At 36.6% G+C, this 72,089-nt stretch overlaps 1 pseudogene; it reads right to left on the reverse strand.

Annotated features, from left to right (window-relative positions):
• Positions 1-9,144: 9,144 nt before the first annotated feature.
• LOC119620578 (26S proteasome non-ATPase regulatory subunit 14-like) lies at positions 9,145-44,948 on the reverse strand (annotated as a pseudogene).
• Between the last annotated feature and the right edge of the window lie 27,141 nt (positions 44,949-72,089).

The raw sequence follows: 72,089 nt of genomic DNA on the forward strand, positions 1-72,089 counted from the left end.
GAAGGAACTACTGTAGTTGTGGTGAAGAATCATTAGTGTGGCATGCAGACAGAAAAGAGGAAGTCTCTTCTCTCTCCTTTTTCCTAACAACTTATCTTTAGTGTCACTATTGGCAGGGAATAATAAGGGCTCAGTTGGCAAAACAGAAATTTGGTTTCTGTAATTCCAGAGTCAGTATCACAGACAGGAAATAGAAGGGCAGGAGTCGACTGAGAAACAATTTCTTACTAGTTGGCATAAGGAGGGGGCACTATATTGTCCAATAAATGCATATTTCCTAGGGGCCACCACAGAGATGGCTGTGGGAGAAACAAGGAAACATATCCATGAAGGCAGGGCAGTGGCCATATGGAGGGCCCTGAACAAGATAGTTGTTCCTAGGAGGCAGAGCCAGCATCTAAACAAGGATTCCCCATCGCTCAGCATTGCCAGCTCAGCATTGCCAGGACAGAGGCTCTTCATGTCACCTGTCCAGCAGGTGTTATGCTGGATACTTGATGCTTATGTTTCCTACGCCTCCCTTTTCTGAATGGGAGCTTTCATTGCACTTACTTTGTTTGCCTTCTACCACTATCGTGGGGGAGTGACTTGTCAAGACCACAAACAACCACACCCAGAACTAAAGTGGGAGACTGCACATCACCCAGATAGCCTACATCCTGAGCTGGATGTTGTGACTAGATGGGGGTTTTAGTTGTCTTCCTTAGAGAGGGTTAAATAGGTATTATATGTGAGAAGGATCTTCACTGATAATTCTGTCAGATGGACAGAATATGACAAAATGGTAGCTGTCCATCAACATATGCTCTCTCTCCCTCCTATTACGTAGAGAAATGCATATAAAGAAATTGCCCAGGCAGACATCACACTTACCAGCTCCCCCACCCCACCCTCATTTCTAGGTGTCATTATGGGACGAATTTTGTCAATAAAGTGTTAAGGAATTTAATGAGTGTCACTCTAGGACAGGGCATTTTTGGCAGCAGCTGAATCTCTACTTCCTCTTTTTATTCCTCTGCATACTGGATGAATAAACTATACAGCCTTCAGGAACAGGATGGCTACAAGATGGAAGGGGTCTAGATCCCTTAATGACCTCAGACCAGGAATGCCCACACTGGATTGTTACGTTAGCAAGAAACAAACTTCTTTTGTGTTGATCTGTTGAAACGTTGGGCTTTATTTGTTGTACCTGACAGCATTGCCATATATAATTTAGAAATGCATGGCCTTGTACTACAGTTGTGTTTCCAAAGGAATTATTGACATGATGCAATGGTAAACAAAAGAACCAAGAAGAATCTTTTCAGAGGAAAAAAAAAGGAGACTTGAATAGAAATGTTTCTACTCAAAGATAAACAAATAATGTAAACCAATAAACCACAGGACCTGTGAAAATCCTTTTTAAAAAGAAAAGGAAAAAAATATTAAGTGAATTTTTAGAGACAAATATAATTAGAAAAAAAATCAGCTCTAGAAAATAACATAATTTTAAGCATAAACTATTTTACTCTCTAAAGAAAAATAATTAAAATATTAATGCAATTAATCAATAGATAAAATTTAAAAATGTAGACTAAAAAAAGTATATGGCATTGAAAGTAGTGAAGTGTTCCAAGGAAGACAAACAATTTATAAATTTGGAGCTTCTCAAATAGAGAACATAATTACAAAAAGGGTAATTTTATAAAATGAAATTAGAGGAACAAGTTTCTAGGCTAAAGGGATTTGTAGATAAACATACTCTAGTATGTCCCCAAGATAGATGGAGGCAACAGGCATGGGGCTATGTTGTTGAATATTTAATTGTAAGCACAGTTTAAAAAAATCCTACAAACGTAATAATTAACCAAAATATTAAAGTAAAAACAGTTAGGATACTCTCAGACTTCTACTCAACAACATCATATTCATATTCCAGAATGAGCTAGAATATAGTTTTTGACTTTGAAAAGAAATCTGTGTTGAATTTAGATATCAATATATAGGTAAGCTGTTGTAGACATGTGAATTCAAGGCAAAGACACCTCAGCTATGAAAAAAAAACTAATTCCTTTATTAAAACTGACTTGTCATGAAGAAAACAAAACTAAACTAACAAATATGCACTTCAAGCTGTGATTAAAAAATAAATTCTGTTCAAAGAAAACTTAGGAATTTGCATATGAAAGAATTTACAGACAACATTTTTTCATTTAAAAATGAAATCAAGTTTATACAACTGTCATATAATACACAGTGTAAATGTTACAGTTCTTAAAATAATAGTCATATGACATAAAAATAGTTTAACAATTAATGCTTTGGGCAAAAAAATCTCATGTGACGCCCATAAAGCCAGGAGGTGTGGGGGTAGAACAAGTGGGAAGAATTGTAAATGTGCTAATTTCCCCATCTTTTATGAAGGGTAGTCAACAACTGCCATTCCATTTATGAAACTGATAAATGCAGAAACATAAATTTAAAGCTTTTCATTAAGGTCAGGTGTGGTGGCTCACGCCTGTAATCCGAGCACTTTGGGAGGCCAAGGCAGGCAGATCACCTGAGGTCAGGAGTTCGAGACCAGCCTGGACAACATGATGAAACACCATCTCTACTAAAACTACAAAAATTAGCTGGACATGGTGGCGGGAGCCTGTAATCCAGCTACTCGGGAGGCTGAGGCAGGAAAATTGCTTGAATCGGGAGGCAGAGGTTGCAGGAGCCAAGATTGCATCACTGCACTCTAGCCTGGATGACAGAACAAAACTCCGTTTCAAAACAAACAAACAAAAACCTTTTTATTACAAAGCTTATCTAATTTAGTTTTGAAACAAAAATGAACAAGTTGGTAACATAGTTGACAGACTTTGGAGAAATACTGAATTATTTTTCTTTAAAAATCAGTTTGGATAAATGTAATTTCAAAAATTATAGTTTGGGTTTATTTATTTCTTTTGGATGACGTCAGTTGATAACAACAAAATGCATTATGACTAAACTGCTTCCTTTTCGCAGCTGCTCATGGAACTCCCTTAGTCCTCTTTCCCTCTTCTTGAACAATGATGTGTAAGTAAAGATAATATTGTTGACAATGTAAGGTAATTACACTTTTTTAATGGTTCTTTTCCATGTTTAGTGAATTGTAAGACTTTTACCAGTTTTTGCACCTGGCTCACAGAAGTCTAATCTCATGTCACAGATACTGGGGAGATGTTAAACAAATATAGAAACATTATATGCATGATTTGCCTACATTATAAAACTTGACTATTGGATTTTTAATTCAATTCAACGAACTCAAGCATTACATCCTTGTCATTTCATTAAAGTGTCAGAAAGTGACTGTGCTTTAAACTTTCAGTTTTATTTGCTGACTTTGATCAACGATTCACCCTCATCTTTCTCTATGTGCATCCCAGTTGCAGTTCTACTTTCTTTCCTGGTAATCCCTAGATTTTGCTTCATGAATTTAAATTCTGTGTGATGTTTTAGTCCTGGAGATTACACTTTCATAAGGCCTGACTTACGAAAGAGCAGTTTTTCTAAAAAAAAAAAAAAAAAAAAAAAAAAAAAAAAAAAAAAAAAAAAAACCTCAATTCCCACCAAAAACAAAGAAAATATTAAGGAAAGAAAGAAGGAAAGAGGTGGAGAGAAGGCAGGAAGGAAGGAAAGAAGGAAGGAAAAAAGGAAAAGGAAGGAAGAAAGGAAAGAAGGAAGGAAAAAAGGAAAAGGGAGGGAGGGAGGGAGGAAAGAAGGAAGGAAGGAAGGAAGGAAGGGAGGAAGGAAGGGAGGAAGGAAGGGAGGAAGGAAGGGAGGGAGGGAAAGAAAGAGAAAAGAGGAGAAGGAAGGAGGAAAGAAGAGAAGGAAGAAAGGAGGGAAGAAAGACAGGAAAGAAGAAAGGGAGGGAAGAAAGAAAAAAAGAAGATAAATGGAAGGAAAGAAGGCAGGGAGGAATGAAGACAAGAGAAAAAGAAGGAAGAAAAATACACTAATGATATTTGTCATCTTTTTATGTACATTTGGGCTATTTGCATTTGGAAACATGTATATTCAAGTCCTTGTCAATTATTATTTGTCCTTTTATGTCGGGTTGTAAGAGTTCGTTATGTATTCTGGATACTAGAACTACCTTAGCCAGTTGGGCTGCTATAACAAAATACCATACACTGGTCAGCTTAAACAAGAAATATTTTTCTCACTTCCAGGATTGGAAGGTCCAAGATCAAAGTGCTGGCATATTTGGTATCCGGTGAGGGTCCCCTTCGATTACAGACAGTCACTTTCTTGCTCTATCCTTACATGATAAAGAGAGAGAGGGCTCTGATTTATTTCTTTTCTTATAAAGGTGCTGATCCCACCCACAGAGTTTCACCCTCCTGACTTCATCTAAACCTAATTACCTCCCAAAAGTCCTACTTCCAAGTAGTATTGGGATCGGAGATTTGGATTTTAACACATGGAATTTGAGGGGACAAAAACATGCAGCAAGACCTTTATTAAACATATGATTAACAGATATTTTCTCTCACTTTTAGATTTTGTTACAAACAAGTCTTGCAGAACTCACAGGCCCTCCGTCCACTTTGGGAGCTGCCTGAAGTTGACATGGATGCATTGCTCCAGAGTAAAGCCCGCATTATGTACCGCACTACCCTTTGTGGAACAAAGCAGCTACATCATGGTGTCATCTTGAAACCAGAGTCACTGCGAGATTGCTCCCTGCTCTGGGGGCCAGTTGCCATTGTGTCTCTTCATCCCTGAGTGCTCACCATTATTTCATCATGCTCACACAAGTGGTTGCAGTGCCATGACACTGACTTCTTGGAGCCTAAGCTCAGATAAATGTCTGTGACTGGTGCCTGAGCCCAGACAATTCTATCCCCACAGGAACAAGTGGTTCTTCACAGTGTTGAGGCCAACCCGGGGTTGACTGAACCACCATGAGCAAGCATCCCCCTCCTGAAAATCAGCCCAGCAACTCTATCTCTGGCAAGTCTGCCCCTCAGCCAGATGAACTGCCATGCATGTACATCCCCAGCTGGAGAACTAGCCCAATCGCCTGCACCAAGCCCACTCTAGAGACATCTGAACTGCTCTGCATGTATACCTCCAGCTTGAGAACCAAACTGGCACCTTACACCCAGTAAGACTATGCCGCTGACACAAGTAACTCCTGTATTCTAGGCCAATGAGGCAATCACAGACACTGCTGTTGTGTATGATAGCTGAAGAAACTGCATGGAGACTACACTGCTACATTCATCAAAGCCAAAGTCAATGTGCCATACCCAACAGACACCCTAGGATTCATCTACAGAAAAAACGAACAAACAAACAAACAAAAACCTCTTTGCCTACCCAAAATCTGCTTTAGGCAGCTACCCAAAGTGGACTGAGGGTCTGTTTGGTCTGCAGGATTTTTTTGTAACAAAATCTAAAAAATGGGAGAAAATATTTGTTGATTATATATTTGATAAAGGTCTTGCTGAAGAGACAATTGTTGGGTGAGATATGAGCATCCAGATCAAGGATGCTCAAAGATCCATGAATACACACAACTCACAAAGGTCCTGATGTAGGCACATGATAATCAAACAGTTCCAAAGTCAAAGACAAGGAGAGAATTCTTAAAGCAGCAAAAGTGTCAAGTCACATATAAGAAAAGACTATAAGAACATTAGACTATCAGAATATTTTTAGGTTATAAGAATACTTATCAGCAGCTAATTCTCAGGATGATAATTCCTGTAATGAAAACATGTGAAAGTAAAAAACCCACTAGTAGAGCTAAACTTATAATCAAACAGGATACTTCAGTACCATAATCATGCTGTGTAAATTTTTCAAACCTCTACCATAGAGGTTATGAGTCAGAATGGTCAAAAATAATTCAAGCTACAATCAATTGCTAAGGAACACACTATATATAAAGATGTAAATTTAGAATAGCAAATATAAATTATGAGGGCAGGATAAAAGTCTAAAATATTTTCATTTAACCAAAATTAAGTTATTATTAGATTACATAAGTCTATTATAACTACAAGTCTCTTTATGTTAGCTTGTAAATAACTACAAAGAAAGAAACTGCAGCATATACAATGATGAAAAAGAGAAAGGAATAAAAGTTTAGCAACACAAAAAAATACCAGACCACAAAGCTAAACAATGATAAACAATTAGAGAGGAAGAAAAGACCAAAAGATCTATTTTTAAAAATCCCAGAAAACAATTAGCAAAATGGCAGAAGTAAGTCCTTACCTATCAACAATAACCTTAAATGTAAGTGGATTAAATTATCCAATCAAAAGATGTAAAGTGGCTGGATGGGTAAAAAAAAAAACAAGCGCCCCCTGAAAAATATGAAACCCGATTATATGCTGCCTACATATACAAGAAGTACATGTAGTACATTATTTGTACAAGAGAATCACTTCACTGGTAAGCACTGCACAGACTGAAAGTGAAGAGATGGAAAAGGCATTCCATGCAAACAAAGACCAAAAGTGAGCAGCAGTAGCTAGATTTATATGAAATAAAATAGACTTTGGGTCAAAAACTGTAAAAAGAGACAAAATCACTGCATAAAGATAAGTGAATTTATTCAGCAAGATAACATAACATTTGTAAATAGATATCCATACAACACCAGAACAGCCAAATATGTGAAGTAAATGTTATTAGATTTAAAGGGAGTGATAAACCTCAATATAATGATAATAGGGGACTTCCACACCCCATTTTCAACAATGGACAGATCACCTAGACAGGAAATCAACAAAGAAACATCAAACTTAAACTGCCCTCTACACCAAATGGGCCTAATTGACATTTACAGAATACTCTATCCAACAGCTGTAGAATACACATTCTTCTCCACTAACATAGTACATTGCCCAGGATAGATTACATACTAAGCCAAAAAAAAGTCTTACAGAGTCAAGGAGATAGAGATTACATCAAGTATTTTCTGACCTCAATGGTATAAAATTAGAAATCGGTAACAGAAGAAACTTCATAAGTTTTACAATACATAGAAATGAAACAACATTCTGCTGAAAACTCATGGTTCAATAAAGAAATTAAAAGAGAAATTCAAAAGTTTCTTGAGACAGAGATGAAAATACAATATACCAACCAAACCTAGAGTACAGAAAAAAATTGTAAGAGGAAAGGTATAGCAATAAACACCTATATCAAAAAAGTAGAAAGATTGCAAATAAAAAAGTTAGCATCATTACTCAAGGAACTACAAAAACAAAAGCAGATTAAATACAAAATTAATAAAAGAAAAGAAATTGTAAAGATCAGAGAACAAATAAATGAAAGAGACTAAAAAGCAGTACAAAATATTAACAAGAGTTAGTTTAAAAAATATGCAAAATAGAAAAACCTTTAGTTAGATTATGAAAAAAAGAGCAATAACTCAAATGAAATCAAGGAAGAAAAAGGCAATATTAAAACTCTTATCAGAAATACAAAAAATCATAATAGAATATTATGAACAATTACCATCTGAAAAATTAGAAAACCTAGAAGAAATGGATAAATTTCTGGACACATACAACCTAGTATGATGGACTTATGAAAAAACAGAAAATGCAAATCTGAAGAAACCACCAAGTACAACATTACCCTGCTATCAAAGTTAGACAAGGATACAAGAAGAAAAGAAAACATAAATGCAAAAATTCTCAAAATAAATATGAGTAAAATGAATTCAACAACACATTAAAAAGATCATTCGCTTATTATCAAGTGAGATTTATTCCAGAAATGTAAGGTTGGCTTAACATATGCAAATTAATAAATGTGATACATCACATTAACACAATGAAGGATAAAAACTTATGGTCATGTCAATATAAGCAGAGAAAGCACTTTTCAAAGTTCAACATTCCTTCATTACAAAAACTCTCAACAAATTAGGTATAGAAACTATGTACCTCAACACAATAAAGATCATATATGAGAAACCCTCAAGTAACGTTATATGAAATGGTAAAAAGTTGTAAACCTTTCCTCTAAGGTCTGAAACAAGACAAGGATACCTACTTTCATCAACTCTATTCAACACAATACCAGAAGTCATAGACAGAAAAACTAGGCCAGAGGAAGAAATAAAGGGCATTCAAACTGGAAAGGAAAAAGTCAAATTATTCTGGGTTTTTGTTTTTGTTTTTTTTTTTTGCACGTGATATAACCTTGTATTTAGAAACACCTAAAGACTACAAAAATTTCTTAGCTAATAAACTTATTCAGTAAAACTGCAGGATACAAATCAATATGCAAAATCAGTAGAATTTTTATAAACTAACAGTGATCAATCTATAAAAAAATGAAAAAAAAATCCAATAATTAAAAAAGAAAAAAGACACCTAGAAATAAATTTAATGAAGGAAGTGAAAGACCTCGACATGAAAACTATAGAACATTGATGAAAGAAACTGAAGAGGAAACACATAGTAAAAAAAATTCCTTGTTGATGAATTAGAAGTATTAATATTATTAAAATGTCCATACCAGCCAAAGTGATTTATATGTTCAATGCAATGTCTATCAACTACTAATGACATTCCTCACAGAAATATATTTTTAAAATCTTAAAATACGTATGGAACTAAAAAAGACCCTGAATAATCAAAATAATCTTGTGTTTCTTTTTTGAAAGACAAATATACAAAAATAAAGCTAGGAGCACTGCACTACCTGATTTCTAAATATACTACAAAGCTATGGTAACCAAACAGCATGGTATCGACATAGAAACAGACTCACAGATCAACAGAACAAAATAGAGAGCCCAGAAATAAATCCACACATCTACCACCAACTGACTTTTATTTTTCAAATTGTAAATATATTTTATTTAGTAAGCAACAATCAAAATAGACTTGTAGTACTGCTTTTTTCAAATATTAAATGGAATATTAACAAAATGTGTCCACTTTTATGAATTATTATATAACTTTAGAATCTGCAAAGACCCTGACTAAAGAAACAAAAATAATTGCATAGCTGAGACTGAAGATTACAGTGCTACAAATGATGCCAAATGTCTTACATTTAACCAAATACGTCTTCAGAGGTCCCTTAATTTTGAGCATTAGGAACAACAGAGAAATGTATACTGAAAGCATCACTAATAAATTTTTTGTTGCTTCACTTAAACACAACAGTATTCAACACAGCTGCTAAACAGTATTTGAAGTCATGACTAAATCCACTTGTTCCTCCAAGTGACATTAGCGTTCTGCTAGCCAACACTCTTTATCGCCGGCTGTTTAGGTGTCATCTCATCTTCTTCATCTACAGCCTTTTTGTAATTCTTGGCTAATTCTAGCATCTATTTTAATACTAAATCATTGTATTTACAATGTTCACGTAATCCTGAAGTGTCAAATCTTCCATTCAACTCCTTATGCAAATTTAGCAACATCTTCTATTCCAGTTTATTTTTCAGATAGTTAATAGTAATAGAGTAATAATGTCTGTTTCATCCATTAATTAATGCCTGGATAGATGGCTTGTTTAAGTGACTCATATTTGAAGTTGTTAGTCTTGGTTCATGTACCATCATATTAGCATTGATCAACCTGAAGGCATCACTAACAACCTTCCCTTTTACACTCTGAATGAAATCCACAACCACCTGTTAAAGCTCCCCCGATAAGGCTTCAAAACTCTGCTGAGTACTGATATCCACCCTAGAAATCCCAGCAACCAAGCCAGGTGACTGTGATGCCAACCAGTAACCATCAAGCTTTCCTGTCTGATTTAATACATGCACCATTTTAGCTTGGAACATTAGATCAAATGCCTCCACACTGACATCTGTGGCATAGCAAACATGTCAATCACTCTGATGGTATAATAATCAACAAATTTTCCAAGCTTCAGACACATAACTTCCATTGGAAGTCCAGCATTGCCTTGCTTTAACCTTTTTAACAGTGCCAGGGAAGAAATATAGACTTGTTTTGCTGTTTCCACTACAGGAGCATCTGTAGGTGGCCACGACCCAGTCTAGGCATATCTTCTCTAAGAAGTCTGTCTATATTTCTGGTCAGTAACTACAATTCTTAAGGCATTCAATTTCTTGTTTGACAAATTTCTTCTTAACGAAAGTTCTTGCTATTTCTGGCAGGTGTAATTTTCCTGTGTGATGTGACTCTCCAGAAGGCCAACAGGGGTGCAAGGCCACAGTCCAGACCTTTGTCTTGCCTCTGCGGTAAAGCAAAGACAGAGGCAGCAGCTGCAGTGGCTCAGACTTAACCTGGCTGTTACTCCACAAACCAGAGATGAATCAGCCCAATTCCATTCAAAAGAGTTGCCTGGGTCTCCTTGATTTCTTATATATCATATCAATAAATATCATATAAGCAAGTCAACATGTCTACTCAGAATACTGTCTACATTCTAGCTTTTCATTGGACTCTGGGCAGATTATTTAGATTATCTTTAATGGTTTAATATTTTAAGTAAAATATTTTAAACTATATTTTTATTCAGAATTTTTATTGTTTTTCGCTAAAAGGTTTTGTACAAATAACCTGACATGACTTACAACTAGAAACTGCCTTAAAAGTAATACTATGACAGAATTTATTATATTTGCATCTTAATATCAAAAGGTAATTTCAAATTGAAACTTTCAGATCTTACTTATTCTTTCTTATACAGGCATAATAATATATTATTTGGATTATTAGTGTATATTTAATTGGTGGAGTATTAATGGGTAAACTCCAAACTATTTGGAAAGCTTTAGCAATCCAAGTAATTTAAGTAAACAGAAAATAAAAAAACAAACTTGTAGAATATATAGAACCTTAATTAGAAAATTACATATTAGCATTATGATTAAGGTGTACCACAACAGCCAGCCCCCCACAAAAAAAATCACAGGTAATTTTAAATTTAACAGAAATGTTTAAAGGGGAACTTTTATATGACCAGTAAATATTTTCATTACATAGTCAGAAATTTCAAACAACATTTTACCATTTCTTTAGAGAGAACTTTTCTATAATCGTTAAATATCCTTTTTACATACTCAAAATAATTTCCCTGAACATATGGAAATTTTGTTTGTGATGGCCACAAAGCTAGCAGGAATCACAAGTCAAACACTTTTAGCCAGTAGAACATCCTTCTCACATTAGGCTGAAGGCACAAAGGAACTATAATGTACGGGTAAAGATAAACCAGACCTAAAATTTCCATCCACCACATCACAAGAAACAGGAAGAATAAACACTGTGGCTCAGAATTGCACAGCCGTCCTGAGGTGCTACAGCTAAAGCCTGATCATATGTCTAAAACTAAAGGACTTAAATAAGCAACAACAAAAATTACGAAAAATCCACAGGATGTGAATTTAGTTTAAGAAATTAGCTTGAATATTTCTCCAAGGACCAGGAAACTATGTTACCAAATAGATTTGAAAAAAGAATCAAATATGTGCTCTAAAAACTACAATAGCCAATATTAAAAACATAATGTATGGGTTTACTAGTAGATAAAGAACACTTAAGAAAGAATCTGTGACGATAAATCAAAACAATCTCCCAGAATTCAGAAAAGACAATAGAAAGATGGGAGAAAAATCATGGAGAAAGTGATTAAATGATTGGAGGAGACAGAGACTGGGTCAGAAACAATACTGAAAATACATGATGAAAATGAGGTGCATCTAACAGGGGAGACAGCAGAACAATAATGACAAAGAAAATCTTAATAGGAGCCGGAGATAAAAAGACACATTCACTTTAATGTAATGATAGAATAGCAATATTAATAGAAGCTGGAAAATAATAGAAAAATATTTTTATTATCTTACGAGTACTTCCAGTGTAGAATTTTATACCCAGGGAAAAGAGTCTTTTGAGAAACAAGTTAAAGACAATTTCTAGCCAACAAAACTGAAGAATTGGATAACAGAATAACTTTATTAAAAGAAAATTTCAAGAAAGCGCTTTCAGAAGAAGGAATGCAATCCCAAATAGAAGATATACTAAACATACAGAAAGAATGATTCAAGAAAAGGCTAAATCTATGATTGAAACTTAACATTCATCAGGGGTATTGCCCGAAGTTTTCTTTTTTGTTATGCCCTTTCTTGGTTTTGGTGTCAGGATGATACTGACTCCATAGAATGAGTTAGGGAGAATTCTCTCCTTCTCAATCCTTTAGAATAGTTTCAGTAGGGTTGATACCAATTATTCTTTCAATTTCTGGTAGAATTTGGTAGGAAATCCACCTGGACCTTGGCTTTTTGTGTTGGCAGTTTTTTTAAAAAAAAATTACTGATTCAATCTTCTTGCTTGTTATGCTGCGTTTAGGATTTTTGTTTCTTCCTGATTCAAGCAAGGAGGGTTGTATGAAATTTGTCCATTTCCTGGCCAGGTGTGGTGGCTCACGCCTGTAATCCCAGCACTTTGGGAGGCCGAGGCAGGTGGATCACAAGGTCAGGAGATTGAGACCATCCTGGCTAACACGGTGAAACGCTGTCTCTACTAAAAGTACAAAACAAATTAGCTGGGCGTGGTGGCGGGCACCTGTGATTGCAGCTACCTGGGAGGCTGAGGCAGGAGAATCTCTTGAACCCAGGAGGTAGAGCTTGCAGTGAGCCGAGATTGTGCCACTACACTCCAGCCTGGGCTACAGAGTGAGACTCCATCTCCAAAAAACAAAAAAACAAACAAACAAAAACAAAACACGATTTACGAATTCATAGATTACAGGACTCAATATGGTGATTGTTAGCTCTCCTAAAATTTATTTATAGATTCAGTGTAATTACAATAACTTGTCAAGTTAGGTTTATGTCAAAGTGCAAAGGGACACAACCCAGACACATCTGAAGATGTAAACAGGCTATGTGCTATCCTAGATTACAAGAATTGTGTTAAAACTATAGTATTTGAGATGATTTGCCATTGGTTCAGATATTTAAAAAAATAACAATGGCACAAGAAAGGAGCTTACATGGAACCACATACTTAATGAGAACTTTGCCAATGAGATATATGGCACTGGCAGTTACTAAGAAAAGGACAGAGAAGCTTTTCTATTAATATTGATGAGGTCTATGCTTATTTGTCTGTTAAATAGGATCTGAAGTTCATATCAATACATAAAACTCAAGTCCAGGTAGACTGTACAGGTAAGGTGAAAGAAAAGCTATAAAATAAAAAGAGAATATAGGAGAATATCTTCATCACTATTACACAGGAAACAACTTCTTTAAAAAAAAATAAAAGCAGTAAGTTATCATGAGTTATAATAAATTCAGCCACATCAAAACTAAAAAGTTCTATTAATCAAAGAACATCCCAAACAGAGTAAAAAGTAGTCAATTCACAATATTCTACATAAGTATATAAATATATATGTATGGGTATATATTGATATAATGACAGACTAGAATTCATTATATAAAGAATACAAAGAAATCAGTAAGAATAAGACAGATATTTTAATAGAGAAAGTGGGGAAGGGACACGTACAGCATTTCAAAAGCAAGAGGTAAATATGGCCAAAGGCTGTATCAAAAGGAGGCCAAACACAGTAAATGAGGAATTATGTAGAAAGGAAAATGGTTAGAACTCTAGGAGACTGAATTTTATTTTAGAGAATCTGTAGAAAATAAACTTCTGCATAAGAAATTAGGCACAATTTCAAAAAGATGATAAATGTCATAAATTATATTCAAATCCAGAAAAAAAAAATCATGCATGATATGTTTAGGATTTTTGTCCCCACTCAAATCTCATTTTGAATTTGTTGAAGGAGGGACCTGGTCGGGGGTGACTGGATCATGGGAGCGGTTTCCCCCATGCTATTCTCATGACAGTGAGTGAGTTCTCGAGATCTGAGGGTTTTATAAAGCAGTTTGCCCTGCTCTTGCTCACTCTCTCACCTGCTGCCATGTAAGAAGTACCTTTCCCATCTGCCATGCTTGTCAGTTTCCTGAGTCCTACCCACCCATGTGGAACTGTGAGTCAATTAAACCTCTTTCCTTTATAAATTATCCAGTCTTGTACCAATACAATGTGTGTGTGTCTGTGTCTGTGTGTGTGTGTGTATGAACTAACTGCCTGACACACAAATTGTATACTATTTTTTGTACATGTTTTGGCTACCTGCTTTCGATAGACTCCTCATATGACACAGATTTTGAAATACTTTTCTGTAGGTTATAAAGATGATTCTATGTTTTCTGTGGCATTATTGATAATCATTTTAGTTGATAGTTTGAAACTGTTTCTTTCAGTTTCATAATTGTAATTGATAATATTATGTCCTAATTGAGAGATCTCTATTAAGTTTGTTTGATATATCAGTTGTAAGACTTAAGGACAACTTAAATGTGCTTGCTGAGGAACATTTTCTTCTACCAGTTGCTCATTGATGCCCTCAGAGTAGAATACTATAAAATATTTTCTAATGTCAATATTCCAAGTCAAATTAGCAAGATAGTTATTTTTTCTCAATGTTTATATGATTCAATATTTTTAATTATTTAATCAAGTAACCAAAAGACTTATTTACTACTTCTACTGATAATTCAACTCTTTTATTTATTTGAATGTACTTGTTAAAGGCGGTCTCAAAGCTATCGTTTAATGAATCATCACTTTTAGTATAATCTGAACGAAAATTGGTGTTACAATGTGCTTTTGATAGCAGAAAAATATATACATATTGATTTAAACACCCATATTCATTATTTTATTGTTTTGTTAATATTCAACATTCTAGTATTTCTGTTTTTAATCTTCAGTTAACTTATTTTTCTGAAAGTATTCTTTATACACTTTAAAACAAATGTTTTAAAGTGTCAGCTGTTTAGTACATGCACATGGTAAAACCTTTGACTCAGTGTCCTCGTGATAACTCAGCATCTACATGATGTGGTATGGGGTAAATCAGTACAAAATATTCCTGGAAGTCATTCCTTACACATAGACTGCTAGCAATCACCTAATCCATACATAACAGTGATGGTCATCACCATGAAGCATTTCCATTGAGCATGGAAACTCAAACTTCATTAGCTTAAAAGAATATCTGCCCCAAAGGAAGTAAAATAAAACCACAATAAGATGCACCAAGTTTGCAATAATTAAATTTTCGTAGCAAAGGAAATTCTCATACACTATCGGGAATGCAAGCTACTAAAAAAAAAAAAAAAAAAAAGTAGAGAATGAAATTTGATTGCTTAACGATCTTGAAGATAATCTCTTGACTTATTGAGACAGCCAAGTGGGAAGGGCTCCCTGGCAGAGCCTTCAAATGACCTGTGCATTGAGAAGAGTGCACACTGGGGTGGGTCACAGAAGTTCACTCTGCTCTCACCCAGGAGGAACCTGGCCCCTTCTCTTCCTGGGTGGAACCTGGAATTCAATCTGAGGCCGGAAGCCCACGGGCAGGAAGCATACTCTCTTGCTTCGCTAAGAGTCTCTGTTTCCCCTTTTCTTCTTTTTCACCCAATAAAACCCTGCCCTAGATCACCCTTCAAATCGTCTGCTAGCTTACTTTTTGGTGGCCCTGTGACAAGGACCCTGTCTTTAGCTGAACTAAGGAAAAGTCCCGCAACATTGTGACTCAGCAATTCCAACTTTTAAGCCTCAAGATAACGAAATACATGGCCACCAAAATACTCATACGATTATGTTTTTGGAAACACTGCTTGTAAAATCAACACAAAAAGTCATATATATCATCTGCCAAATGTCTATCCACACTGAATAAATAAATTGTGAAATAGTACACAGAGGAAAATAATGAACTAAAGCTATATACGACAGCATGGATAAGGCCCACAAACTAATGTTGAGCAAAAGGAGCAAGTTGAAATTGCGTATACATAGTGATTCCATTTAAGCACATTTCAAAAGCAAGCAAAACTAACTTGTATTGGTTAGGAATGCATTTACAGATATAAACATGAAGCAAATAAAAAATTTAGTACCACATTTTATTTCAGGATTGTAATTTCCTCAGTTGGATTTGAGGGAGGGGTTTATGATTAGATAAAGGCATATTGGGTGAGGAGATTCTAGGGTTCTGGCGGTGTTCTATTTCTTTATCTAGATGTATATTGGTGTTTGCTTTATGGATATCTATTTAAATTTACATATATATTTTATGTACTTTTCAGTAAGTATCTTTCACATTAAAAGGTAAAAATACACTCTGGGTATATGCTGATCCTATCAACTGCTTTCCTGACCTTGTCCATCTATTTTTCATCTCACCTGCCCTTTGTTTAATAGGAACCTAAAAATTCATATACTCAAATTTCAAATTCTATTTCTCTCTATATGCTGTCCTTCCCCTAGCCTGCCCTAGCTCAGTCAAAGACAGTAATAATTCAGATCTCTGGCTCAAGTATATAGAATCATCTGTGATTATTCTCTTTTATTCACAGGCCACTTTCAATGTGCAAGAAAATCCTTTTGGCTTTGCCTTAAAAATCTATTCTGAATCTGACCACCATCTGTCATCTCACTGTTAACTTCCCCAAGTCACTCTCACTTAGCCTTTTGTGATAGCATTCTTTCCAGAGAGTGGAAACTGTGTTTATATTTCTTCATTCACTTCTTTAAATATTCCTTAACCTTCTTGATCTCCTTCATACTTCCTTCTCTTGAAGACACCACATCTCCTTTAACCCTTGCAAAACTTCCCTGTTCTCTCTCTCTTACTTCTTCTACCGCTGGACTAGTGAAAAAGCAGGTACCCTTCTTAATATTTACACTGAATCTAAATCACTCTAGCTCCTTCTAAAAACAAACAAACAAACAAACAAAAAACAGAAACAAAACAAAAAAACACTCGGTTTTGAATTGACAGGAGACTCTGCCAGTGAGTAATCCACATTTATTTAAATATCGAGGTTCATTAAGATTCTAACCCCTTGAGGTGGCTGGGACTTTCTCCAACTAATACTGTGCAGATTCTTGGTGGTTTCACTGTTCTTCACACCCCCACCCCACCTCATTTCCCCCACTTTTCTTCTTAATAGTTTAAATCTTACGGTCAGCTATTACAGTCTATTTCCTACAACATTAGCTTCTGTCTAGTCTTCATCCATCCATTCACAGAATTTCAATTCTGGTTAAATATCTCAAATCTTAGTGTTCCACATGATCATGTGAATGGATCTGAAGAAAAACTCACAGTGATTCTAAATGATTTTATCTTAAGCTCATGCTAACTGCCATCAAGTTGTCTCTTCATTCTGACTCCATTGTCCTAATCTACTATAGTTTCCACCCTTTCAGATGATTATTAATTTTTGCTTTCTTTTCAGTCCCCCAGAACTTCCTCTCAGTATCTTCACTATCAGTCACTGACCTTATTCCTTATTTCAGTGAGAAAATAACAGCAATAACAGCAATAAGAAGGTAACCATGGTATCTCTTCCATACAGATAGCCACCAATATGAACCTGGATCTATAAAATCTATATTCCCTTTTGTTCCTATGGATGAATTGTCCTTGCTCCCAATTAAGTACTTTTTTTCATATATTACTTGAAAACTTCAATATCCACTTTTGTAAAGTAAAAGTATCTTTTTAAGTATATTGACCATATTTCATTACATTTTTTTCTTGATGTATAGAGATGTTTTACACCTTTTGTATATAAAATTTATCTTTTTAGTCTTCTGACGTATGCATTGAACTCCACGGTCTTTTTGAATAGACAGGATTTCTTAAATTTGATGTAAAAGTAATATCTAGATTCCCGTAAGTTATGAACCATACTTTTTGTATCCCATTTTAGAAACTGTTATTGTTTTGCCTTTTATAGGTAGTTCTACAATCCACCTCAAATTAAATTTGGGGAATGTGTGAGGTCAGTCTAAGTCTTATATTTCCCCCATACAATACCTGGTTGCCTCAGTATCTTTTTTCTTTTCCTTTCTTTTCTCTCTCTTTCTCTCCTTTGATTGCTATTTTTACTGTTCTGCAAAGGCATCTACATCGTTAAGTGTCTACTTATGTATAGGTCTGTTTCTAATCTCTTTATTCTGTTTCATTGGCCTAGTTGTCTAACTTGTGCCAATGCCATTTTGTCTTAATTAGGGTAGCCTTATGAGAAATCTTTATATTTGATAGAACAAATTCTTCCTACTCAATCTTCTTCATGAATGTCTTAGCTATTCTCAGAACTTTACACTCCCGTATTGTTCTAGATCCACTCTCTACCTTTGATCATGCTGCTGTTTGTCTTGAGAAACTGATTTCTATGGAATACAAAAACTCCTGTGCTGTTTAACTTCTGGTTGGGTTTAACCACTTGGAGGGAAAGCAGAGTAGAATGTATCAGAGCAGAATATAGGTAGTAAGTGAGATTTGGGTCCTTTTTTCATGTTTAGTGATTTGGCTGCCACACCCTGCTTATGGCCTCACTTCCAACAGACAACTCTCTTATATAATTGCCCTCTCAGGCATTCAGTAAGTTTCTTCCCTTTGCCCTTTCAGGAAAGCTTATTGGAGATGTAACCACAGCAACAACATATTAACACAAAAGTCACAGCCTCAGCTTTATATTTGGTACTAGAAACACATAACTAAATTAATTAACATTTAAGTTTAATCATGTTTTGCCCTTCAGGATAGTCAATCCATTCAAAATTGACTATCTTCCTCCATTCATTCATTGAAGGCTGTCTGCTTTTTCCTTATGATTCATGCTTTTTGTGTTCTTGTTTAAAAGAATTTTATTGTTTTGCTTTTTCCACCTAAAATTGATTTGGGGAATGATATGAGGTAGGAATCGATTTTTATTTGTTTTATATTATACCAATGGTTCCAACACCATTTAGTGAAAAGATTGTCCTTTTTTCTTCTGCTCTTAATTTCATATGTCTCATACCTTGTTTACACATGCCTATATTTATTACCCTACGTGAAAGAGAAAATCATAGAGGAATTTTGGTTATTTATAAATAGGTGATGTGAAGTTTCAGGACAAACTGAAAGATACAGAAGCAGGACCTATATGTACAAAGAGGCAAAAAAAAATTAAATTAAGGAATTGTAAGTATATCCATCACATAGGTGTCTGGTGCCAATTATGTCAAAATGAGGTTGAAGGAGAAAAGAATGTGGGGGATTTCATTTTCAGGTTCCTGATCAAATCAATCTATACTTTACAGTATGACACACTGGGTTTCTTTTTTGATCTCATAAACCCACGTGTATGTATGTGAATATGTGTATTTATTGTCTTTACCCTCTTTATTTTATTACCATTTTATTTGCATTTGCATTGATATGTTTAGGTCTTACTTGAAATTTTATTGTGAAGTCCATTGTTGGACAACTGGTATAGGTCAATCAGTAATGTAAAAATAATTTCTTAAAGTATTCAGATTTTATTCCAAAGTTTCTAGATTCTTGAGAATTATTCTACAGTGAAAAAATTGCAGTTTCTAGGAAATAAATCAACATTTCAACCACTGAGAGTTAGTTTCAAGGTAAAACAGCTTAGCAGTGTAATCATCTGTCTACCCAATGTCTACAATGTAATGGGCTGGCTGTTTTGTTTATATGGTTATTCCTGAAATGTTAAATTTGATTAAAATGAATTCTCCCTCTGGGTGCCCTTGCTTGCCATAAAACAGGTACACTGACAATGATTAGAAAGTCAAATTCTATAAATAAGTTTAGAGTTACTAAAAAAAATACTGGACACAGTGAATATTTTATTTTTCAGTACGTTTTTTGCTGGTGGCATATCTACTTACGTGAAAAGATCCATGTTTCTCTAAACCAGGCAAACATTTCACATCTAATCCTTTAAGACTCCCTTTATATAAACAAATGTTCTTAGGCACTTAACAAATAAAGAATATAGATCTTTGCAGAAACCGTAAGAACATTAAGATGTTGAAAAGTTAATACTTCCAAGCTCAGCAAGGAACTAGAGCCCAAGAATATCAAAGTGGAACCATTCTATTTTTCTTATTCTCTCTCTCTCTCTCTCTCTGTGTGTGTGTGTGTGTGTGTGTGTGTGTGTGTGAGAGAGAGAGAGACATAGTGGCTCCCTTAGAAATGCATTCAACGTTATAAAACAGAAACATTTAACAAAAAATTCTGATTAATTAAAAAATAATCTGCCACTTAATTTCACTGAAACATTGTTGAAAATGAATTGACTTTTCTGCAGGGTAAAACTTGATAATTCTTAAAATTATTGTAGCTGTTGAGGCTATAAACACATTGTCAATCCCTGACTACGAAAGAGCTATAAAGTTTACTTTCCAAAATTAGATACGTGTGTATTGTATTTTTCCAATAATCTTGTCTAGACCTTCCAAATTCTGTGCTTTCATTAACAAAGTGAGGATCAGGTGGGAAGATCCATCAATCTCTAGATGTTTCAGTTACTTCAGTTTAACCTTACCTTTTCAAAGCTTCCAGCACCGCAATCGAAGACTTGTTTTTTCCTAGAAAAAACAAAATGACCTTGTGAAAACAGCATAAACTTTGAATGAGATAAATACAATTTCTGCATATTATAACTTTACATATGACCTTAGCAAGTCACTGAATATTCCTGAGTCGCAGTATGATCATGTGTGAAATGGAGATTATAATACTGAGTTTATAATATTAAACATACATATAATACTAATATTTGAGCATTCTACCCAATATATAATATCAATATTTTTGCTTAACTGATGAGTGTCAACTGTAGTACATTATGCCCAAGGACCCAGGAAATAGGTTTGCACTGGCACAGGATGCATTGATACGAAGAGAATAAAAACTTGTTTACTACATTGTCAGAAACATGAACCACATGTAACACCTGACTGTTAAGCAGCTGCCTGTCCAAGTTCTATATGCAAGAAAGGGAAAGAATGTGCCACTAAAACCAATCCAAACTTTCATTTATTCATTGTTCACACATTGAACAAATGTATGACTGTTTCTTATGATTCAGGTCTTGGCAACAGTGAATAAGGCAGAATTCAGATAGTCCCCATCATGGAGGTGACACAGAGAAATACTCTATCCATTTATTATCCATAAAATTATATATAATGCCCAATGGTGGATATGCCTCTGTTCATTAATTAAACTTGGTAATGTAATTTTGACATGATAATTATTTTAGATTATTAATCCTGAATCTTATTATATAGAAGTTTTGAGATTTTTTAATCTCAAAGATTTATATCTGAGCTATTTGACTTTTAAAATATTTTTGGTTTTGTTTTTTGGCCATCAAAAAGTCAATAATAACTACATATGTTACTAGAAGAGGCCCAGAAAACTCATCCTCAATGCAAATCTGGGCATGCTATTGAGCACATGAGCACATATGTCCTGTAAAAACCAAACATTAATAAGCATAGATGTGCTTTTAACTATAGAGAAGTAATGAGCAAGGCAGTCATTTTAGAAACCCATTGTAAGCTTTAGAAACTTGAAGGAAACTAAGATGAGTTTTTTGCTAATCTGTTCAAAACAAGGGGGTCTCCCCAACTCACACATGCACTCTTCTCAGATGCTGATGTCAGAAAATATACCTCCGTATGTTTAAAATACATTGCAGGCTTCATTTGTACAATGTGAGAAAAGAGCTTGCTCATTTGTTTCTGAGCAGTTGACACAAACATTGCTCTTGTATTGCCATAGTTGGCCATATTTTCAGATATTTTAGCTGGGAAGTTTCACAAGTACCATAATAATGATCTTAACTACTAGTTAATAACTCATTAATGTCTCTTTTTCTCATTTTCCATTCAAATTAGATACTATTAGGCTTACTTAAAGTTGAGGTAATTAACCTATTTCTAAGGCTGCCACTTCAATTTTATTATAATTATCCTGTAAATAGGATAATTATATGTCCTAGCTTCCTTGGGACAGTTCGGTTTTGCTCTTGTCCAGGTATTTTAACTGGTTTAGTATTTGTTTCATCATCTTTCACTCTTGAAAGTTCCATGTCTTAAACCAGATAGGCCATATTTGGATCATATGATCACCTTATGACAATGAAGCATAATTCAAACTACAAATTCTTGGACCTCAGATATTAATTAAATCATGTAACAGAATGTGTTATCTAACTGACATCTTAAAATAAGGGTTCTGTAGGTCAGAGTATGCATAAACTTGAATTTTCAAGGCAAAAGAGATTGATTTTCCCTTGAGGAAAGGCTGCAGGGTTATATGAATTGAACAGCAAGACATAATCTCATAAAGAAGATTAGAAATTAAGTCTCCTGACTTTGCAATAACAAGTTGCATGACCTTTACTTCTCTGAGCTTTGTTCTTTCATTTGTAAAATGTAAAATCTCAATTACTGAATGGGCTACTTGAAAACATCGTTTGTTTTAATCCTCAAAACAGCCTATCATGCCAAATGCTAGTATTTCCATTTTACAGATCAAGAAAGGGGCTTACACAACTCTTCCTACAGTGACACATCTAATACATGGCAGGACCAGTTTTCAAACCCAATTCTTCCTGATTACTAAGTCCATATTCTCTCCACAATATAGTTCCCATTCAAAACTGAAAATGCATTATACCAAAGCTTATCTTTATCATGAATGTGATGCCAGTTACTGATCTATGACTGTGTCAGTGACGTTGCTTGTCCGCTCACTAGTTAGGGAAGTAAGATGTAAGCAAATAAACAGGAAATAAGGGAGCTACAGGACAGCTTTACAAAGAGTGAAATGCCAAAAAAAAAAAAAAAAAAAAAGAAGCCTACATTCAGAAGTCCAATATGAAATTCACATTTAAGAAAGATCTTTATGTGGTTTTTGATTGGTTTTTGTTTTTGTAAAATTTACTTTGATAAATCCTGTCAAATAGTTGCTGTGTAGAAATTGTTTTCAAATATATATCCTTTGATGCAAGGAGCCAGAGCTGCACAAACTTTTATAATGTCAAGTCCCCGAAATGGTAGGTTATAGTCGGTTATGATTATTATATCTCTTATTCAATGTATATAGATTTTAAAAATAAATCTGTATTTTTTATAAAGGACAACTCAAATAAGACTTTTCTAATAAATGTAAACATATTTTTCTCTCCAAGAAAGAGGCAAGAAAAAAATTGTATTTCATTTTCTTGGTTTTGTTTTCTGGATAGAGGGTCATGACTGTACCATATTGATTGTAAAATTCAATTTTGTAAATCTGTGGATTCAAATTAATTATACATTTTGTACAGAAGTATTATTTGAGGAGGCAATGGAAGATAAAATAAACTTAGTACTATTTAAATTTCCAATTCCAATTCTACACGTCACCAATATTTTTCACAAGTACTTACAGGTCCAGAAAGCAGGATTTTGGGGGATGAGTAGAAGCTTTGAATTCAGACAGAAATGGCTGTAGATCCCAACTAAGGATTATGAATTTTAGTAACTGCCAAACTACTATATCTATAATAATACAGTATGTTACTGAGAGGTGACAGCGTGCTGGCAGCCCTCGCAGTCTTCGCTGGTTCTCCACGCCTCCTAGTCCTCGGCGCCCACTCTGGTGGCGCTTGAGGAGCCCTTCAGCCCGCCGCTGCACTGTGGAAGCCCCTCTCTCGACCGGCCGAGGCCAGAGCCGGATCCCTCTGCTTGCAGGCAGGTGTGGCGGGAGAGGCTGGGGCGGGAAACACGGGCTGCGCCAGGCCCTCGCGCGCCTGCGCGACTTCCGGATAGGCGTGGTCTCCGCGAGGCCCCGCGCTGGAACCGGCCGGCTGGCGCCACGGCCCCAGGCCTTGCGGGGCTTAGCACCTGGGCCAGCAGCTGCGGAGGGTGTGCAGGGTCCCCCAGCAGTGCCAGCCCGCGGCTCTGCGCTGGAATTCTCGCCCGGCCTCAGCGGGGCCGGGCCTCAGCTGCCTCCTGGCAGAGCATGCCTCAGGACCTGCAGCCTGCCATGCTGGAGCCTCCCCTTTCCCCCGCCATAGGCTCCTGAGCGGCCCCTCCCAGACGAGCTCCACCCCCTGTGCCGGGGCTCCGGGTCCCATGGACTGCCCACGGGCTGAGGAGTGCGGGCAGGTGCAGGGCCTGGGACCCGCGGGCAGCTCTTCCTGCAGCCCCAATGTGGGATCCACTGGGTGAAGCCAGCGGAGCTCCTGAGTCTAGTGGGGACTTGGAGAACCTTTTTATGTCTCTCTAAGGGACTGTAACTACACCAATCAGCACCCTGTGTCTAGCTGAAGGTTTGTAAATACACCAATTAGGACTCTGTATCTAGCTAACCTAGCGGGGACTTGGAGAACCTGTCTAGCACTCTGTGTCTAGTTCAAAGTTTGTAAATACACCAACCAGTACTCTGTATCTAGCTAACCTAGTGAGGACTTGGAGAACTTTTCTATCTAGCACTCTGTGTCTTTCTAGCTAAAGCATTGTAAACACACCAATCAGCACTCTGTATCTAGCTCAGGGATTGTAAATGCACCAATCAGCACTCTATGTCTAGCTCAGGGTTTGTAAATACACCAATTAGTACTCTGTGTCTAGCTCAAGGTTTGTAAACACACCAGTACTCTGTATCTAGCTAACCTAGTGGCAACTTGGAGAACTTTTCTGTCTAGCTCTCTGTGTCTAGCTAATCTAGTGGGGACTTGGAGAACTTTTATGTCTAGTTAGAGGACTGTAAATGCAATAATCAGCACTCTGTGTCTAGCTCAGGGATTGTAAATGCATCAATCAGCACGTGTCAAAACGGACCAATCAGCTCTCAGTAAAAAGGACCAATCAGCTCACTGTAAAATGGACCAATCAGCAAGATGTGGGTGGGGCCAGATAAGGAAATAAAAGCAAGCTGCCTGCACTAGCCAGTGGTAACTGGCTGTGGTCCCCTTACATGGGGTGGAGGCTTTTTCCTTTCCCTGTTTACAATGAATCTTCCTGTTGCTCACTGTTTGGGTTTACGCTGCCTTAATGAGCTATAACATTCACTGCAAAAGTCTGCAGTTTCACTCCTGAAGCCAGTGAGACCACAAATCCACCACAAAGAAGAAACTGTGAACACATCTGAACATCTCTACTAAAAATACAAAAATTAGCCAGGCGTGGTGGCAGGCACCTGTAATCCTAGCTACTTGGGAGGCTGAGGCAGGGGAATCACTTAAACCAGGGGGGCGGAGCTTGCAGTGGGCTGAGATCATGCCACTGCAATCCGACCTGGGCGACAGAGTGAGACTCTGTCTCAAAAAATATAAATAAAAAAAATTTTTTTTAATAGACAAAATGTGAAGACAGCCCAAATGTCTATTAACCAATAAATGTATAAACAAAATGTCATTTTCAGATCTAGAATATTGTTCAGCCATAAACAAGAACTGATACATTTTATAACATGTATACACTTCAAAAATATAACAATAAGTTAAATAACCAATCATAATAGGTCATATATGGTGTGATTCAATCTTTATGAAATTTCTGCAATAGACCAATCTATAGAGATGGAAAGCTATTTAATGATTGCCTAAAGGTGGGGTTCAGAGTGGGGAATGGAGAGTAACTGCAAATGGGTGTGATACTACTTTTGTAGTGATGAAAATATTCTAAAATTAGATTATACTGATGGTGGCATAAATCTATAAATATGCTATAATCCATTGAATTTTATACTTAACATTTTAATAGAAAATATACACACACACACACACACACACACACATATAATATCTCAAAAAAGCTGTTAAATCCAAAGAAATTTGAGAGGCGGTGTTGAGGGAGATTTTTTCTTCATTTTGTTGTTGTTGTTGTTGTTGTTGTTGTTGTTGAGACAGGGTCTCACTCTGTCACCCAGGTTACAGTGCAGTGGCACAATCATGGCTCACTGCAACCTCCACCTCCTGGGCTCAAGTGATCCTCTCACCTCACCCTCCTGAGTAGCTGGTACTACAGGTGTGCACCACCACATCCAGCTGATTTTATATATATTTTGTAGAAATGGGGCCTCACTATGTTGCCCAGGCCAGTCTTGAACTCCCGGGCTCAAGCAATCTGCCTACTCAGGCGTGAGCCACCACACCCAACCACAAGTCTTTTTTTCTATCATTTATTAGAAAAACTATTCATTCAATATCTATGTTACTGAGTCCCCAATACTATTATGCAGATCTTCTTTACTCTAATTATTTCTGTTTAAAAACTATAATTTAAAAGCCATAAATAAAACAACTTCTATCTGAATTTGATGACCCAAAATAATCTGATAGAAAAGAAATAGCTTAAATGAAATCTGAATTTATCTACAGAATATTATCAGGTTGCTTTCTGAATGTTAACATATTACTATTGAATTAGTTCACTCTTCATTAGCATGTTAATCGGAAATAATATAAAACTGTGAATTGAAACCCCTGAGGAATTCAAGAATCTGCCTTCAATATTTATGGGCAACTGCTGTGAATTTCAGAATCCTAGAAATAAGAGCAGAACTTAATTCCTCTTTAATCAGTCCGTAGTCTTATTTTGAACCATCTTTGAAAAAAATTAGTTTTAGCTTTTCCCCTAATGATTAATGACAATATAAAATTCTCTAAAAACTGATCAATTCTGATCAAAAAGTAAAGAGATAGTCCCTTTAAATGTAGACTATTTTGAGGATATAACACCTGTTTTGACAGCCATCTAAAGAGAAAACATACACTTAGGGTCACATAAGGTAGGGAAAATGGCTGTGCTTAAAAACAATACTCTGAACATTTCATTGTATTTCATTGTATTATCTTCATTTACCATTTTTTAAATCTCAGATCTTCAAGTTTTTCTTTGTCTTCTAGATGCTATTTGCTCTGCCAAAGAATACTGGAAAATCACTTAAATTTACTTTGACCTATACCTTCTATATGTAGCTTTTTTTTTAATATTTATTTTTAAACTTTAGTTTTAAATTGCCTTCCAGTAAAACTTTTTTTGTAAATCAAAAAGTAAGACTTTGATGAATTTCAACACACTCATAGATTCATGTAGCCCCACGACAATCAGAAACCAAAACAGCATCAGTTTAAAAAACTCCTTATAATCCCTTACTAGTTGTATTATGTCTTCCACTCATAACTTTCAAAAACTACTGATCTTTTTTCCATCACTCTAGTATTGTCTTTTTGAGAAAATCATATAATGGAAAGGATACAGCATGTAACTTTTGAAACTGACTCTCATTCATCATAATGTCCCTAAGTTGTCATATATCTCAATACTCTAGTTCATTCTTATTCTTATTCTATTCCTTAGTGTTCCATTGTATAGATGCAATCCAGTTTACCATTGAAAGCCATGTGGGTTATTTGTAGTTTGGTATGAGTATGAATAGAGTTACTGTAAGCATTCCATACAGGTTTTTGTATGAATGTAAGCTGCCATTTCTCTTGGGTAAATACCCAAGAGTGGGTTTGTTGAATTATATGGTAAATGTATGTCGAACATTATAAAAAATTTCAACTGTTTCTAGATTGGCTGTAACATTTTGCATTCTCACCAGGAAATGACGGTTCCAATTAATTCTCATCATCTCTTCATCCTTTCCAGTATTTGTACTATCAGTACTTTTCTTTTCCTCCTCACTCTTTTCCACCTTCTACACCATTATTATTATTATTATTATTATTATTATTATTTGAAATGGAGTCTTGCTCTGTCACCCAGGCTGGAATGCAGTAGTGCGATCTCAGCTCACTGCAACCTCTGCCTCCTGGGTTCAACTGATCCTCCTGGCTCAGCCTCCCGAGTAGCTGGGATTACAGGTGCCTGACAGCACGCTCAGCTAACTTTTGTATTTTTAGTAGAGACAGAGTTTCATTATGTTGGCCAGGCTGGTCTTGAACTCCTGACCTCAGGTGATCCGCCCACCTTGGCCTCCCAAAATGCTGGGATTACAGGTGTGAGCCACGGTGTCTGGCCCTCCTTCACCATTCTAATAGATTGTATATAAGCTAATTGTCATACATTGAACTATATATCAGGATGTCTGTTACTAGATTTACCACAAGCCTGGCTCCTTTTCATAGCCTCAGTTTCTGTATGTATCAAATGGAAATTGAGATACTTTTTCCATTTCCTATAGAGTTGTTTTGTGGAGACGAATTTGTTACAAACTTTGTGGAAAAGGATAAAATATACATATAAAATATGTGTTAACAACTTATAATAATCATTTTTTGATAACTGCTAATTGTTATTTCAAGGTAGGTAGAATGTTAATGATAAACAATTAAGTGCATCAAATGAGGTTATGTGCCCTCCTGGGGATGGATAAAGTTTTAACAAGATTTATCATATTTTACCACGTTTTTATTTAATCCAGAATGAATAAATATTCTTAACATGTTACAGACTCTAAATGTGGAAGTGTCAGATATAACTGTGAAGGGTCTGCAAGTTTTAGAAATTGCAAATGAAACTAGCAAATCTATTTAAACAGTAAAAGACAAGGAAGAATTGCATTTTAAGAGATCAGAGCTGTCTCATGTATGCATATTGCCAGTATTGTTTCATAAGCTTTAAGATAAATATGTACACGTTTTTGTAAAAATATAACTGTGATTATTCTTTTTCTTTCCACAAGGAAAATTTTTAAGGAAAGGGCTGATAGATATGATAATCATAAACTCCATAGTTTATTATCTTCTGAGGTGGTAATAAAGAGAAAAACTCAAGCACACAATGTTGCCATTTTGACCTGTGTAGCAAGTTCCAAGTTGTAATAGATGAAATAAGAGCATTAAAAATAGTATACTCTACAAATAAGTCTTTAAGAGTCAACTAGGGAAACTTGTTCTGCATATAAATATTTCATGGAGGGCAATGGACTGTGTCTACTAAATATTTTACTTTGTTTTACTTAGACACTGCCTTTCTTTTATGTTTCTGTAGCTTTGTCATTTACAGGAAAAAAAAAAAGTTGTTACAATAAGTCCCAAGTAGCTTACAAAATCTACTGCCACTTCAAATTGGATAACACAGTGTTATCTATCTTGCCATTTATCTCATTAAAAAGCTCATTTTCATATTCTGTCAGAAATGATGGCCACCTTAATTATAAAATTTCTAATTTTTGATTAAAATATTAAAGTTTATTTCTTTATCTTATTCATCCCACTGTCCTTTAATATTTATGTATTTATTATTTTCTTATAGTCAAAATCTTTTATACTCAAAACCCATTAAATGATAACAGGGGCATAGAATGGCATTTCTTATAGAAATTATTAATTATTACAGATACAGTTACTGCCAAAATTCTGTGAGCAAGATTTCCATCTCAGATTGTCTGTCTAATATCATCTATCAGGTTCCTATGCTGCTTTTTTCCTTAAAAGTATGAACTCAGAAGATACGGTTTGAGGACTGGTTCTGAAATTTATGACCTGCTAAACATTGGTCCAACACAGGAATTCACTAACCTTAACCATGCATAATAATTATAATTAAAAACATTAGTAGCAATTACTACACAGAGCTATTATGGGGATGAAAGTTATGTAATGCATATCAAAATCTGTTATGAAATACAAATTTTTTTGAAAATGTGAATGTTAAGTATTAATATAACATTGTTGAAGAAAAGTCTATTATAATTTTCAGTTTCCCATTAATTCCTACCTATCTTTACTTAAATTCAAAATTAATATTTGTGAAACACATATTGGGAGTCTAGTATTTTGTCATGTCTTCAGTAAGTGATATGAGACTCTTTTGTTGGATTTGTTCAAAGTCTAGGTTTTTATGACTTGGTGGTGGTAGAAAAAGACAAGCTGCTGAAGGAGAGGGAAATTCAGTAAGAAACACATGAAACAAATACGAATACATCATCAAGCACTTATGTTTTTAAGATAATTGTAAGAATCATACCGTGAGGACATTTATTTCTGATCAGACATATCTCTATGTTCCCATCCCTAAAACTCTTGATGTGTATGGGCTGTGGGTCTGACTACTGCTAACATGTTAAAAGCATTCATTTCTTTGTTCTTCCTTTTTTCCAAATTTGTCTGATCAGGAAATTTTTCAAATTGTTAATAATTCCAAACTTCTCAGGGTCTCCAAAACATCCTCTTTGTTTATACGACTGGTAGGGAATATAAACACTATGGAAAGTTAATATAGAATTGAATGAGCAGTATCTTAATGAATGAAAAAGTTGAAATTGCAAGATTTAAAATCTCCTAACTCAGGATATCAGAAAAAGTGATACAATTGGGAGGTCAGAAAGCTAGGCAGCAAATCTTGCCCAGTGCTACTGAGCAGTATGATTTATCAACCTCGGCCATAGCTTATGCTGCTTGCCTAAACATAATCCATGCATTTGTAATGAATGGAGAGGAGAAAACAATAAACATGGAAATGCACCAACACTTTTTAGAAATAAAAATGTAGAAATACATTTTACATTTTTCAGTAAAAGAATGGGGGAAATTAGAACACAGAGACAAAACCAAAGTTTAACATTCTTTAGGATGGAAAAAAGAAAACTTGAAAATTTATATAAGGTAGTCTGGAAGTATTTCCTGAAATTATTAGAATCTCAGGACAACAAATATATCCTACATTGTAATCAGCTATTGATTATTTTTTATTTTTTTATATTATAAATTTCAGACAATATGAGTTCCCTCACTTGTAAATGTTTTCTAAGTACCTAAGAAAACATAATAACAACGACAAATATTTTACCCTATAAAACTTACCGAAATTCAAAACCTTCAATATATAAAGTGGCACGTTCAAGAAACAAAATACTTACAAAATAAAAAATGTATCTCCTTGGTAAAGTTATGGAACATGTGGAGTGTTACTGGTAATCAAAAAATAATAATTTTGACATGCTATCATCCACTAATCCAAACAAGCCTTTTAGAAAAATGTTTTAAAAATGGATATAAGGGCTGGGCGCGGTGGCTCAAGCCTGTAATCCCAGCACTTTGGGAGGCCGAGACGGGCGGATCAGGAGGTCAGGAGATCGAGACCATCCTGGTTAACATGGTGAAACCCCGTCTCTACTAAAAAATACAAAACACTAGCCAGGCGAGGTGGCGGCGCCTGTAATCCCAGCTACTCGGGAGGCGGAGGCAGGAGAATGGCGTGAACCCGGGAGGCGGAGCTTGCAGTGAGCCGAGATCCGGCCACTGCACTCCAGCCTGGGCGACAGAGCGAGACTCCGTCTCAAAAAAAAAAAAAAAAAAAAAAAAAATAGATATAAGGGAAATGATATCAGCAAAATGGCAGACTAGGAGCACGAAGCTCCCTAAGACTTGGAGCACTAAGCGGTCCTTCCTCCGCTGATTAAACTACCAGAAGCTAACTGAACAAACTTTGTAAGAGGTCTGGAAAATAGCCAAAGGTTTATAGCATCCAAGTAAATTTTCAATCAAGACAAAGCTGTTTACAAAACAGTCATAAAGTGTTGTATTTTTACTCACCCCTGCTCTACATCCTGCTCCGTGTGGCAGCAATTGTAGTCTTGAGCAGTAGCAGCTGGCTACCATTTCCCCCTTGAATCAGAGGAAACAGAACAGGTCTTACTTGCAAATTACTGTGTAAATGTGTTCTAATCAGACTGGAGGATATCTAAAGTGTTGAAGCAAAATGATGATCTCTGCCTAACTCAACCAGGAAAAACAGCAGGCACTGTCACAAAAGCTACAAGGTGATACAGATGACGGGGACAAATGATTCCAGGTGGAGATATATGCAATAGGACATCTTAGACCTAGAGGAGAAACTAGAATGAAACTCTTTTAGAAATTTAGACATTAAAAAGCAGCCACATAAAGTACTGAGAACTTAAACTTTCACCTTTAGTTGAATCCTAGGCCCGGATAAAACCTATCTATCTAAGTGTTGTTGGAGTGCCCCAGCACAGAATGGGAATGGTTGCTGTTCTTTATTTTTCTAGGTTTATTTTTTGTTTTGTTTTGTTTTAACTCCTAGCATTCCTGAAAATCTCTGTCTGAACACTAGCTGAACATGAGCCACAACAAGAGAGGTTTCGGATATCATATGCAACAAGTCATAGTCTTTGCAAAAGGAAGTTTGGAAAAGTCTCAAAACAAAAGGAATACTACAGTTTTTATAAAATATATATATATAGACGTACAGACATGCATGCATGCATACATACATACATAAAACATTTACAAAAGAGGAGAATCTTATTTCCAAAATTACTATACTGTAATAGTTAAATGCCCAAGTTTCAACAGAGTTTGTAAGTCATACAAAGAAAAACACAGGTAATACAATAGAACAAAATAAGTAAATACAAACCAATCTTACCAGATATTAAAGTGAGTAGACAAATATTTTAAATTGTTTGTCTCAAATATTCTATTTTTTTTTTATTTTTTTGGTGGAAACTCCCTCTGTCACCCAGGCTGGAGTGCAGTGGTGTGATCTCGGCTCACTACAACCTCCTCCTCCTGGGTTCAAGCGATTCTCCTGCCTCAGCCTCCCGAGTAGCTGGGAGTACAGGTGCCCGCCACCATGCCTGGCTAATTTTTCGTATTGTTAGTAGAGATGGGGTTTCACCATGTTAGCCAGGATGGTCTCAATCTCCTGACCTTGTGATCCGCCCACCTCGGCCTCCCAAAGTGCTGGGATTACTGGCATGAGCCACCATGCCCAGCCTTGTCTCAAATATTCTAAAAGAGTTATGGGAAAAATATGTGCAAAGAACTAAGAAAATCAGAAAAATAATAAATGAACAAAATAAGAATACAACAAAGAGGTAGAAATTAGGAAAAGACATCATAAGGAAAATCTGGAGCAGAAAAATAAAACAATTGAAGTGAAATATTCACTAGAGGGTTTACTGAAAAATTTAAACAGACAAAAAGAAAAACATAGAGAACCTGGAGAAAGAAAAAATTAAATAATGAGTATGAGTTTAAAAAAAGAGAAATGACTGGAGAAACATGAACAGAGCCTACAAGACTTGTGAGATGCCATTAAGTGGACTAGCTACACACTTAAGAAATCTTGAAAAGAGAAGGAGGTGTCGAAAGACTATTTAAGGAAATAATAGCTAAAACTTCTGAAATTTGAAGAAAGACATGAATCTGCAAATCTAAGAAGCTCATCAAACTTCAAGGAGGATAAAGAGAGAATCAACACTGGGATGCATTTAATCAACCCATTACAAAAAGCCAAAGGCAAAGAGAATCCTGAAAGTAACAAGAGAGGAGCAACTCACTCGCAAGAGAAATCATTAGATTACCAGCAAATTTCTCAACAACCTTAGAACCACAACCAGAAGGTAGTGCAATTATATATTTAAAGTGCTAGAGAAAATAAAAAATTTGTATCTGGCAAAGATGTCCTTCAAAAATGGGGAAACATTAAGACATCTCTAGAAAACAAAAGCTGAGAGAGTTTGCCACCACTAGATTTAACCTACAGGAAAGACTAAAGGAATTCCTCTAAGTTGAAATGAGGGAATGCCAGACAGTAATTCGAATTCACAAAGTTCTTTGGTAAATGTAAATACATGGCAAATATTAAACCAAATATCATTATAATTTTTCTTTTTAATTCAACTTAAAACTTTCTATGTTGGCCGGGCGCGGTGGCTCAAGCCTGTAATCCCAGCACTTTGGGAGGCCGAGACGGGCGGATCACGAGGTCAGGAGATCGAGACCATCCTGGCTAACACGGTGAAACCCCGTCTCTACTAAAAAAATACAAAAAACTAGCCGGGCGAGGTGGCGGGCGCCTGTAGTCCCAGCTACTCGGGAGGCTGAGGCAGGAGAATGGCGTAAACCCGGGAGGCGGAGCTTGCAGTGAGCTGAGATCCGGCCACTGCACTCCAGCCTGGGCGACAGAGCGAGACTCCGTCTCAAAAAAAAAAAAAAAAAAAAAACTTTCTATGTTATTTAACCTATAAACATATTAAAAAAATTATAAATCTATGCTATTGGGCATTAATGTATAAAGATACAATTTTTTGACATAAATGATATAAAAAGGGATATAAATATATAGGAATAGAATTTTTGTATTTAATTGGAGTTAAGTTGTGATTGAATAAAAATACATTATTTTAAATTCTTATTTTATTTAATCTCTATGTTAATCAGAAAAATTCTATAGCATATACAAAACAAAAAAAGGTAAACAAAATGTGTCACTCTAAAATCTCAACTAAATACAAAAGCAGATATAATGAAGGAAATGAGGAGCAAAAAAAACACTAAAGAACATACAGAAAACAAATAACAAATGGCTGAACTAAATTCTTCTTTCTTGGTAATTACATTAAATGGAAATGGATTAAGCTCTTCAGTTATAAGACAGAAGTGTGCAATCTTAATAAAAACACGGAGTCCAGCTGTATACTATCTTCTATGAGTATCACACTTTGGTGTTAAGTAGACAAATAGATTGAAAGTGAAAATATGAGAAAACATTTCATGCAAATAGTAATCAAAACATATTTCATGCAAAGCAGGATGGCTATACTATAATAATTGCAGACAAAATGGACTTTAACTAAAAACTGTTACAAGACAGTTTTAAAAAGCACATTATATATTAATAGGAGAGTCAATTAACAAAGAAGATACAACAATTATAAACATATATTTACCACATATAAGAGTTCCAAAATATATGAAACAAATGCGACTATAATTGAAAGGAGAAATAGACATAATAATAGCTGGAATCTTCAAGTCTTCAATTTCAATATTGAATAGAGCATCTAGAAAGAAGATTTATAGTAGAAGACTTAGACAACACTTTAAAGTAATTGGGCCTAACACAGATATATAGAAAACTTGACCCAGTACCAGCAGAATACATATTTTTCTCAAGTGAATATAAAACATTCCTCAGAATAGACTAGGTTTTAAGCCACAGGACCAGTCTTAATAAATTTATGAATATTAAAAACATGTAAAGTATTTCTTCAATCACAATAGGATGAAACTAAAAACAAATAACAGAAAGAAAACTGAAAAATACACAAATAAATGGAAATTAAACAACACAAACAACCAATGAGTCAAAAAAGAAATCACAAGTACAATTGGGAAGTACTGCTGGGAAAATAAAAATAGAAACATGACATGCCAAAACTTATGGAATGCAGTGAAAGCAGTGTTAAGAGGGAAAGATATAGCTGTAAAACTGTACATTTAGAAAAAATGTCAAATCAAGAATCTAACTGCAACTTAAACAACTAGATAAAGAACCAATTAAAACTAAGCTAGCAAAGGAAGTGATAAAGATTCGTACAGAGATAAATAGACTAGAAAGACAATGGATTCAATCTGATAAAGCCAAAATTTGTTTATTGGAAAATATAAAGAAAATTAACAAATCATTAGATTGTTTAAAGTATAAGAGGGAGATTCAAATTAATAAATCAAACATAAAATTTGGGATATTACTTCAGACTTTACATAAATAAATTAATACTATGAACAACTGTATGCCAACAATTTGGATAACCTAGATGAAACGAACAGCTTTATAGAAACACACTCTCTCCCAAGACTGAATTATGATTAGTAGAAAACCTGAATAGACCTTTAATTAGTAAGTAGATTGAAACAGTCATTGAAAATCTCCCAAAAAAGAAAGCCTTCCACCAGATGCTTCAATGGTAAATGTTACCAAACACATAAAAGAACAAACAACAATGCTTCTTAAGCACTCAAAAAATTGAAGAAGAGGAAATTCTTCCTAACTTATTTGCTGAGACCAACATTACCCCATACCAAAATCAGAAAGAATTTCTACAAGTAGAAAAAACTATAGATCACTATCCTTTATGAGTACTGATACAAAAATCTTCAACAAAATACTAGCAAATTTGACAACATACTGAAAGGATTGTATACCATGAGCAAGTGGAATTTATTCTTGGATTGTAAGGAAGTTTTAAGATATGAAAATTAATTTATATAATAAACCACATTATTAGAACAAAGGGAAAATGATTACCTCTCCAGAGGCAAAAAAGTATTCTGAAAAATTTAACACCCTTTCATGATAAAAATACTAAATACACTAAAAGCAAGTAAACTACTCAATACAATAAAGTCGGTACATGAAAAACCCACAACTAACATCATAGTAACTGCTGAGAGATGAAAGATCTCCCCCATTATGATCAGGAACAAGACAAGGGTGCTCACATTTCCCACGTCTACTCAGCATAACACTGAAAGGTCTTAGAAATAGCAGTGAGGCAAGAAAAAGAGATAAAACATATCCATATTGGAAAAGAAGATGTCAAAATGTTCCTGTTCACAGATGACTTAATCTTATATGTAAAAAACTCTTAAAATTATGTATACACACATTTATTAGAATTAATAAATAAATTCCCCAACCTTATGAGATACAGAATCAATACACAAAAATCAGTTGTGTTTCCATATACTAACAATAAGCTATCAAAAAGAAAATAAAGAAAAAAATGTACTTACAATAAAATCAAAGAGAATGATAAGCATAACAAAAATGGCAAAAGAATTGCACACTGAAAACTACAAAACTTTGCTGAAATAATTTTCAGAAGACATAAATAAATGGAGACAAATTTCGTGTTTATGGATTGGAAGACTTTATATTGATAACATAACAGTACCATCCAAAGCTTTCTACAGTTCAATGCAATCTCTATCAAAACCACAATGGTGCTTTAGCAGAAATAGAAAAAGAATTCTAAAATGTATTTGGAATCTCAAGCAAACCCTTATAGCAAAAACAATTTTGAAAAGGAAGGATCAAGATGGAAGACTCATGCTTCTCAACTTCACAACCTATTTAAAAGCTGTAGTAATCAAAACAATGTGGTACTGTCATAAAAATAGACATTTTGGCCAATTAAATAGAAAAGAGAGACACAAAATAAACGTTTGTGTAAATGGTCAAATGATTTTGAACCATGGTTCCAAGACCATTGAATGAAGAAAGGGTAGTCATTCTAACAGATACAGCTAGTAAAACTAGATATCCATGTACAAGAGAATGAAGGTTAACTCATTGTATACCATATAAAAAATTGACACAAAAAATCAAAGACATAAAAGTAACAACCAAGATGACAAAACTCTTAGAAGAAAACGTGGTAAAAGCTTCATGTCATTGAATAACTGATGATTTATTGGATAAACACCAAACACACAGGTAACAAAAAGAAAAATAGATAAAGAGGACTTCATTAAAATTATCATTTTTTTGTTGCCAAAAGAAACTATCGGAAGAGTTTTTAAAAATCCTTAAAATGAGAAAATATTTTCACATTATAGATTTAATAAGGGATAATATGCAAAATATATACAGGGTCTCTACAACACAACAACAAGAACAAACAGAACAAGCAACTCAAAAATGAGCAATGGGTTTGAATAGATATTTCTCCAAGTAAAACATATAGGGCTAATAAGCACATGAAAAGATGTTCAATACCTTGAATCATTAAAAAATGCAAATTAAAACCAAATTGAGGTATCATTTAGAAAACATTAGTATAGCTACTATTTAAAAAAGAAAGAAAGAAAGTGAAAATTTTGGAAAAATTGACCCTCTTGTTTTCTTTATCGTGGGAATTTAAACTGGTGCAACTGCTATGAAAAACAGCTTGGTGATTCCTCAAAGATTTTAACATAAGATTATCATATGATCCAGCAATTTCATTTCTCAGTGTATATCCAAAAATTGAAAACAAAGACTCAAACAGATACTTGTACACCAATGTTCACATCATCATTATTCACAATAGCCCACAGGTGGAAACAACCTAAATATCTATCAGCTGTTAAATAGACAAACAAAGTGGTATCTTAGACACAATAGAAGATTATTTAGCCTTAAAAAGGAATGAAATTCTAGTACATGCTACAACATGGATAAACTTGGATAGATTTATTCATAGACTTATTTGTTTGAATTTCTATGAGGCATGAACATCAGGTATTGTATGCTGGCTTGATTCATATCCTGGGGACAAAGAAATTCTATGTTCCAAGAAATGGAGTAATATTTCAAATAAGTAAATGTTCATGGTGATCCTTAAATAGTTACTAAATGGAAGTCAGGAATGAGTAGATCCTGCGTTAGTACCTATCATTATCCTGGAGTTTATGTGTTATGTACCCATGTTCTTATCTAGAAACAAACAAATTGTTTAGCTAGTGAGTCACGCAATCTGCCTCCTTAGCCACAATGAAACTAAATACCTTTTTCACATCTTTCTAGCACTGGCTTCCAGGAAGTTTAGAACAAAATATCTTAAAAGCTCTGTGATTCTTCATGACTTGCATGCCAACATTTTACTTTCATCATGTTCTGTTCAAATTGGTGTTTAAAATGTATGTATCTGTTTTATAATATATTTTTAGTATTTATATATTTTATTGATTGTGTCTTTTAAATATCAGGCTCGAATCTTGTATAAAAGATAAATAAAAAGGTGAATAGCCATACATAATTCTAAAATCCCCAATACAAAATTACTTAATGATTTAATTCTATGATGCTTTGACTGGTATTAAAATTTTCCTCTCTTGTCTACTTGATTAACAATTCTGCAAATAAGCAATATTTCTCTAGAACAGAAACAATAGGATCATTTTGAAGATCTTTATATATTTTGAAGATTCTCTAAAACAAAAACAATAGAATCATAATTTGCTTTTGATTTCACAGAAGTATTTATCCTCTTTTGGGAGCAGTCGCTTGCAAACAAGCAAACTTTAATTTCACTAGAGATTTCTATCCAAACAACAGAATGAAGAATAGGTTATTTATTCCAGTGGTCTCTTGGGAAGCTTGACACAGTGATCTTGTATTTGGGGTTGTGATGGTTGGTTTTATGTGTCAAATCAGCTGGACCACAGTGGCCAGAACATTATTCTGAATGTTTCCTTGAACATGTTTTGGATGAGATTAACATTTAAATTGATAGACTGAGTAAAGCAGATCACCCTCTATGATGTGGATGGGCCTCATCCCATCAGTAGAAGGCCTTAACAGAATGAAGACAGATCTCATCAGGGGAAGAAGACATTCTGCCAAAAGAAGACCTTTGGACCTGAACTGCAACATTGATTCTTCCCAGGGTTTGCAGCCTGCTTCCCTCTCCTGCAGAATTTGAAGGCTCATAATTGCATGAACCAATTCCCTAAAGTAAATCTCTCCCATTTCTTACATACTATTGGTTCTCTTTCTCTGGAAGACTCTAAGGAATAACAATAGTTATACCTAATTCTATTACTTTAGTCTTATCCTTGATTTATTTTCCATTGTATATATCTTCTTCTGCAAAACAACAACAACAACAACAAAATTTGCTATTACTCTAATCTTAGATTTAGATTACTGGCCTTGAAAATGTGCCTCAGTCTTATTTCCTTCTTCCCTGCCACTGCATTTATTTTCCATGTGCTGTTCTCTGTAGCACTACAAACACTACCTCTTTCTCCTGTCTTGTCAACCAGCCACTGCTGTCAATCAAGCAGTGTTGAGTTGTATTGAGTTGAGTGTTGAGTTGTCACTGGAATTCATACAGTAGTCATCCTGGGCTGAATCTAAACCATAGATGTGTTTTGTTTTCCTTAAGCATTTTAGTCTGCAAAATAATTTTATACTTGGATTAATCGCTAACCTAAAAATCAGGAAAATTTACATTAAATAAATATTTCTAACTTCCCTTCAAAAATGAGAGTCTGGTAATAGAGGACCCTCATGGCATCAATTAGCCTGGGCTGAGTGGAGAGTGGAGGTGTCTTGTATATGTGGAGTATTCACTTTCCAGATTATCTGACCCCAGCATGTTTTCCTTATTTTAGACAATCTGCTAAGATTAGTTAGGTTACCTGCCCCCACCCCTGAACCTGTGGACATTTTATTTTAGGGCATGCCTCAGCAACTGCCTCTGAGGGGGTCTTTAAGTAAAAATTCTCATAATAACTAAACTAAGACATGTATGATATCACTGCAGTATATATGTTTTTTTTTTTCCTAAAGGAAAAGAAACAGCACTCATTTAAATTTCTAATTCCTGCTACATTTTCATACAAACATACACTTGAAGATACACACATGTACACCTCAACAGTCTCATTGCTTCATAGTTCCACTGCATTTAATTTTATGCAGTTGCACATGTCAGATTGTTGCATGTTCTCCTGCTTTCTGAGAATTATATTAAGTATTAACTTTGGTCTGTGGTGATAAGTTGTACAATGCATTCAATTAGAATGAATTTCTTTAACTCACTTCTCTATGCATTTACTGTCCTGGCTCTAGCAATTTCAGTGTATCTGCCTTTTGGTAAGAATATTTGTTTATTGTGCTGCTACTAGCAATTACTGCACAGTTGAAAACTTCTCACCTCGAACACTGCATGGCCTCTGCCTCATGTTCTGAGAAGAAATCAGTAGATTGGGCCCCTTGAATCAACCGGCTAGATAGTCATGCTTTATTTGGGTTAAAGTTCCATTTCTCAGCTCTACTTCAACTTAGAATGTTCAGTTAACAATAAAAAATCAGACAGGATTGTTAAAGTACATATTTCTTTAAAGTATATTGTATTAGAAAAGTTTCACTGACACCTTCAGCTTTCCTTTGTGTTGCCTATTTTCTCTTGTTTCTCTTGTTGTTTTTATGTCTTTTCAGAGATGCCAAGTTGATGGCCCTTGAATCTCATTAATTAAAGATCCTGAATATTATCCCCTGAACATTTTGAGAGGGAAAACTAGATACTCCCACTGCCTGTAGGTGAGGACAATAACAATTCATGTCATTAAATAATTCCAGGAAAAATTGAATTAGCACTGCAATGTTGTCATTAAAAGATATGGCTGGATGCAGTGACTTCTACCTACAATTCCAGGACTTTGGGAGGCTGAGGTGGGAGGATCGCTTGACCTCAGGGGTTCATCACCAGCCTTGGCAACATAGTAAGACCTCACCTCTACAAACTAAAAAAAAAAAAAAAAAAAAAAAAAAAAAAAGCTGGGCACAGTGGCAGGCAGCTGTGGTTTCAGCTACTCAGGGGTTAAGGCAGAAGGATCTCTTTAGTCCAGGTAGTTGAAGCTGCAGTGAGCCATGACTGCAACACTGCACTCCAGCCTGGGGAACAGAGTAAGATCCTATCTCAAAAAAATAAAATAAAAAATAAGGAAAATATGTTATGAGTATGCATCAAATGTTGTAGAAAATTGTTTTCTGTATTGTATAAAAAGTGTTATCTTCCTGATTTTCAGGATTTCTTTTTCTAGTAGAACTACAACTTAATAAACTTCTCTTATGCCTAATGCTTTTGAGATTTGAGAGTTATTTTGTATCCAGGGTCCATTTTAATTTCTAAGGGTATTCAACTCGTTTTAGCACCTGAGAACGTGTCTTATTTTGGAAATATGTACCTAGATTGAACAGTACATTGGACTGTCCAAATCATAAAAAAGTAGTGAGATTACGAAGGTGTATGTATATCTGTGTGTGTGTGTGTGTGTATGTGTACCCACAAAAAAAGACAATAATGTTTAAACTCCCATAGCACGACGTGCTAGGGTTCTATTGCTATGATTGCTAAAATGTAGGGGTTTGAAACAGCATTCATTATCTCACATTTTCTGTATGCCTAGAATCTGGATGTAGCTCAGCTGTCAGCCTCTGCTTCAGGGTCCAACAAACGTTGAGCAAAGTGTCAGCAGGGGCTGCAGTTTCATCTCAAGGCTTGTTTTGGGAAGGACTTTATTCAGGCTTACTCATGTGGCCTGATGATGTTTCTTGTGAGCCACTGGGCTGCGAACCTGATTTCTTTCACTGTTAACTAAAGGCTGGCTTCAGATCCTTGCCAGTGGGCCTCTCTGTATAGCAGTTAGCATCATTAGAGCTGTCAAGTTAGATGACCAGAGAAAGTGTTCCAGACAGAAATCAGTCTTTTATAAAACAATCTCAAAAGCGACATTCCATCACTTTTGTCTTACTCTTTTTTCATGTTGAACGTTTTATTTTTAATTGACAAAAATTGCATATATTTGTGAGGTACAAGTTGATATTTTGATACATGTATACATTGCGAAATGATCAAATCAGAGAATCAGTATATCCATTATCTTAATTATTTATTATTTCCTTGTGGCGAGAACATTTCAGACTTCTATTTTAGATATTGGTTTATGTACAAAACACTTAAAAATTGCTGAATTGTGCTATAGTCTATAGTGATTACATTTTCTATTTTCCCTTTATTTTAAAATAAATATAAAAGCCAAAACTACACCATACCTGCCTTTGACTTCAATAAAATGTCTTTTCCTCCCCCTTTCCCAGACACATCTTTGAGTTTGCCGTTTCCCCAGCCAGGTCTCTGTTCTTCCTTGAAGAGGCAGCAACTTGTGAAGAACAAAGGACTGTGAGTCCAGGGTGCCTGCTCTGCTTCACAGCAGCTGTGTGAGCTTGGTCTTAGTTTTTTCATCGCTACAATGATGACAAGTACTATCCACCTTGTGATGCTGTGAAAATTGGTGAGATAAGTCATACAAAATATCTATATCCATCCTTAGTGCCTGGCAAACAGTAGTAATCTCCCTTATTCATCTTTTAAGTTCCATATTCCCAAGGCTTCCCTGATTTCCTTAGCCTGCAATTCTCCCTCTTCTGAGCACACAGAATGTGTTCCAACTGCATCTCAGATTTGGCCTGCACTTCATATTTTTCGGAGTATTTCTAAGCCTTTTTTATGTATAATTCTTACATATAAATCCATGAAGGACTTATTTTATGTGTTTTGATATATCTCTCTGTATCCTGTCCTTGAAAGATCACTTACACCAACTTACATAAAATGGATGTACTTTTTTGTCCCTCTTCACAGATAAGTGGATACATAAATACATAGAAAATAGGGTAATGGATAGATTATAGGTACATACTTAGGTAGTTTATTATTACATGTATCGGTAATGTTGGCTATGTGCAAGACACTGTTAACGCACTTAAATTTGTATAATGTGTCTGTTATTTAATGGTCTTTCATTGTCTGAAGGGTTAGACAGAAATTAACCAATTCAACCTATGAGATAATGGCAGCCAATTTTTAAGATGAAATGAAATTTGCCCTCTAAAAATGATGCAATGACTAAACTCAAAGAATGCATATAGAGCACTGAGAGAGGTGTTTTCTATGTAATTTTCACAGCATTGCAAAGCAGTTATTACTTATCATCTTTTACAGATGGATAGAATCATGGATTGAAGAGGGATAAACGTCAGCTCTTCTCCCATGATTTCATACCTCTGTTCTCCCATCAGAATGATCAGGCCTGAGCCAGGTGAGTGATTGCAAAGAGGAAGCTGAAGTCTTGCAGGGTTAGGCAAGAGCAAGAAGGAATGCATGGGTGAAGGACTCTGAGCTGCTCGCAGTTGGCTTACAGCACCTGTGGAGATCACAGGTGAGATAGGTTCCTGGATATTCTATGTCATGTGCTCCAACTTACCAGCATGGGCTTGGTAGCAGAATAAAAATTATGTATTTGGTTCAGGTGGTTCGCATATAATAACTTTCATTTATCTAATGCAGGTTTATCATTAGAACCAGGCATAGGCATAGTTGAAGCAAGACAAATGTTTACAAGGATTAAATTAACATGTGGGTAGTGAGACAGGTGAAACCCGTAATACTCTAAGAATTCAAATGATGAAAATGTCAAAAGCTGACAAACACTATGGGGAAGTATTGTTTTATAGGAGCCCTTGGCAAAGCCTTCCATCATACCCCATGAATACTATTTGTTGAATTTATATATAAGGAAAGGCCAAGAAAACCTTCTGGTTTTCTTTATATGTGTATGTTTGGGGGAAAGCAAGGCAGTGGGAGGAAGATGAAACAAACAAATAAACCAAATAAACATAGCAAGGTAAATCATATCACCTCAAGGGATTTGGACTCAGAAAAACCATCTAGACTTAAATCTTTTTACTTGTTTGGTTTTTGACTTTTTTTTCAAATGTGATACTAATATATGTCACTCGGAAATGACTACAGTGACAGCCAGTTTTCAGGGTTATGAGTATTTAATGACATGGAATATGCAAAATGCCTTGCGCAGTATGGGACACAGATCACATGTTCAGCAGGGATTTGCCCTCATCCCCTTTTGTCCTCATGTTCCTTTGTGTCCACCACATTGGTATTAAATAGCTGACTTTAATTATAACTGCTTAACTGACATAGAAACTGGATAAGCTCAGGGGAGTCCTGGGTGGAAGCTTCTGGTTTGGTGGTGAAGTGGTGACAGCGTGATAAGAATTGGGCTCACAGCAACTCTAGTTAGGACACAAAGTGCCCCAGCTTCTTCAGAGTGTGAACCTCAGTGCTGTGGTTCCTCTGGAGAGGGAGAGGAAGGTGGTTGGAAGTAGTGAGGCTTTCTAGGGTCATTGGTTAAAATGACATTCTACTGATGGCACAAATTGTTTTCACATCTTAGGTATACCGAAGAAATGAAAACATAAATAAATCACGTTTTTGATATCATGGTGCAAAACCAATGAAAGAACTAGAACTACTTTAATAGTGCGGGGAAAAGTGATGTAAAATTTACATTTAAATATGCTTACTGATTTTTCATTTGCATACAATTAGTTAATTAAAGAACAAAAGTTTCTAAAGATCAGGAGACGCCTTTGAAAAATGCAAAATTCCATTTTTCTAATAATTGCAATTTTTAAAAGAATTAGTAATTAATACAACATTGGCTTAATGTATTCTTAAAAGAGGCCTGGTGACTTCCAAAAATAATTTAGGAAAGAGAAAAAAAGCTTTGTCTTTCTCTGTGTTGTTTTAAGCTGTTACATGGGATCATTTAGTCATATTTAACAAATCAACCTTGCTTACCTAAGGTAGATATTGCTTAAGTCTGGCTCTATTTCTACCACATTCAAGAAGGACTCTGGCTTCACCTTGCCTCCATGAACAGCTTGACTGAGATTTGAGTCTCGCATTGCGTCTTGTCAGTAATTCCATGTGCCTCAGCCATGTTGCCTGAATTGGAGAGATCAATGGTACCAATCTCATTTTCTTCCTCTTCTTTCTATTCTCAAAGGTGCTGGATATAAACTCAAGATTGGCTTCCTATGCTCTTTCAGTGCTTCTTAGATTTTAATTCATTTAAGAGGAGAATGGTTTGGAATGATCGTAAAGGTGTTTTCATTTTTGTGGGCTTTTGTGTGGCAACCCCAATTCAGAGGCACAATTGTTATGAAGAGACACTTAGGATTATCCAGGTAATTTTTATTTAATTTAATAAATTAATTAAATTATTTATTTATTTTTCAGAGGGAGTCTCACTCTGTCACCCAGGCTGAAATGCAGTGGTGCTATCTGGGCTCACTTCAACCTCCACCTCCCAGGTTCAAGTGATCCTGCTTCAGCCTCCTGAGTAGCTGGGACTAGAGGCGCGTGCCAACACGCCTGGCTAAATTTTTGTATTTTTTAGTAGGGACAGGATTTCACTGTGTTAGCCAGGGTGGTCTGGATTTCCTGACCTCGTGATCTGCCCACCTCAGCCTCCTAAAGTGCTGGGATTACAGGCGTGAGCCACCATGCCCGGCCATCCAGGTAATTTTTTTCCTCTTGTAGGAAACTGAGACTATTTAAACGTATTGAAGTCAGAACATCAGTTAACTTATCATAGCTTCTTACAATTAACATTTTGTAATGAAGAAACATGGATAATTGTAGTGAATAGTGACTTTACAGCAAGTGATTTACCTCTTTTATCCTCAGTTTGTTCCCCTCTAAAATGGTAAAATTCCTGCATACCTCAAAAAATCCTAACTGGAACTGACATATGGCCTTCTATGCAAAAGGCACAAAGGCACAGTACTTGATAGTCAGTAGATGCTTAGTATATGTTGGTTTAATTATTTTTCTGTGATGGCCTAAGAAATACTGAACTTCATGGCAAGAGGACAGTTTGGACGGGGGAGGATGGCACAGATATCAAGTTAGCCTAGACAGAGAAAATCCAGGACAATCATAAAATAACGAAGGAGTACAGTTGTACATACATTCTTTAGATAATCAGAGATATGTTAAATGGGTTAAAACAATAAAATTTTAGCTATCATTCCAGTTTATGTTTTTTGGTAGTTGGGTCTCTTGCTTTTTCAGCACTTTCAGAGAGCTTTGCTAATAAAACCACATACCTTTTTAACCCATCTTGAAACACGAAATCAATATTTTTCACTAATCCAAGGAAGCACATATTTGAAAACCACTGAATGAAGGAGTGTGGCCAGCTTTTAAACTATCCAGATGCTTGAAGCTATTCTGGATATCTTAGCTTTCATAGGTTCAGACAGATTTCTTCCGCTGGCAAATTTCTCTATTCCAACCCTGTCTCAGGGGGTAAGCTTGAGAGATATTGTACATCACCAGCTGAGTCATACCATTTAGGGTGACCGATGAGGTTTTACCTAAAATAAAGAGGATGCTGTGCTCATGGGTTTTGTTTGACTGGCATCAGAGACGTTTGAGAACATTTTTGACCATGACAGAAATCTTATGCCAACAGCTCAGTCTCCTACCGTGACTGTTTGAAGAACAGTGCATAGCACAAAGTAGGGTACTCAATAAACCCTATTCTTAGTCACTGGAGTCAAAGGGCAAAGGAGATTGAGCTTCAGGAAGGAACTAATGAGGATCCAGTGAACTGTCCATAACTTCCTTAGACACTTGTAGGCTCAGTGAAGGTAGTCTTTCCATCTTCAAAGCCAGCAATGGAGCATCTCCTTTAGGAAGACCTCAGTGCTGTCTAAGGGCTCATCTGGTTAGGTCACGTCAATCTAAATTCTCCCTTTTTTGACATCAACTCCGTGGTATAACATAACTTCATCATGGACATGACTCTCTAATTATATTCATGAACCCAGGAATAATGCAGGGCATGTATTTTATGGAGTGGGAATCTTGAAAATGATCTTGCAATGCTGACTCCCACAGACAGGACACCTGAGATTACCTGTGGTAGACATTGTCATCCTCGTCTTCACAAGGTTGCTATTTAAAGGAACAGGAGTTAGAAACTGAATTTGGGAACTGTCTTAACACAAGTTACACAAAAGCCATTTATTTTTTGAAGGCAAAGCACTTCCTTTATTCATTAGGTTTTATGGGAAATGGGATTTAGAAAAACTTTATGCATAACAACATTTTTTAGATTCCCAGATTATGCAAAGATAAAAATGAAATTAGTTCTCAAGGGCAACAGAGATGGTTGTGAACAAAGGAAAGAAGACAGCAAATCAAGGACTTCTTGCTGAAGCTATAGAAAACAAAGGCCGAAAGCAAACAAAGCAATTCCATGAAATTGAGTTACTTGTAGATACACAGAACAGAATTACACACATATATAAGACAGTAGTCAAGGATGGTTAAAACACACAGAGATATACTGTAAGGAGGAATGTGACCCCACTTTTTGATATCTAATTGCTGGCAACTTTAAAGTCTCACCCTCTCCTCTTCCCCTTGTGCCCCACAATGGGCAAGCTGATGAAAAAGGATGGTGTTTCCTTCTTTGGTGCCAGGGGGTGATTAAAACCATACAATGTCCTGACTGCACCAGAGGACTGTCCCATACACTAAATGCAATGAACACCCAGGCCTTTCTTGCTCTTCCAAGATATTTCAGAACTGCTTGAGAGATCTGCCCTCCTCTCCTTATGATCTCAATTCTGTGAGTAAAACCTTTATCATAGCCTCTTGGTGTGTGTGGTGTCATCAGGCTGAATGAACTTTGGGTGGGGTCCCTTCTTGCTCTTCCAGGATGACCATAACACAAGCATGTGTACCTGACATTTATCTGATCAACTAACTCCTAGTTCTAGCAAGAAATATTCTTCAGTTGAATCCCTGAAGTTCAAGATTGATTGGTTTCTTTCTGCCTTAAAATTTCTCCTTTCATCCCTGTTTCTTTTCTGGATTGTACAACATGAAGATTTTCTATCATATCTTAAAGTGCTGCTCAAGGAAATAAAATCAATAATACAGATTAACATTACATTCATAATACAGATTAAAATTACCGCATAATTTAAATCAGATTGATTAGGCAAAAGATGAAATCGAGTAGGCATAAATATGGGTATATTCATGCAATACTAGTGGAGGTTTAAATTGTTACACGTGTTCTCAGACGTGGATTAAAGCATGCATTAAAAACCCTAAACAAAGTGCTTGGCGTCAGCAATCTCTCCATACCACCCCCCAAAAAATTTTCACCGCCACAACACTTCACACTATTTTTATTTTTCTTATTAATATAAGAAGGCATTATCCTGAGCGATGGTTGGGGGAAGAAAATGGATTTTGGAAGTTATGAGAACTGTAGAGAGTTGAGCATAGTTTGTGATTTTAGAGCCTCTAAAGCAGTGGCAGCCGCTGCGCACAGACAATGAGGGCTAGGCTAAAATGGTAAAACACTGAATACCAAGAAACAAGTGCTTGGCACTTTGTTTCAGAAACCTCAAATTTACAGATTCAAAAAGAGGTAATCGTCATGCGCGTCCGTATGAAGCGACCACCAAACAGGCTTTGTGTGAGCAACATGGCTGTTTATTTCACCTGGGTGCAGGCGGGCTGAGTCCGAAAAGAGTCAGGGAAGGCAGATAAGGGTGGGGCCGTTTCATAGGATTTGGGTAGGTAAAGGAAAATTACAGTCAAAGGGGGGTTGTTCTCTGGCGGGCAGGAGTGGGGGTTACAAGGTGCTCAGTGGGGGAAATTTTTGAGCCAGGATGAGCCAGGAAAAGGAATTTCACAAGATAATATCATCGCTTAAGGCAAGGACAGGCCATTTTCCATTTTCACTTCTTTTGTGATGGAGTGTCATCGGTTAAGGTGAGGCAGGGCATTTGCACTTCTTTTGTGATCTGCACTTTCTTTTGTGATTCTGCAGTTACTTCAGGCCACCTGGTGCAAGTCACAGGGGATGCGATGGCTTGACTTGGGCTCGGAGGCCTGACATTCCTGCCTTCTTATATTAATAAGAAAAATAAAAATAGTGTGAAGTGTTGGGGCGGCGAAAATTTTTTGGGGGGTAGTATGGAGAGAGAATGGGCGATGTTTCTCAGGGCTGCTTCAAGCGGGATTAGGGGTGGCGTGGGAACTTAGAGTGGGAGAGATGAAGCTGAAGGAAGATTTTGTGGTCAGGGGTGACATTGTGGCGTCGTTAGAAGAAACATTTGTTGTATAGAATGACTGGTGATGGCCCGGATGCGGTTTTGTATGAACTGGAAAACTAAACGGAAGACACAAGGTAAGAGAAAGAGAAAAAACAGGTATTGAAGGACTAAGAATTGGTAGGAACTAGGACATCTAATTAGAGAGTGCCCAATGAGGTTCAGCATAGGCTTGCCAGCAAAGATTATTTATTTACTTTAAGAGGGAATTTAGAGTGGCGGTTTGGGATAGCACTAGGAGATATCAGCTGTGATGGCTTGGAGAAACAGTGTAAACCGGCAGTGTAAACATGAGCAGGGCATTTATGAGTAGTTGAGAACGGTGAATAGGAGTATGACTGGACAGAAGACAGTAGGGATGAAAGTGTTTTGGGGTGCAGTCTAAGTTGGTCTGGTGTCTGGAATGAGACTGGGACCTAATAAAAAGGAGTATCCACACAGGAGCTCAAATGGGCTGGAACCTGTAGCATTCCGAGGACAGGCCTGAATTCTGACAAGGGAAAGTGGTAAAAGTATTGTCTAGTCCTTTTTAAGCCGGTGCCTGAGCTTGGTGTGTTTTTAAAAGACTATTAGTCTGTTCTACTTTTCCTGAAGATTGAGGACGGTAAAGGATATAAAGGTTTCACTCAATACCAAGAGCCTGAGAAACTGCCTGGGTGATTTGACTAGTAAAGGCTGGTCCGTCATCAGACTGTATAGAGATAGGAAGGCCAAACCGAGGAATTATGTCTGAAATGACCGCGGTGACCTTCTCAGACCCTGTGGGAAAGGCCTCTATTTATCCAGTGAAAGTGTCTACCTAGACCAAGAGGTATTTTAGTTTTCTGACTCTGGGCATGTGGGTAAAGTCAGTTTGCCAGTCCTGGGCAGGTGCAAATCCCCGAGCTTGATGCGTAGGAAAGGGAAGGGGCCTGAACAATCCCTGAGGGGCAGTAGAAGAGCAGACAGAACACTGAGAAGTGATCTCCTTGAGGATAGATTTCCATGATGGAAAGGAAATGAGAGGTTCTAAGAGACAGGCTAGCGGCTTGTAACCTACATGGAAGAGGTTATGAAATGACGACAGAATAGAATGGGCCTGTGAGGCTGGAAGGAGATAATTTCCTTGGTCTAAGAACCATTTGCCTTGTGTGGGGAGAGATTGATAGGTGGAAATTTCAGCGGGGGAGTAGGTAGAAGTGGCCGATGTGAAGGAGGAAAACTGCTGTGAGGGATAGAAGTTGGAATACTAGCTGCTTTTTTAGCTAACTTATCAGCATAAGCATTGTCCTGAGTGATGGTTGGGGAAAAGAAAATAGATTTTGGAAGTTATGAGAACTGTAGAGAGTTGAGCATAGTTTGTGATTTTAGGGTCTAAAGCAGTGGCAGCCGCTGCACACAGACATGAGGGCTAGGCTAAAACGGTAAGGTCGTTTGGACAGAAAGGCTACAGGACGTGGTCCCGGCTCTTGTATAAGAATTCTGACTGCACTAACCATGCCTAGGAAGGAAAGGAGTTGTTTTGTACAAGGGATTGGGGTTTGGGAGATTAGCCAGCCGGACACGATCAGCAGGGAGAGTAAGTGTGTATTTATGAGAATTATGCCGAGATAAGTAAGAAATTTGGGCTTGACTGAAGTAATGGGAGCTGTCCGTGAGGCCTTGCAGCAGTACAGCCTAGGTAATTTGCTGAGCCTGATGGGTGTCAGGGTCAGTTCAAGTGAAAGAGAAGAGAGGCTGGGATGAAGGGTGTAAAGGAATAGTAAAGAAAGTATGTTTGAGATCTAGAACAGAATAATGGGTTGTGGAGGGAGGTATTGAGGATAGGAAAGGATATGGGTTTGGCACCATGGGGAAGATAGGCAAAATGATTTGGTTGATAAGGCGCAGAGATCTTGAATTAACCTGTAAGGCTTGTCTGGTTTTAGGACAGGTAAAATGGGGCAATTGTAAGGGGCGTTTACAGGCTTTAAAAGGCCATGCTATAGCAGGTGAGTGATAACAGGCTTTAATCCATTTAAAGCATGCTGCGGGATGGGATATTGGCATTGAGTGGGTAAGGGTGATTAGGTTTTAATGAGATGGTGAGGGGTGCATGATCAGTCACCAAGGAGGGAGTAGAGGTATCCTATACTTGTGGGTTAAGGTGGGGGGATATGAGGGGAGGATGTGAAGGAGGATTGGAACTGGGGAAAAGGCAGCAATGAAGTGTGGCTGTAGCCTAGGAATAGTCAGGGAAGCAGATAATTTAGTTAAAATGTCTTGTCCTAATAAGGGAGCTAGGCAGGTGGGGATAACTAAAAAGGATTGCATAAAAGAATGTTGTCTAAATTGGCACCAGAGTTGGGGAGTTTTAAGAGGTTTAGCAGCCTGGCCATCAATACGCACAACAGTTATGGAGGCAAGGGAAACAGGCCCTTGAAAAGAAGGTAATGTGGAGTGGGTAGCCTCCATATTGATTAAGAAGGGGACGGACTTACCCTCCACTGTAAGAGTTACCCAAAGCATCTGTGATGGTCCAGGAGGCTTCTGAGGTGATGTGGCAGCGTCGATCTTCAGCCGCTAAGCCGAGAATATCTGGGAAGGAGTCAGTCAGAGAGCCCTGGGCCAGAGCTCCAGGGTCTCTGGCAGTGGCTGCTGGGCGAGTTGGACAGTCCGATTTCCAGTGGGCCCTGCACAGGTGGGACACGGCTTAGGAGGAATCCCGGGCTGCGGGCATTCCTTGGCCCAGTGGCCAGATTTCCGGCACTAGTAGGGCTAGGCTAAACGGTAAGGTCGTTACCGTTTAGGAATGGTACAGGCAGCTAACTGTACCGTTAGTTGGAACCCCTAGCAGCTCCGGTTCAGGCATTTGGAGTTGTGTGCTGGAGATGTGGCTGGGGTTTGTCTCACAGTGGAGGCAAGGAATTGCAACTCAGAAATAAGTTGCTACTTGGCTGCCTCTACTCTATTATTGTACTCCTTGAAGGCGAGGTTCATTAAGTCCTGTTGTGGGGTTTGAGGGCCAGAATTTAATTTTGGGGGTTTATTTAATGTCGGGAGCAGATTGGGTAATAAAATAAAATGCATATTAAGAATAAGATGGCCTTCTGACCTTTCAGGGTCTAGGGCTGAAAAGCGTGTCAGGGTTGCTGCTAAACAGGCCGTGAACTGGGCTAAGTTTTTATATTTGATAAAAAAGAGCCCAAATGCTAACTGATTTGGGAGAGGTAGAATAAAGAAAAAGGAACATTAACCTTGACTATGCCTTTAGCTCTATCCACTTTTTTTTTTTTTTTTTTTTTTTTTTTGAGACGGAGTCTTGCTCTGTGCCCCAGGCTGGAGTGCAGTGGCGCAATCTCGGCTCACTGCAAGCTCCGCCCCCCGGGTTCACGCCATTCTCCTGCCTCAGCCTCCCCAGTAGCTGGGACTACAGGCGCCTGCCACCACGCCCGGCTAATTTTTCTTGTGTTTTTAGTAGAGATGGGGTTTCACCGTGTTAGCCAGGATGGTCTTGATCTCCTAACCTCGTGATCCGCCTGCCTTGGCCTCCCAAAGTGCTGGGATTGTAGGCTTGATCCACTGCAGCTGGCCAGCTCTATCCACTTTTTTAAGAGGAAATTTCTGGGCAGGTGGGGGAGGGCTAGTCACGGAACCAAACTGTAAGCCAGATCAGGTGTGAGGAGGGGAGGTAATAAAAGGATTATAGGGTCGGGGAGCAGAGGCTGAGGAAAAATTGGGACCTAGCTTGGCCTGGCGAGGAGGGGAGAGGTCAGATGCGTCTGTAGAAAGAAAGATTAGAAAGACTCAGCGACGCTTGGGGTTGGGACTGAGGGGACAGGCGGGAGGGAAAGAAGGAAGATTTGGGAGGAGTTGCTTTGGGAACAGAGACTAGGGAGGGACCGATGTGTAAAAGAATGCCTGGACGTCAGGCATCTCAGACTGTCCATTTTACGACAATTATTTAGATCTTGTAGGATGGAAAAATCTAAAGTGCCGTTTTCTGGCTATTTAGAGCCATTGTCAAGTTTGTCTTGCGCCCAAGCAGTGTTGCAGAATAAGATAAGGTGTTTAGATTTTAGGTCAGGTGTGAGCTGAAGAGGTTTTAAGTTCTTGAGAACACAGGCTAAGGGAGAAGGAGGAGGAATGGAGGGTGGAAGGTTGCGCATAGCGAAGGAGGCAAGCCCAGAGAAAAGAGAGAGTAGAGATATAGAGAGATGGAGTTCGGGGGTTCTTGCCCTCCAGAAAAGCAGAGCAGAAATAAGGTATTGGGGCACAAAAATAAGAGATCGGGGTGCAAAAATAAGAGGGGACGCAAAAATAAGAGGTCAGGGTTCTTGCCCCTCCCCCAGAAAAGCAGAGAAGGGGTAGAAACATAAAGATCCTTGCTGCTTAGCTTTGACTCTGGACTCTGGTGGTCTTCTTCGGGGAATAAACGGTCTGGGCATAACAGAAGGAAATATTTTGTATCTGAACTTTCCAATACAATAGGTACTGGCCACACACGATTCATGAGCACTAAAATGTGGCTGCAGTGACTAAGAAACTGAATTACTTTTATTTAATTTTACTAATTTTAATTTAAGTTCAAATGATCATATATGGCTAGCGACAACCATTGCATATGATACAGATCTGGAGTCCATGCAGTGTATGTCTGTGTCTGTGTGTGTTCCTTATATGTTAGTCAACAAGTACCACTGCCTACTATACCCCTATTCAGTAAGTATTTATTTGAGCTGATGACTATAGCCTCAGGGTCTGCTGGTTTTTGTTTCCTGGCACAACACCAGAACTCAAGCAGAGCTACCTCCCTTTCTCTTGCTTATGAGGCTATAATGCGAAACCTGTCTAGTTGTCAATGTCGTTACAAACACGACTCACATGAATTACCCATATGTGCAGAAATGAGTTGAGATATAAGGCAACACCATCAGTACACAGTTGTCGGCACCACAGGACAGGGCACAATGGGAAGAATTTCCTTATTTGGGTTAAACTATATGAGGAATTAGGCTCAGGAGACTGGTACCTGTATTTTTCATCGGTGCTCAAGATTAGAGAGAGTGATGAATATAGTGTAAGAAATTGTTTTATGCTTTGTCTATGATTTTTTTGATAAAATAGGACCATCTCAACATATTCATTAGAGTTTGAGCGCCCATGGTGGTCACTTTCTAAAGCTTCAAAAATTTAAAAATATATATATAGCAAAAAGAGATGAAACTTTATTCATCAGTAGGTATTTACCAAATATCTCTTCTGCAGACAACCCAATATTAGACAATTTAGAAAATGTTGGGCTGGGTGCAGTGGCTCACACCTGTAATCCCAGCACTTTGGGTGGCCAAGACAGGTGGATCACCTGAAGTCAAGAGGTGGAGACCAGCCTGGCCAACATGGTGAAACCCTATCTCTACTAAAAGTACAAAAAATTAGCCAGGTGTGGTGGTGGGCACCTGTAATCCCAGCTACTAGGGAGGCTGAGACAAGACAATTGCTTGAACCCGGAATGGGGAGGTTGCAATGAGCCAAGATTGCACCATGGCACTCCAGCCTGGGCAACAAGAGTGAAATTAAGTCTCAAAAAAAAAAAAAAAAAAAGAAAAATAGAAAATGTTTGAGACAAAAGACAACATAAAGATTATACATATATGAATTACACACATGCCACCTTTGTACACATAGGGATATCTGCATATGTATTTACTTCTCTCTCTTCCTCTCTCCCTATGTTCCTTTAAAGTAGAGATTTATTATTATTGGTATCTAACAAAAAGCTTTTCCCACTTGCTCAACAGGAAAAAATTGACTAATTAAAAAAAGAAAAAAACCACACATTTTACACACATTAAATTATCTCCGGTAAGCAGAATAATGTTCTCCCAAAGATGTCCACATCCTAACCCCAGAAACCTGTGAATATGTTACCCTACCTGGCAAAAGGGGTTTGTCATATGTGTTTAAAGTTAAGACCTTGACAGGAAGAGATTATCATGAATTATCCAGGAGGGGTCAATTTAATCTCTTCAATCCCTAAAAATAAAGAAACTTTTCTAGCTGTGATAAGAGAAAACTGAGAGGGGAGGAAAAGGTCAAGCATTTGGTGGCTTTGCAGATGGAGGAAGGGAATCGTGAGTCAAAGCATCCAGGTGGAAAAGGCAAGGAAACAAATGGATTGTCCTCTAGGGCCCTCAGAACAAAATGGACGTCTGCTGACAGACCTTTGTTCTCCATGATGGTGAGACAATCGATGTGTATTGCCTTAAGCCACTACATATGTGGTAATTTGTTATAATGACAACAGGAAACAAATGGAATTCTGCTTTTCAAAGGTGAAATAAATCCTGTTATACCCTGTCCTTTACACAATATAATCCTAGCAAATGCATCCATTAGCATACATTCCTGTCCCCTAATCACCTCAAACAAATCTCAATTAATCCCTCCTTTTCAACAGCTCATGTTTGAGTCATGACTTTGTTATTTTAACTTTGTTCTTAGTTTAGCAATATTTGTTTGTATGGCAGTTACCTCGATTGAACTCATCTGCCAGAGCAAACTGTCTGTCGTTCCTAATTTTTTTCTTACCATATAGCATAGCGCCTAGCACATAGAAAGTTTCCCAGTAATGGCGGAGTGCAGTGGCTTATTCCTGTAATCCCAGCACTTTGGGAAGCTGAGGCAGGCGGGTCATGAGGTCGGGAGATCGAGAACATCCTGGCCAAAATGGTGAAACCCCACCTCTACTAAAAATACAAAAGTTAACCAGGTGTGGTGGTGCACGCCTGTAGTCCTAGCTACTCAGGAGGCTGAGGAAGGAGAATCACTTGAACCCAGGATGCAGAGGGTGCAGTGAGCCGAGATCGTGCCACTGCACTTCAGCCTGGGCAACAGAACAAGACTGTCTCAAAAAAAATAAATAAATAAAAATAAAAACCGGAAGAACATTTCCTAGTAATTAACTTTGGTGAAATTAACTATCTCATTATTTAAGACTGACAAAATTTGGAGGTTGTATAGGAAATAATCTATGTATATTATCTAATGATTTATAATGTTTTATTCTTGTCCACACAAATCTCTCTTTAAGCTTTCAATAGCAGTTATTGTTTGTTTTGTTTAGTACTGATATCATTTGTAGCGGTTTATTTTCTTCTAATTGGCTCAAATATTTGATTCTCCAGATGAAGAAACAAACACCTGAAGATAATGGAGCACTTTACGTCTCTTAAATCATTCCACTTAAATGTTCATAGGTGAATAAATACATTTGTTTGAAGACTTCTAAATCCAAGTGAACATAATTCAAAGGTAGTTTCCTCCTTATCAAATCTAATTTAAAGGTATACAATAATGGGCGTTTTTTAGAGGATTCCTCATCCTATTGAGCCACGGTATTTGAGAAATAGCTACGATTTAGTGAACCATTGCATATCCAGTAACATAATGGTCCAATTATTTGTGGAAAGATGTTTGAAATATTAACTGATATTAAAAGAGGAAATCACTTAATAAATTATGAAGATTAGAGTAAAAACACCACTTACCATGATAGAGGGAAATACATTTAAAACTAAAGAAAAATATGGCCTTTGTATTTATAGAGTATTTTTATTGAGGGTGCTCCAAGTGCCTTGTAAGTCATAAGTAAGAGACACAGAAGTCTATTAAGATTTCAATAAGAAAAAAAGTCATTTAGATGCCAGCTTCCCATTATAGCTGGCAAAGAAATTGAAGAAACTTATTTGAGCGGCTGCCTCAACTTCTTAGGGAATGTGATCATCAGCCTCCTAATGAGTACTTGTAAATTACCCAATGTTCTGCATTATTGATATAACATAGTCACTTTACTGGACTTTGATAACATGTCAAAACATCTGGAACCTCATCTATCCAAGGAACTCAATTCACTCCTCTTTTTCAGTTTATGCATCACTGGTTGACTTCACAAACGTGACAATGTCCAAATGTTTGCATCACATTTAAGCCCCTCCACCGTCAGTCATGCACATATCTTCCCTGGGTTAGTATCCCTTACAAGAAAGGGATACTTGAGAAGGAAGCATGTTCAGAGATTGCATTCAGGAAGGGGAGGCTCCCAGGTGCTAGATAAAGCAAGGCGCTATTTAGGGTGGTCCTTAAATTAACAGTACCTTTGGGGATGCACTTGTCACACAAGATGTTTGAGTTTTGTGGGGGAGTTAGGATTGTTTTGCATCTTCTTTCTATAGCCAGTGAATATGCTCCTTCAGCATACTGATCATGCATTTGCATGATATCTTTTAATCTTTGAGATTGCCTAAGCAGCACGTTATATATATAAAACAATCAATGAATACCTGTTAGGTGACTCATTTTGTTTGCCTATAGACATTATTCTCCATAGACAACTTTAAACAGCTATTGTAGTGAGATGGATCTGTTTCTATGTTCATCTCTTTCCGCATTTATTTCATCTAGAGAAAGTGCATGGAAGATAAAAGCTCTGTGCTAGTGAATTGAAATAAAAGTTTATCTTGGAGAAAATAATTTCTGATTACATTTAGTATGACCTAATTAAGAGCAGAGGATAATAAACTGCTTTGTTTAATAGCACCTCACACAGCAACTGGCTAGATAACCTTTGGCAATTGGTTTAATCTCTCTGGTTTTCACTTTTATAAAGAACACCTCTAACCCCAGCAGGGGTTAGAGGCTGGTGGACCACGAGGTCAGAAGTTCAAGACCAGCCTGGCCAAGATGGTGAAATCCTGTCTCTATTAAAAATACAAAAATTAGCTGGGCATGGTGGCAGGAGCCTGTAGTACCAACCACTTGGGAGGCTGAAGCAGAGAATTGCTTGAATCCGGGAGGTGGAGCTTGCAGTGAGCCGAGATCATGCCACTGCGCTCCAACCTGGGCAACAGAGCGAGACTCCGTCAAAAAAAAAAAAAAAAAAAAAAACTCAAGAAAAAGCTGAAAAGCAATTTGATGGCAGCAGCCAAAGGAGGCATGCATGGTGACCACTGCCTGAAGAGGAAACATGCATCCACTTGCCTCAGGTTAGTATCCCTTTGGCTCTGTGTTCATATTTAACCCCAAGAGAAGAAAGCACTGATTATTGTCTTGGAGTAGCTTAGAAGGGACAAGACAGTTTAAAAAGAAACAGCTGGAGTGTGATCTAATCTCCATGTTCCAATTTACTTATGTATAAAACATGCATAAAAAATTAAACCATGCTGAACAATTTGTCTGCTCTCTGTTCCTGGCATGCCTCCGCTCTGTCAGAGCAACAGTCCTGGCTTGAGAGAACCCAGGGATGCCTTTAAATAATAAATAGATTATTTGTAAAATACAGCTTTCATAAATTTAATATTAATTTGACTATATCATTATAATTATGTCTGAACCAGAAGTCTGTTCTCATGTTCAGGCCTCCTTTGTCGATGCCACTTGACCTTCTTAACCGTGACAGCAGGAATGGTACAGCTCTGCACCAGCTTTGGGGAGTGACATCAGATTAAATTAAGCACTCATGCATTTATGGATAAGCATAGAAAAGCAGGAAGGCATCCACAAGGAATTAATAATGCATCAGGAAGTTGCTGTGTAGTTCTTGGTCATGTGTAAATAATGTGAACTAGTGGTCCTGCGTGGAACTTCCAATGTGTTCATGAAAGTTTATTATATATCTCAATTTTTTTGTCCAAATTAGTTATCAGCAAAGAAATATTTACTTCACCCGTGTAATTTGCTAATAGTGATTTTTGTCGTTGTTGATTTAATTAAGAGCTTACTATGAGTTCAAGACCGTGCTAAGAATATGAAGCCAAAAGACTACATATTACTAAAGGGTTAGGCGGGCTACTTTCAAATTTAAAAAGCAAAAACAAAAAACCCAGAAAATAACGAATGTTGGTTAGAATGTGGAGAAATTGGAATGCTTGTGTACTTTTGGTAAGAAGGCAAAATGGCATAGCTGTTATGGAAAACAATATAGCTAGCAGTGCCTCAAAACATTAAAAAGAGAATTATCATATTATCTAGAAATTCTACTTCTGGATATATATCCAAAAGCATTGAAGAAGAATATGGAAGAGCAATTTGCACATCCATATTCATTGAAGCACTATTCACAATAGCCAAAATGTGGAAATAATCTGCATATCCATCTACAGCTACATAGATGAACAAAATATGTTACATATATACAATGGGATATTATTCAACCTTACAAAGAAGGGAAATTCTGACACACGCTACAACCTGGATGAACCTTGAGGACCTTACATTAAATGAAGTAAGTCAAACACAAAAAGACAAATATTATCTGATTTCATTTATATGATTTATCTATAGTAGTTAAACTCATAGAAACAAAAGTCTGGGCCGGGCGCGCTGGCTCACGCCTGTAATCCCAGCACTTTAGCAGGCTGAGGCAGGCGGATCACGAGGTCAGGAGATAGAGACCTTCCTGGGTAACACAGTGAAACCCCGTCTCTACTAAAAATACAAAAAAATAGCCGGGGGTGGTGGCGGCGCCTGTAGTCCCAGCTACTCGGGAGGCTGAGGCAGGAGAATGACTTGAGCCCGGGAGGCGTAGCTTGCTGTGAGCCGTGATCTCGCCACTGCACTCCAGCCTGGGGGACAGAGTGCTGTTTAAATGTATAAGGTTCTAGTTTTACAGGATGAAAAGTTCCGGAGATTCGTTAAACAACAATGTGAATGTACCTAACGCTATTAAACTACACATGCATACATTATTAAGATGGTAAATTTGGTTTTATGCAAAAGTTATTAAGGTCTGTATATGTAATTAAGTTCATATAAACTCGACAAATTGTGCAATTATGAATGAACATATAGTTAGATAATGAACGTACATGTATATAAGTGATATTTATAGAACCAATACTTAGGTGGTATGTTCTGGGATAAGAGAAACAGCTGTCCTGATTAGTCAGTCATTCATTCCAGCCCATCTAATCTGATTGGTTGCTGCCGACTCCTGTTTGAGAACACAAATGGACAAACACATTAACTGTGCACACTCCACTCACTGACTCCCACCCCTACAGAGCTGGAGAGAAGAGGGATGAGGTGGCACAGGTAGAAACAGAGAAGCTTGATCATCTCAAGTACAGCAACAAGATTTGTATTCGTACATTCTCTAGAGGAAATCTGCATATGGCATAGTGGATGAGTAAAAAGTAGAGCCACCTGGTCTCCATCAACCCAAAAGCACGAGGTGGCCAGATACGGAATTGAAATTCCACTTTCCCCCAAGAGGGAAAGAGGTAAGGCTTGGGAGTAAGGTGAAGATTTGGGACATTTAATAATGAGATGAACAGTCCTGTAATCCCAGCACTTTGGGAGGCCAAGGCAGGCGGATCACCTGAGGCCCGGTGTCCGAGACCAGCCTGGCCAAAATGACGGAACCCTATCTCTATTAAAATGACAAAAATTAGCCGGGTCTGGTGGCACACGCCTGTAATCCCAGCTACTTGGGAGGCTAAGGCAGGAGAATCTCTTGAACCCAGGAGGTGGAGACTGCAGCGAGCCTAGGTCGTGCCTTTGCACTCCAGTCTGGGCAACAAGAGCAAAACTCCATCTCAAAATAAAATAAAATAAAATAAAATAAAATAAAATAAAATAAAATAAAATAAAATAAAATAAAATAAAATAAAACGAGGCACTAGAGAAGCTGAAATATATGTGGGAAATGGACAAGAGAAGGACAGGGAGTTGGGCGGGAGTTGGTGGGTAAATGAAAAGAGGGAGGGAGAATAGAGGAGAGACAAAAGTGTGCGTTGAGGCGGAGAGATTGATTTAGCATACCCAGCTTCATATGTAAGAAACAGATAGTTTGTTGTAATATGAAATTATGTTTTGCCACTGAAATTTCCTTGCATATTTTATTCCTTCCAAATGTTTAAAGAATTACTCACATGGCTGTTCAGATGATGAATTTCTGACAAAGTTCCCTCCTATTCCTATTTGCTGAATGTCTTTATCAGGAAAGTAAGTCGGGTTTTGTCAAATGTTATTTCTGCATCTATTGGGGTAATCATATTGTTTATCTTTTTTGTGTTAATATTGCGATAAATTGATTTTGAAATTTTAAACAAATCTTACATTCTTGAAATAAGTCACACGTGGTCATTATATCTTATCCCTGATAATATGGTTGGATTAGGTTTGCTAATTCTATGTTATTGTTTCTTTTTTTCCTATAATTTTTGCATCTATGCTCAGGAGGAATATTAGCCTCCATTTTTCTTTATCTGGTTTTGACAACAGGGTGATTCTATTCTCAAAGAAAGAAACCAGAAACATTCCCTCCTCTCTAAATTTTTTGACAATTTTTATACAATCTGTATTATTTCTTTCTTAATTGTTGGCACACTTCATTAGTTTACTTTGTGGAAAAAAATTTTAAATATATATTTTGTGTCTTTAACAAATACAGGACTACTCAGTTTATCTATTTCTTCTTGAGTGAGTTTGGTAGTTTTGTCTTTAAAGGAATCTATTTTATTCTTTATATTTGTTTGCATAGACTTGTTAATAAACTGCTTTATAATCCCTTTAATGTCCTTTCTTTAGAATCTGTAGCAATGCCACCTTTACATTCCTGTTATTGATCATTTGTGTCGTCTCCCTATTTTGTGATTAGCTGGCTTCAAGGCTCGTCAATTTCATTAATCTTCTTAAAGGCCTAGCTTTCTGTTTCATTCATTTTCTCTACATGTTTTTGACATTTTGTTTCAATAATTTCCACTGTAATCTTTATTGTTTATTTTCATCTGTTTTCCTTTGGATTAATTAGGCTTCTTATGCTAGTTTTCAAGGTAGAAGCTGAGGACAATGACTCAAGACAGCTTTTTATTCCTAATATAAACATTTAGTGATATATAATTCACCTATGAATTGCTTCAGTAGTGACAAGCAATTTTTGATATTTTGTGTATTCATTTTTAATCCAAAATACATTTTAATTTTCCTTTAGAATTTTTTGTCTTATAAATATTTTATAATCTGTTATTTAGTTTCCTGTACTTGAGGATTTTTCAGAAATCTTTTTTATGTATTTCTAATTTAATTTCATTGTGGTTAGAGAACATACTTTGTATGACGTAAATTTTTATAAAATTATTGATAGTTGGGCTTTTTGTTCTAAAATGTCCTGTATCTTAATAAACGTTTTCTGTGCACTTGAGATGAACGTGTATTTTGCTATTCTTGGATAGAGTGTTCTACAAAATTAGGTTAGGTCAAGTAATTTGATAGTATTACTTACGTATTCTGTGTCACTGCTGATGGTTTGACTACATATAAAATTCTAGGCAGACAGTTTACATTTCTTTCAGTACTTTAAAAATCTTCATTCATTGTTGTCACACTTTCATTGTGAGGAGAAATTTGTACTTTTTCCTATGATTATAATGTGTCTTTTTTCTTTTGTTATTTTTAACATTTTCTCTTTTTTGTTAGTTTTGAGCAATATGCTTGCAGTGTACTTTGGTGTAGTTTCCTTCATGTGTTATACGCTTGAGGTCCATTGAGATTTTTGGTTATGTAGGTTAATAGTTTTGATTAACTTTAGAAAGAAAATGTACTCATTATATGTTCAAACCATTTTTTTTTTCTTTCAGCCCCTTTGGCTCTTCCATTCATGTATAATAAGCTGCTTAAAGTTATCCTATAGTTAGGAAGCTTTAACTATTTTTAAAAATTCTTTTCCTCCTGCTGTGTTTCATTTTGTTTAGTTTCTATTATCATGTTTTCAAACTCATTAATCTTTCGTTCTGCAATTTTTAATCTTTATTTATTCTTTATACAGTGTATTTTTCAACTTCGATATTAAAGTTTTTATTTCTGTAAGTGTGCTTTGGTCTTTTTAATATTTTTCATATCTTTACTTAATGTTTTGAACACACAAAATGCAGAACTCATGCAGTAACTACTTTTGTGTTTTTATGCTAATTCTAACATCAGTCACTCCAAGTTTTGATTGACTGTTGCTGGTTTTGTTTTTTTTTCCACTTTAGCAGAGGTCATATTTTCTGGCTTCTTCAATACCTGATAATTTTGCACGTATGCCAGATATCATAAATTTTAGACAGTTGAATATTAGTTTCCTGATAATTTTCTAGAGCTTTGCTCTAGTGTGCAGTTCAGTTATGAAGAAATGGTTTGATCTTTCCAGATTTTGATTTTAGAATGTGTTAATTAGAGATTATCTGACTGACACTGAACATTTTACCCAATTCCCCATCATGTATGAGGCTTTCCATTTTTTTCTGTTGGAACAGGCACAATTCCCAGCCTTGTATGAGGACCAAGTGCTGTTTACTCTAACACTTGTGGGTGCTTCTTTTCTCAAACATGCGTAGTTTCTTTACATAAGTGCTCTTATCAGGACAGTGCTGAACACCTGAGGAGGACCCTCTGCAGATTTTTAGGACTCTGTGCAACTTCTTCTTTTCTGGTCATCTATCTTGCAAATGTTAGCTGCCTCAGTTTTCCCAGATTTTCAGTTACCTTTCCCTAACCCAGGTAGACTACCTGGCTCTTCCTGGGTTCCCACCTCCCTATGCCATAGTACTGGATGGAATCTTAACCACTTGACCCAAGGTTAATAAATATATATTGAAGCGAAGGAAGAGAGACTTTTTTTTTCAGATGCAACCCACACAAGTAGGTTTTATCAGGTAGCCAGCTTTGTCATTTTTCTTCAGTTTTTTAAACTCTAATTTGTTAAAGTGTTTACCTAATCCTTTAGTATGCAAAAATTCTAAACCTACATTTTTCAAACTTCTTATACTATAATCTGACATTTAGGGTCTATATATGAGCCAAGCTACCTGAGTTAATTGGGGAAGTGAGAAATAAAACTGATTGGACACGTGTATGACTACTCACGATTGTTGACTTAAAAATACACTAGCTCAAGTAAAAGAAGAATTAAGCATTGTGAATACTATTATTTTTTTAACATTCATTGTTACTTCTACAATAATATCAGCCTCTATGAGACTAATAATATTAGACCTCAACAAATATAATTATAAATATATTGTAATTGATAAACTAGAAAAATGAACAAAATGTCTTGGAAGAAAGGAAGTGGAAGTAATGGATTCTTCTGGGGCATATGGACATATAAAGCCTTCTGGAAAAAGTATCTTTTAATCAGTGCTTTGAAGAACGATCGGGCATTTAGTAGGCAGAGAGAGTAGGCACAGACATTTCAGTCACAAATGAAAGAAGCACAAAGGACAGAAAGTATGCCATGGTATACATTATGAAGTTCATTAAGATAAAGTTCTTTGATTTTTCCAAATGGTAATTAAACATATGCAGCCACAATTTTCTTTAGCATCTAACCTTGAGTGATAGATGTTCTTCTGTCCATAATTCTCCTTATACATTTTTCACTTACAAGAACAATATCCCTGTAAATAAGTCCTTTAAATAAAAACTAAATATTACATATTCTAAAAGGCATGAAGTTAGACCTGAGCAGGTGGTTCATTATCATTCAGTCTGGTACAGACATAGCATACGGGCCTGACAGCAAAACAATATGATAACATTTCTGGAATTACCATAATTTAATGAATTATCTTAATATTTGCTTAGTACTTACATGTGGCAGATATTGTGCTAGGCCTTGTAATGCAAGACTTAACAAGGCATACTTGTGGTCTGCTTTCGTGGAGCTCCTGGAAAATATTCAGTAACTACCATATAGGTTACGTATAGGGACATGACAAGATATACAAGGTGACGTGGAACTTATTGAAGGAACTCTGAAGCATCCTATCCCAATGGTTAAGCATACATATGGTAGAACCATAGCGCTTAGGTCTAAATTATAGCATGGCCAATTACTTAAAATTTCTGTGCCTCAGTTTCCATGAAAATAGAGCTTGAGCCAAAATGTATATTCTAGGAATTAAATGGAAAAGAGATAATCCCAGATTAATATATATAAAATATATATTTATTTAATATACACATATACATATATATGGAAAGTGAAGGAGGTAGGGAAGGAGGGAAATGAATACAAGATGATGTGGTACTGGGGTAGCCACACTTCTCAGGAAAGCACCTTTTTTTCATCTGTCTATGACTCTTTTATAGAGATACTGCACTGCACCTCAGCATATGTGTAACAATTTGAGGGAGTCAGAGAATAAATTTATCTGCCAGATCCATTGTATGTCTTATCTCCGATGGCCAGGTTTTACCACCATGAGGAATTTAACAGCTTGAACTTCTAGGTCGTATCACCTGGACCCTTTAGAAAGTGCTAGAAAATTAAAGCCAATACCCTGGGCTGTGACATTTTCTCTGAATCCAGAAGTAGTGGGAGGAGCCAGATTCCCATAGCAGCAGTCTCAAAAGTGTGAGTATGCAGGAACAATGAACATGGGTATGCAACAGCAGTAAAAGAAAGGTAGAGCTAGTAAACAAGTTGCAGATGCATGTGGGGACTTAGAATTCTGCAGCTGAGCATTAGAGAGGTCCATGCTGGGAGATGCAGGTCAGTAGGACATACTTGGCATAAGAATAAGTCATTTCTTTACAGAAGAAACAGATGTACTACGGCCAGAGGTTTTATGTATGGTGAGTTATTGGAACGAAATTAAATTTTGTTTGTATAGCACAGTTCAACGAGATCTGAAGAATACAAAGAAATAATATTGGAAAGATGAGACTATATAAACAAATAGCCAATGAGACTAGGTGCAGTGGCTCACACCTGTAATCCCAGCATTTTGGGAGGCTGAGGCAGGAGAATAACTTGGGGGTAGGAGTTTGAGGCTAGCCTGGATGACAACGTGAGACCCTGTCTTCATGAAAAAAAAAAAAAAAAAAAAGTTATATGGGCATTGTGGCACATGTCTGTTGTCTCAGCTACACAAGAGGCTTAGATGGGAGGATCTTTTGAGCCCAAGGAGGCTGAGACTGCACAGAGCTATGATCATGCCACTGCCCTCCAGCCTGGGTGAAAGAGTGAGACTGTTGAAAAGGGAAGGGAAGTGAAGGAAGGGGAAGGGAAGGGGAGGGGAGGGGAAGGGAAGGAAGGGGAAGGGAAGGGGAGGGGAGGGGAAGGGAAGGGGAGGGGAGGGGAAGGGAAGGGAAGGGGAGGGGAGGGGAGGGGAAGGGGAGGGGAGGGGAGGGGAAGGGGAGGGGAGGGGAGGGGAAGGGGAGGGGAGGGGAGGGGAGGGGAGGGGAGGGGAGGGGAGGGGAGGGAGAGGAGAGACAAAAAGAAGAAAAGAAAAAAAAAAGAGAAATAAAATAGCTAATAAGTTACAATGAAATAAAGTGAGTTATAATGAACCTAAAAAGTGCTGCAAAGTAAAAGAATTACCAACAGATGCTCAGTGCAAAATATATTGTGAATACATTCAGCAAGCTGCTTAAGGCTGCTGAATAAAATTTGAGAGAGATTCATTGGAGATTTAAGACATTCAAAAATACCCCTGTATTTGGGAATTTAGAAAACCACATTCATACCCAAAGAATGATACATCCTCAGAAAAATGTGAGAAGATGATAAAATTTCCCCTTAGAGTGATAGCTAGACTTAATACAAGCTGAGTAGTGTTAGGTGATCCGACATAGAGTCAGCGTTCAAAAACTGGGAAAGGTTTTGTGTTTGTTTTTACTTTCTGATGTTCAAGGAAATTTCTGTCGAAGCTGAACACAAGCTAAGGAACAGACTTCGGTTACCACACATGAAAAGGCTTATACTTTCTGCACAAATATTTTAGAAAAGTCACTAAATAAATGGGCTACTATATGATTCAACATTAAAAAAAAAAAAACAAACAAAAACGAACAACAAACAGCACACTGTTGTTTCTCCATACCTGTTAAGTAGAAGAACCCGATTTCTAGAGGGGACAGAGAGTGACAGATACCCAACTATATGGGTGTTGTGTACAGAAGGCTCAGCTTAGATCCAAAGACACATTTAGATACAAAACAAAAGATGAAGAATGACAGGGTATGCAAATATCAACCAAAAGACAGTTAAGGTGGCTAAACTAATAACAAACTGGACTTTAAGTCAAAACTGTTGCAGGAGACAAAAAAAAAGGCCTTATATATTGATATAAGGTTCAGTTCATCAAGACGATATAAAATTACAAACATATTTGCATCAAATAACAATACATAATCTGGGAAGTAAACTGACAGAATTGAGGTTATTAATAGACAGTGATGCAGTAATAAGTGGAGATTTTACTACACTGCCTTAAATAATATTTAGACATCTAGACACAATATACATTTAAAAAAAGAGAACTTAAAAATAATAAAAGCAAAGTAGACCTAGCAGACATAAGAAGAGCACTTCACATAGCAACAGACAACGTATCTTTCATAAGTCCACATTGATTATTCTCCTAAATAAACCATATATGAAGGTCCAAAACATGTCTCAATCAATTTAAAAATATTAATATCATCCAGGATATATTTTACGACTAGAATGAAGTTAAGATAGAAAATCAGTAAAATAAGAAAATAAATCACAAATATGTGTAAAATAAATATAGTAGCCCATTTATTTATTCTTTTAGCATAGCCTTAAAGAACAAATACAAGAAGGGAGAAATCAGAGGGAAATTTAGAAAATACTTAGTCACAATTGAAAATAAAAACACAACACATCAAAATATATGGGATATGAAGAAGGTAGTACTCAAGGAAATCTACAGCAGCAAACATTTACATTGAAAAAATAATGATTTAAAATCAATAACCCTACCTTACCTTTTAAGAAACTAGAAAAAGAAGAGCATGCTAAAATGAAACCTAGCATAAAGGCAGAAATGATAAAGATTAGAGAGGAAATAAAATAGATGATAGAAAAACAACAGAGAGAATCAACAAAAGCCAAAGTTGGTTATTTGAGAAAGATCAATGACATTGATAAACCTTTAGCTATACTGACCAAAAAAAAAGAAAAAAAAGAGTGAGAGAGAGCAAAGGCACAAATAATTTAATCAGAAATGAAAGTAGTAACAATTAGGACTGACTTTACAGATATAAAAAGAATGACACAAGAATACTTAAGGACAACTGTACACCAACAAACTTGTTAAAACAAATGAAATGGATAAATTTCTAGACACACACAATTACCGAAAAGGACTCAAGAAAAAAATTCTCAATGAAGAGACTGAATCAGTAATCAAAAGTCTCCCAAAAAGCCTCCCAAAAAAGAAAAGCCCAGGACCAGATGGCTTCATGGGTGAATTCTACCAAACATTTTGTTTTCTGTATTCTTATGCTTTAACATCTGGGGCCTTTCTGATTCTGGAGAAATTGCCCTTCCCTGGGTTAGCTGGTTCCTTGAGATAGTAAGTAACTCACCTGCAAGCATGCTTTTTAAATACCAACCAACCAATCCAGAACCCACACCTACCACTTCATTTTTCAGGCCCAAACATGTCAGACCACTATCCACCAGCCCTAATTACCCCAGGGCCAGGTATCAGACAACTAGGGACAGTCCCTAAAGATCCCACCGAAATTATTCAAATTAGCAAGTCCTAAACCTGCTTACTTTGCTTTATCCATTCATTCTCATATAAAACACAATAAAGTCTTTTGTCCACGGCTCCTGACCTTGCTCTGCCTCCTGATAGACCCTTGGTCTCTCTCTGTGCATCCCTCTTCAGACTTGTAACATATTATTTTTTCCATGGAAAATATCTTCTTATCTGTTGACTTACTATACCTCGATTTTCTGATTACTACACTATATTTTAAAACACATTTAAAGTAGAATAAATGGCAATACTTCTCAAACTTTTCCAAACAACAGCAGAGTAGGCCACAGTTCCTTAATCCTTTGATGAGTCCAACATTATTCAGAAACCAAAGATATCACAAGAATGTTACAGATCAATATCCCTTATAAATATAAAAGTACAAATGCCCCTCCTCAAAATAATATCAAACTGAATCCAACAATACCTTAACAGAATTATTCATCATGATCAGGTGGAATTTATAATCCCAGAAAACAAAGATGGTTCAACACAGAATGTCAATCAGTGTGATGCAACATTAATGGAAATAATGAAAAAAAAAACATTGACATCTCAATTGATAAAGTAAAGGTATTTGACAAAAAAAATTCTTTTATGATAACACTCAGAATATAGCAATATATTGGAACTTCCAAAATATGATAAAATACACTAATGTACTTTAAAAAAAGCATTATTAATATCATATTTATCGGTCAAAGACTGCAATTTCTACCCCTAAATCAGAAACAAAGCAAGAATACCTGCTTCTGTCATGGCTATTAAACATTATATTGGATGTTCTAGCTAGAGCAGTTACAAGAAGAGAATAAAATACAAAAATCCAAATTGAAAAGAAGTAAAACTATCTCTCTTCATAAGTGGCAAATCCTATTTATAGAAAATCCTGAAATCCACAAAAGAAGTCACTAGAGTGATTGAATGAATTTAGCAAAGTTGAATATTACAAAACCAACATATACAAATAAGTTGCATTTCCATACTCCCGTAATGAACAATCTGAAAAACAAATTTAAAAAGCAATTCCATTTACAATAGCATATAACAGAGTAAAATAACTAGGAATACATTTAACCACAATGTTAAATACTTGTACAGCAAAAACTATAAAACATTGCTAAAAGAAATTTTAGAAGACCTAATATTAATTGAAGGATATCCTAATATTAATTGAAGGAATCTTAATAGTATTAAGATGTCGACCAGGCATGGTGGCTCATACCTGTAATCCCAGCACTTTGGGAGGCCCAGGTGGGTGGATCACAAGGTCAGGAGATTGAGACCATCCTGGCTTACACGGTGAAACCTTGTCTCTACTAAAAATACAAAAAATTAGCTGGGCCTGGTGATGGGCATCTGTAGTCCCAGCTACTCGGGAGGCTGAGGCAGGAGAATGGCATGAACCTGGGAGGCAGAGCTTGCAGTGAGAGGAGATTGCGCCACTGCACTCCAGTCTAGGCGACAGAGCGAGACTCCATCTCAAAAAAAAAAAAAGAAAAAGTATTAAGATGTCAAAACTACCTAGTAAAGTATCAATCTGTATATATATATTTTTAACATAATCCCTAAATTTCTAAATCCCAAAAACCTTTTTTTTTTTTTGCATAAATCCAAAAGCTGATCTTTAAATTTACATAAAATTGCAAACCAAGTTTACATTTTGGGTAAAAAATTTAAAAAATGAAATATTTATTCAATAAAATACTATTTAGCCATAATAAGAAATGAAATTTGTATACATGCTAAAACATAGGTAAACCTTAAAAACATTATGCTAAGCAAGATAAGCCACACACAAAAGAATATACATAGTATGATTTCACTTACATAATAAATATCTAGAATAGGCAAACTGACAGAGACAAAAAGATTAGAAATTACCAAGGGCTGGAGGGATAGGAGAATGAATACAGAGTCTGCGTTTGGAGTAATAAAAATGCTTTGGAAATAGTGGATGATGGATACACAGCATTGAGAATGGAATTAATGTATCTACATTATTCTCTAAAAACAGGTTGAAACAGCAAATTTCATGTATATATATATGAAAATATATATATATATATGCACACACACACACATAATGAAAAAACTAAGACAAGTCTGGGCTTAAACTTTTAATATTATTTGTTGCAATTTTTATATTGGATCATGCAACCCCTCTTACTGAATTTATTAATTTAAAATTTGGAAATCACAATGTTCTTTTTACAAAGTTATAAGACACAAAATCGGCAAATACCATAATACGTGCAAGATGCTTAGCAAAGCACCTTGGGCAAATTATACGCTCCACATATATCCATTCATATCCTTTTCTTTCCTTACATGGTCACTTTTATCTTGTTTGCATTAATTGGTTGACTTGTTTTTATGAAATGACTCAAACTTCCAGTAACTTTTTCATAAACTTTTCAAAGGATAGTTTTATATTTTTACGAAAGTTGTGAAGGGAGTTGTCACGTAACTCGCAACCAGTTTTTTCAATTATTAACATTTTAGGTTAACATAGCACATTTGCCACAATTAATAAACTAATATTGATCTATTAGTAAAACTTCATTTACGTTTATTTAGTTTTTAGTTAATATCCTTGATCTCTTGCAGGATTGTATTGAGGATACTACATTACATTTGGTTATCATGAATCCTTAGGTTGTCTTTGGCTGTAAAAGTTTCTCAGAGGTCCCTCAGTTTTGATGACATTAACAGTTTTGAAGAGTAATGGTCAGGTATTTTGCAGAATGTCCCTCTTATGGAACTTGTCTGTTTTTTTAAAAAAAAAACGATTAAAATAGGATTTGGGGTTTTGGAAAGGAAGACCAGAGTGCCATTTTCATCACATCCTAGTAAAGGCTCATATTATTGATGTAACATTATGATTAATATTAAACTTGATCATCTGGTTGAGGTAGTGTTTGTCAGATTTATTCATTATAAAGTTACTCTTTCTCCTCATTTCGATAGCCTTTAGAAGGAAGTCACTATAGCCCGGGAGTGGTGGCTCACGCCTGTAATCCCAGCGCTTTGGGAGGCCGAGGCAGGCAGATCACGAGGTCAGGAGATTGAGACCGTCCTGGCTAACAGAGTGAAACCCCCTCTCTACTAAAAATACAAAAAACTAACCAGGCGTGGTGGCGAGTGCCTGTAGTCCCAGCTAGTGTGGAGGCTGAGGCAGGAGAATGGCGTGAACCCAGGAAGGGGAGCTTGCAGTGAGCTGAGATCGCAACACTGCACTCCAGCCTGGGCGACAGAGTGAGACTCTGTCTCAAAAAAAAAAAAATGAAAAAAGGAAGGAAGTCACTATGTGCAGCCTACACTTTTGGGGTTGGAAGTTAGGCTCCATCTTTTGAAGAACAGATTATCTACATAAATTATA

Source organism: Chlorocebus sabaeus, chromosome 10 (genome assembly GCF_047675955.1).
Source record: "Chlorocebus sabaeus isolate Y175 chromosome 10, mChlSab1.0.hap1, whole genome shotgun sequence".
NCBI classification, from domain to species: domain Eukaryota; kingdom Metazoa; phylum Chordata; class Mammalia; order Primates; family Cercopithecidae; genus Chlorocebus; species Chlorocebus sabaeus.